Below are 72,089 nucleotides of genomic sequence, written 5' to 3'. Positions count from 1 at the left end.
GTATGCAGTGAGTTCAGTGAGTGCAGGAAGAATTCTCATTATAAGTGGTTACATAATATAAGTAAAAACATAAAAGTCATTACCATATTTTTTTACATATTTTTCACACTATAAGGCGCACTTAAAATACTTACATTTTCCCAAAGATCGTCAGTGCACTTTATAATCCACTGCACCTTATGTATGAATTTTATTAGTCAAGTATTAAAGAGCAGTAAATCCACTCCACTGAAGTACAGCATTATACAGGACTTTCAGTGTTTCAAGTTTCTCCAGCACTAAGGCTGGAGCAGTATTAGCATTACCTGCTAACTGCACTAAGCTCTTTCGCCATTCAGAGGTGAGTATTATTGTGCTATAGCCTGCTGCCAACTCCGGCTAGCACTAGTGAAGCAGCATAAGCATTAGCCGCTAACCGCGCTAAGCACTAGCACTTTCGCCATTCAGAGTCGATTATATCAAAATATAGTCTGCGTGTTTACCGTGTTAAAACAAGCTACGTAGGAGGAACCGCTAGCTAATATCACCCTGACTTACCAGAAAACACATTTAGGGTTCCTCAGTGTAGTGCTGTCAGGCGATTAGCTGATAATGCTAATGCTACTGCATCCAAGCTTACTGTAAATAAAAGGAAGCACTTTACTCACCCAAATAAACAGTTTTCATTAGAGAAAATCTGCGTAGATTAACATCCAGTGCTTGTTAAACTTTCAAATAAAGTGTTTTTTTTTAGAATTACAGATTTACTTACAGTTTACTTAGCTTAGCTTTCGTTAAGTTAGGTGCCCCCTCACCACCACCACCACCACCCAGTGGCAAGACCTGTTGAATTAGAAAAACCACATATTGACACCCCTGTTCCTTACTAGTGTATCTTAAAATGTGCCTTATAAACCTTATAATTCAGCCTTATTGTGCGAAAAATACAGTATTGTAATGTAGGGCCATAAAAAAAACTGTTCGAATTTAAATGTAATTTTTTCAGATTTCCTTTTTTTTCCCCATTCAGATATGCGTCATCAACTTCAATTATACCATAATAGCAAAATTACATAGTATTTTTGTAATTAATTACTAAAATAAGTGTTTTATTCATGAATAGCATGATGTAAATGTCATTTATCATGCTTAGTATCAGTTTATTACCTCTTCACAATCCAGATTAGCCATGATGCTAACAAGCTGGCTCAGCAGAGTTGGAGCAGAGCTGTGATGTCTTCAGGGACGGCACTCAGGATCCACAGGGACAGCAGTGGGTTCAGCATCATTTATCACTCTAAGTCTCGGCTGATTAATTTTCCTGACTCTTCACAAACTGTCCACATTCCAGCTGAAAGATACGTGCTGTACAGGACTAGGATAGTAATGTGAAGTTAATGAAGAGTTAATGAAGCTCTAGCATTTGTTTGTTCATCAAAAGACTGTGTAAATTCCACTCACATGTGATCTATTGTGGCTTTCTTTGTCTCCACATGTCTTTAATTTAGCGTAGGGCTGTCAGAATGCTGCATGGTGCACTGAGGAATCTGAACATCTGAACACATCAGCATGTGTCGATGCGCTGTGCTGGGGCTGAGATTTGTTGTTTGAATGGGAAAAAAAAACTAAAAAGCCCTATGCACCAGTGGTGTGCAGTTAATATAGTGGGTACCTCCTCTGCAACACACCCCCAACACACATTCGTTATATAAACTTATATAAATGTATATATAAACTTAATGCACATTAACAGCCCACAAATACAGCTATAAATAACAAAATTATACAATAGACCACAACCATCAATGCCTATTTGTTCCTACAAGTACAGCCATTTAACCAAGATCACTCGTTTGTATGCCTACAGTACGCCAGAGCAGCCAAAGCATTAAGTACACACAAAAACTCAGTCAGGCGGCCTGTTATTGTAGATTAGTTTCACATTGAAGCACAGCCTTTAAAAAGGCTTTTTAATATGATATGACACAATATCTGTCTGATTTACAGTCGCAATTCCATGATAGTTACACTCTGTTTTACACGAATCAATGCGTAGCCCCTTCATTAGAGCCCTGAGAAGGGGTTACACAGTCATGGCCCCGCCCCCGTAGTGAAAATCATGAATCTGATTGGTTAGATTGTCTAATAGACTCATTTCTACACCCTTCTCAAAATCATTAGAAGGGCAATGCAGACACAAGGGGACAGAAGCCATTTTAAAAAGCAATTTTGATTGGTTAGTACCGCTGTCAGTCAAATAAGAGTCCTGTAGCAACGGAAAAACTCTAAGACTAATGCTTTAGATTAGTTGCTGTTTTTTTTTATTTTAGTTCATTTATAAAATAAATGCTTATAGTTTACAATAACTATAATATACATTTCCTGATTGAATATGTATGTAATGATTTACGTGCACCTATTGTCACCCCTCTCTGAAGACTTAGAAGGGACTTACTGCACACCACTGCTATGCACAAAGTGAATTAAGCAATAATACACGAGAGGGAGTGTAATATTGGCACTGCTTTGCTGTCGTCATAGGCATGAGACCGCAGGCCGACTACTATAGATCACAACAGCAGTGCCAATATTACACATTATACCACAAACCTTGAGTGTATTATTGTGACTATACCACACTTCCATTTTCACTGTTTATTGAAATATTTTGAGTTAAAGAGGAGGAGAAAATACAATCTGTTTGGTTATAAAGACTCTGCCATTTAAAATAGTTCCATTACTGCTCTGTTTGTAGCTGCGCTGTAAGCGCTTTAGCACGGTGTCCTCTATTTTTGGTCATTTTAGTCAAAATTGTGGAAATCTAAGCTTACTGTAAATAAACGTAAGACCTTTACCCACCCAAATAAACCGTTTTCAGAAGAGAAACCTGTGTAGATTAAAGTCCAGCACTTATTTGACTTAGAAAGAAAATGATTTTTTAGGAATTAAAGTTTTGTTTATTTCGAGTCCACCTTACATTCAGCTTAAGCTTTTATTTTAATAATAACAGCTCTTTACCTGATATTGGTGGCTGATAATGTGTGTAATAATGCGTATTTTCGAATTGCTGGGCTTATTTATTTGGGGGACTGGGTCTTTGTCTGCGCCGCTTGTTGGAGACATGGAGTTTCGGCACTGTGCCTAAAGGATTCAGCAGCTCCTAGTGGCGTTTAATGACATCACATTTGGTTTGTATTTGGTTTGTAAGCGCTGCATCATTGCGAGTTTACCTGTATGTGGCAGGGTAATACATGGAGAGATTCGGTTACAGTGCTTTACTGGCTGATAGCGGTACTCATAGAACGCCTCTCAGCCAATCACATTGCAGGGTCGGAAATAACTGTGGTATAATATAGAATAAACACTGTGTTTTACATTGTTCAGACAGATATAAGGGAGCATAAGAGCAACAGCCAAATAATAACATGTAAATGTAAATAAGGGATAAGTCATTTGTTATCAGTAGTAGTAGAAGTAGTGCTTCTATGAGAAAGCTGTTCAACCTCTCAACATCTGCCAACATGTGTCTCACTCCTACAGCTTCCCGTCCACCTTGTGCTGAGGGACAGTTAACTTTACAGTGACATTTATGATAAACAGTGCTGTGCTCTGAGCAGCTGAGAGGTGAGAGTGTTTTTCTCACACTCTTGTTTGAAGAGTTGAAGTGAAGTGAAGTTTGGACTGGATGACCTGAAACTTCATGATTAACCAGATTGGCAGCTCGGCCTGCTGCTACTTACGGACACAATTTCAGGCTTGGCCGTAGATGGTATCGCTCTCTTTCTGTTGCGGTAAAGTTAATCTGCAGTGTGTTTACCGGAGAGGTAATGGACTGTGCCAAACGAGGAACATTAATGTGCTGAAAAAAAAAAGAAAAAAATCCTCAGCCGGCCAAACGAGCTCAATGTTTTCCAGCACAAGTCGTCTTACTGGCTTCATACTGGCCGGGTCATTAGGCTGTTTGTTTGCTGGACCGTCTGTTGGTTCATGGCGAGGTTTGCGGCCGGTAGCCAGCGATGCTGGGGTCAATAAGTCGTTCTGCCAAATTGTAGTCATAGAAACATCCTCAGCGCAAGTCATGGCTGCAGAGACAGTGTCATCTAAGGTCCAGTGAGAAAAACACTGACAGAACAATGTCTATTAATGTATATCCAGAAATATCAATTGTGCCATTTGGGCACCAGTGTGAATCTAGGCGCAATTCTTCCCCAAATGATGGGCTCACATTCAGGCCAAGTGCTTCATGTGCCAAACCCAGGTTGCTGGGTATAATACAACATCCAACCAAGCTACATGTGTCAACACTCCAGCTGCCTAGTATAATATGGCAATCGACCCAAACAGCATGTGCCAAAACCCAACTTGACAAGTATAGTATGGGAATGGACCAAAGCTACATGTGCCAAAACCCATGTATAATACAACAATCAGCCTGGTTGCCATGTGTAATGCAGCAATTGTCCCAAATCACATGTGCCAACACTCTGGTTGCCTACTATAATACAGAAACCATCCAGATTCACATTGAGCCATATGTGTCAGCATCACTGGTTACCTATTATAATACGACAATCATCCTGAGCCACATATGTCAGCATCCCCGGTTGCCAAGTATAATATGGGTATCAGCCAATGGCTAATGCTAATGTTCAATCTCAGCTGATGCTGCCATACTATCTGTGAAGCCAACACAGGGCTTTAATCTCTGCTGACTGGTTGCAATAAGTGTAGCCCCGCCCAATTCAATTTTCCAACATTTTTTTCTCCTCCATCATAGTTTTGAGACAATGTAAATGATTTTTGATTGCACTTGTGTGTAATGTTGTGACTTTACACTTAATGGACAAGCTGTGTATGCATTTGAAAAAAAAACTTTGCTTCTGTCCTTTAGGCTGTGCTGTAAACTCAATGAAGGCAGTTTAAGACACTTTAGCTGGCCAGATTTAACAATATGACATATGACATATTTGGCTTCATTTCTAATGAACATTCCTGCATTATAGCAATAGTAGACTGTGGTATAGTAATTTTGGTATCTGTCAAAAACACATCTGTTTCTACTGAGTTCAGTTAAAAACATATATTAAGAGATAACAGGGAAGAACATTGAAAAGGTTCAATGGACTTTAATACTCATACTGCTGATATTAGATGGTCTTGTGTTGAATAAAATGAAGGAGAAATGAATCACGGCTGTGAACTCTCACCCCGAGAGGTACAACACAACAACAGCAGAATCATATTTACATACTTTTAAACAGAACTGCAAATGAGTTTCCCGCTCACATAGCGATCTCCACCCGCAACCACACCTACAACAAAGCAGCAATGCGTATCAGTGTGGCTTTAGCCTTGTAATCACTGTAGTAGCCTGTAAAGCATGACCGCAACACCCATGACATAAACACTGTGGCACCACATTGTTTACACGAACCGTTTCTCCCATCGGGCCAAGTATCAACAGGATTACAGGATCAGCATTCCAGTTTCTCTCCAGAGTAGAAGATATGGTAGGAGAACGCTGGACCAGAAGCATAGTATGTACGAGCACAGTTTAGCACATAATGTTCTTTTATACTGAAATTAACATGAGGTTTAAAGCAACAATATGTGGCATACATAATATACATAATATGTGGCATTTTAGATCACAATAATTTATTGTGGTGACGGACAGTTCTGGTAAAAACAGGAGAGTTGAGGTGCACATTGAATTTTGCGTGATTTGAGCAGGCGTGGTTTAGATTCCGAACATCCCTTTCAGACAGCTTCCTCTTACAGCGTCCACAGTTAATCCTGTTGGATATGGTTGGTCCTTCTTGGTGGTATGCTGATATTACCCTGGATACAGTGGCTCTTGATACATCACAAAGACTTGCTGTCATGGTCACAGATGTGCCAGCAAGACGCGCACCAACAATTTCTCCTCCTTTGAACTCTGGTTTGTCACCCATAATGTTGTGTGCATTGTAATATTTTGAGCAGAACTGTGCTCTTGCCCTGCTAATTGAACCTTCACACTCTGCTCTTACTGGTGCAATAATGTGCAATTAATGAAGATTGGCCACCAGGCTGTTCCAATTTAGCCATGAAACCTCCCACACTAAAATGATGACAGGTGTTTCAGTTTCATTGTATATATATATATATATATATATATAGACCCATCATGCCTGTGGGACTCATCAGCCCCAGTCGTTGCACTGTTTGTCCTTGCTATTGCTATTTCAGCTCATGTCATTTAGGAAGACTGTTTGCAGGCCACCGACTCCCAGAGCCTTTTCCCACAGCACATGTTATGGATGTTGACACACACTTGACCTGTGAAGATCACATTTGTCTGCCAAATTGCTCCTCTCCACCACTCCCCTTATCTTTTGGCGTAGATGGCGGATAATCCCGCTGTTTAAAAGAGAGCTGAGGGGCTGTGATTGGCTGGAGTGGAGCAGCGCGGTGGCCGGTGGTGTGCCTGTCCTGTGTGTAGCTCGGGCTGAGCTGCTGTTTGTCTACGTTGGGCTAATCCCACGCCCACCGGGGCCAGGCAGCAGCAGCGTGGTGGAGGTCTTCCAGCACCCCTCGGCCTGTCTCTTCTGTATATCCCCTCCCGTCTCTGTTTACAGGCTGTCTCCCACAGAATGGACTGCTGCCATCACCACACGCTCTGAAGAGGAGCAGGAAGAAAGGTCTCGAGGGGGAGTGTTTGACAAACAAATCAGCTAAAATAATTAGCTGATAAGACTCGCGCTGTGATTCGCTGTTGAGACCAAACTCGAAGCCCGGATCGCCCCAAAACCCATCCGCAGTCCCTCACCTGACATTACCATATGCTGAATTTTTAATACATGGAAAACCTAAAGGAAGTGCAGGGATATGATATGCAGATTTATTCAGCGGGAGGGTGTATGGATGAGGGGTGGGAGGGGGGGGTTGTTAAGGACAGTGCTGTTGTATTAGCATACTGTATTTCTCAGTGTTCGAGCAGCAGTGGATCCTTGCTCTTGGCGGTGCTTTATTTTTATTGGTGCAGCAGCAGGATCTAGCAGAGCTTGAAGCACTGAGGCAGCAGGTCGTCTCCAGCTGCAATCTGATTCGCTATCGGACTCACTCTGAAGTGAAGTGGGGCGTCTCAGGTTTAGAGGCATTCTCTGTGCTAACTGATATGATGGAGAAGTGGAGGCAACTACATTTTACTACTTTGCAGCACACTTTACTTTTTTTTTTTTAATACCTGATTCAGGAGAATTTTTGTGAAAATTAAAGGATTTTAAGTGAGCCTTATACGTAGCGAGCTAGCTAAATGGATACCAAACTTAGTCTAAAAAAAATAACCCTGGCAAGAGTCTGAGAGTCTGTCCCTGCCTGCATTGTCCACAGCAGGGATTGGATCTGTTTAGAATAAACTCTGAAAGTGTTGACAGTGGTGTCGGAAATCAACACATAAGTGGTCTTAATAGAGAACTTCTAGTGTATGTAGGCATCTCCAGGACAGCTAAATCATATAGCAAATTCATTGTCATATACTAATGCATTTATGAGCTTTATAGTATTCATAAAGGCAACCTGCTTCTGTCTCCACGCATGACTGAAGCCTGTCTGGCCCAGATTTTCCAGCCATTACCATCCGAGCATCTTCTCCCACTGAGTGTTTTAAGCTAATGTAGTAAGTGCAGCGCTCGCTCTAATGTGAGCTCCGTACCACAAACACAGGCCGCTGCCTCTCATCACATCCTAATCTTTCATTTAGCCCACATCGGTTCAGGACATTGAAACAAATTGCGAATTTGCCAGCTAACCCTGAGCAGCGTATTCTTTAGCGTGTGTGCTGTGCTGCATTCCTCAGAAATGTGGTTAAAATGGGCTTGTTAAGTAGAGACATCTGACAGTGATTTTTGACGGCTGATGGCTTCCATCTTTTCAGGGCTCGTATATTAGCCAGTGGCATGGCTCTGTTTCAGTGCTCCAGCCAATTAGCTCCACCCGTCAGCTTGTGTATTATATTTCACTCTGTGTTACGTTTTTTTTTTTTTTTTTTTTTTTTCAGTAATCACACAGCGGTATGCCACTCAACTAGTGCTGGGCGGTATACTGGTTCATACCATAGACATCATATGTATAGATTCCGCATACCTTACCTCCTGGCATTCAGTGTGGCCGCAATACTGGTGGAGGAAGGCGTTCAATACACCTATAATAATCACAACTCCACCAATTTATAACTGATTTTCACACAATTTGGTTTGTTACCAACATCAGAAATGTAGTAATGATTCAGGACGCTGTTACACATTACAAATATGTGCTTTCATTCTGAAGACAAAATTCAAAGACAGACATATGGTATGGCTGTCACGTCCTGGCCTTGTCTCATGTCTCTGTGTTTTTTCCCCACGTGACCTGTGCTCCTCTGTGTCTCCTGTCTCAGTAGTTTTCCACCACATGTCTCATTTGTAGCTCCGCCCCTTCCCCAGGTGTTTCCACTTCTAGTGTGTTTCATGTTAGTATAAATAGCCCTCCTCTGTCACTTGTCCTTTGTCGGTCTTTGCACCTTCCTCTGTTGTTTTGTCGCTTCTTGTTACTCTAGTTTATTCTCCTCGTTCCCTAGTTCCTTGCTCTGTGTTTTTCTCTGTTTTTGACTGGTAGATATATATATATATATATATATATATATATATATATATATATATATATATATATATATATATATATATATAGTCTATTTCCTTGTTTTTTTTCTAGTTTATTCTGTTGTATATATTCCCTGTTTATTTATTATCATTATCTTTAGTTGGTTTAGTTTATGTTCTCTGGTTGCTCTCATTTGTTTTGGTTATTGGTTATTTGTGTATCTTTGTTTCGTGTTACTCGTTCCTTGTTTCTTTGTTTATTTGTTATTTATTTAATAAATTATTTATTTCTTACCTGCGTTTACGTCCGCTTCCACGTCCTCTCTGCACCCCTCCATGACAATGGCATATTATAAAAAGTGTATAAATTAATTCTTTTTTTAATTATATGCATGTACATACACATATATACATAAATACACACATTATATATACATACATATACAATTACTTTGATTTTAACAAATTGAAACCTCTGGAATGTAGTCTATAATTCTTTGCTTTATTTGAAAGCCCTGCATCTGTTTTGTTATTTTAGCCTTTTCTAATTTTCTGCAAATAAATGCACTAACTGACAATATTTTTTTTTTTTTTTGAATTTGGAAGAAATGTCCGTAGTTTATAGAGTTAGGCCGGCCGGCCGCCCGTCAGGACCCAACATCTCCATTCAGCCTGGCGTTCATGAAGCAGCCGCCGCTGGATATTGTAAACCTGACTGAGCTCAGACAAAACCGCCCATTCTTATCCTCGTGTAGCAGAGAGAAGATTAATTTCCCACTTGAAAGATTAGGAGAATACCTCGAGGGTAGCGACTCGTGCCGCTGTCTGCTTTCTGAGGATGTTGCCAGAGCAGTCGATGCCTGCCTGCGTAGCAGCGTTTCCTGCGTGGTCTGATTCTTCCTTGGAGATGTGACCCTTCCACTGCCCTTAACTGATAACAGAGCAGTGCTGCTCCAAATGATTAGCACCAAACTTTTTATTAAACTGCTCGTGAAACATCAAGTTGAAAAAAAGAGAATAAAATTTTATACTTGAGAACTTATTTATTGAGGAAAATGATCCAGTATTATATATTTGTGAGTAGAGAAACCTTGCTTTCAGTATCTGGGGTGATTTTGCCCCTTTTCATCAATACCTTTTTTTTACAACTGGTGTTGTCACAAAACAGCTTTACAGAAACATGACCACAGGACAAAGAATCAGGCAAAACATTAAACATAGAAAATACAGAATACAGAACCCCCAGTGAGCGCGGAGGCAAGAAAAAAACCCTCAGAGTTGGAGGAGGAAGAAACCTTGGGAGGACCAAGACTCACAAAACATTTCCAATAACTGTTGCACAGTCCTGCACACCGGCTTGAAGGAATTTTAGCCCATTTTAACCTACAGAACAGCTTCAGCTCTGGGATGTTGGTGGATTTCTTCATGATAACTGCTCATGTCAGGTCCTTACACAACATTTCTACTGGATTAAGGTCAGGACTTTGACTTGGCCCGATTCCAAAACATTAACTTTATTCTACTTGAACTATTCTTTGGTTGAATGACTTGTGCTTAGGGTCATTGTCCTGCTGCATGACCCACCTTCTTTTGAAAATTCAGTTCATGGGCAAGATGTCCTGCCATTTTCCTTCAGAATTCTCTGATATAATTTAATATTCATTTTTCCATCAATGAAGGCGAGCTGTCTCGGCGAACTGCAAATAATACAATGCTTAATGAAGTTCAGAAATAGTTAATACTTTACTATGCAAATTTACCATATTTTACAGACTATAAGGCACACCAGATCCAGATTAAAATGCGCATTATCAGTGAATGTCTATTTTCTGGTCTACTTACATACATAAACCGCACTGGATTATAAGGCGTATTTAAAGCAACAAGAGTCAGATTTATCTTCTGAAAACCATTTATTTTGGTGAGTAAGGTGCTCCGTTTATTTACAGTAAGCTTAAATTTCCAATATTTTAGCACAGTTAGCCGGGGTTAGTACTAGTAAATGCCGCCTTGACAGCACTGAACTAAGGAACCCTGAACTTTCCGCTAACTCAGGGCGCTATTAGCTAGCGGTTCGTCTTAGGTAGCTTGTTTTAATACAGTAAACGTGCAGACTACAGTCTGATATACTCGCCTCTGAACGATGAAAGAGCTAGCGCTACGGTTAGCAGCTAATGCTAATATTGCTCCAGCCTTAGTGCTGGAGAAACTTCATCGAGACGCCTTTATACCTCTGTACTTCAGTGAGAGAGTGGCTTTACTGCTCCTTAATACCTGACTGGTAGATTTTATACAAAAGGTGCACTGGATTATAAGGTGTACTGATGATTTTTGGGAAAATTAAAAGATTTTAAGTGAGGGAGAAATATGGTAGGCCTATTACTTTTGGCTTTAATTTCATTGATTGCATTCTTATCATACATATTTTTAAGCAAATTATTGCATATTGCATAGATTCAAGTCTCTTTAATACATAAATATATATATATATATTTCATGCTTTTGACATTTTCTGGGCAATGGAACAGTTTGCATGTAACTTGTTGGATGTTTGAGGTTGAGGTTTGGAGCTGCTGGTTGGTTCGTACTCTTGTTTGGCTGCTTAGTCTAAAAGTATGTGGCAACTTTGATGGCAAAAAAATATCAAAGCCAAAAAAATAAATAGTTAGGTTTTACTCAAACTTTGATCAGGTCACACATTTAACTGGAAGCCTCATGGAAACATTGGCGCCTACAAATATGTCTGTAATGCGTTTAGTGTACATGGTGCCCTTATAAAAGTTCACCAGGGTAAAACGCTAATTGCCAGACTTTAAAAGCCACAGCAAATAGTTTCGTAAACCATCCTGTACAAATAGAAAAAAATGAGTGTTTTGAAAGTGACTGCCCAGCACAAGGCCTTGCTCCATTTTACAATGTCACCAGATCCCCGTGGGGGCTTGTGTTTACTGGCAGAAATGCGGCAATAAAGACTGCAGCATTTCTCTTTCCCTTCCACCACCCTCAGCCTCCCTGGGTGCTGCACTGCCGTACCCACGCCACAGCCCTCAAACACTGTACAATCTCTGCTCTGTACAATAGAAAACATCTTATTCCCCTCAGATCTTTACACAATCCCACCCAAATGTGACTTTTCTGTTACTGACAAATCTGCATAACATTATGACCACCCCTTACACTCCTTTATACACCCATTATCCATTTTTATCCAGGTCCACTGATTATATATATATATATATATATATATATATATATATATATATATATATATATATATATATATATATATATATATATATTATCTTTCTTTTCACCCTGTTCTTCAATACTTAGGACCCACAAGAGAGAAAACCACCACACTATTTGTGTGGTGGGTCATTGATTCTCAGCACTGCAGTGATTAGCACTGATTAGCATGGTGGTGGTATATGATTTATATGAGTGTGTTGTGCTGGAACAAGCAGTGGGTCATTTTTTTTTTTTTTTAGTTTTTAACCTCTTGAGACCCTGCGTTCTAATATGGTGACATTGCTTTACTGCTTCTCTCCACCATTGTACTTCATTTTATTTGTATGGAGACACTGCCTGTCCTCGAAAACTAGATGGTGGGAATCCCAGTCAAAAGTTTCTACAGCCAGTCCAGACAGAAACATAGGACAGGTTTCTGTTTGAAACTCGTTCATTTAATTCCTGTAGAAAGCTAAACATTTCGTTTTTGGACTAATTGGCTCCTTCCTATATGAGGGACCCCTATACCCCTTACTGTGGTGGTTTTCTAAGAACAGGGTAAAATAAAGGATAATAATAAAATATACAGAGAAGCAGATGCAGCATTACAGTCTGTAGTTCTACTGTAGAACTACAAAGTGCTTCTATATAAAGCTCTAGAAAAAATAAGAGAGCACTTAAAAATGATGCGTTTCTTTGATTTTACCAAATTGAAAACCTCTGGAATATAATCAAGAGGAAGATGGATGATCACAAGCCATCAAACCACCAAACTGAACTGCTTGAATTTTTGCACCAGAAGTGGCATAAAGTTATGGCGTCACATCAATGTCAAAAGTCGGGGGCACAAAAATACAATGTGAAAAAAATGTATCAGCATGTTTTAACATTTTGCGTGTGTAAATTAACTTCTCGCAAGCACAAATGTGAAGCTCGTGAGCAAAAAAAGGAATTGTGTTCGTGCCGTACAAAATATTGCTCACGAGCTTCGTTTTTTTCCCTCTTGAATTCACAATTATCCCTGCGCCTCCTTTTTGACAATAATGTGACGCCATATAAATTTATCCAAAAGCAGTGTGTAAGACTGGTGGAGGAGAACATGATGCCAAGATGCATGAAAACTGTGATTAAAAACCAGGGATATGTCACCAAATATTGTTTTTTGAACTCCTAAAACATTTCTCATTTTCTGCATTTCTCTAAATGACAATATTTTTATTTGGAATTTGGGAGAAATGTTGTCTGTAGTTTATAGAATAAAACATCAATGTTCATTTTACTCAAACATAAACCTATAAATAGCAAAATCAGAGAAACTGAAAAAATTGGACAGCGAATGTAGAAAAAAGGAGGTGGTGTTAATGTTATGGCTGATCACTGTATATACAGTAAGCGTATAAGCAGATAATGATAATGATGGGAAAAGTATGACCCGTGCTGTGTTTAGGTACGCATCGGTGGGCCGGCTTTGTTCCTGTTCTGCCAGTAAAGCGTAATGTGACTGAGCTGCTCTCCTGTGTTTAATCCTGCAGGACAGTTTTTGGCCACACTGACGAGGGAAACGAGTTCAAGGAGAAGTTGGGAATGCCGACACCCCTCTCCGTTCCCAGACACCTATTCCTGAAGCAGTCCATCAGAACCAGGGGGCGTTCCCGAGGGGCTCTTTGAAGAAATCACAAGAAATCTGCACCCTGATTAGGGGCAGTAACCAGAGAGGCCACAGAGTCAGGCCTCGGAAAAGTAAGTGGCAGACGTTCTCCATATCCATACCAGAGCTCGCCCTCCTCCCTGCCTCCCTGTGTTTGTGCTGGTCTTGTTTTCGTGACCAAGTCAATGAACCGTTACCTCCCCAGAACTGCCACTGTTACCACAGCTGAGGTGCATTAGGCCGGTGTTGTTCTTGCTCTTTACCTGGCTCCAGGCTTCGTTTCGTACCCCCACTGTTTTCCTTCCACTTCGCCGCAGTGCGCACCCCCCCCCCAGAGCACGAGTGGCACCTCTCAGAAGCTTTAACGCACTTAATTGTGCGTGATGTTGATGTTCTTTCTGGGGTTTTTTTTCGGAGTTTTGACACTTGACGAATGCCTGTGATTTGACAATGCACTGTCAGATCCACTACACATCAGCGGGGATGATTAATCCAAAGTGACTGAGCTGGAAAGCAGGAAAAATGCACCAATATTCTCCCATCAGTCAATCTGGAACAGCTGCTGGAGGAAAGCTCAGTACGCTAGAAAAAAGCCATGAAGCCGTAACAGCAATAGAGGTGTTTAATTGTATGACAGAAGAGACTGGAGGCTTGAAGCGCCAGGGATGATCCACATATTCTTATATTAAGGCTTTATCTTAGCTTGAAGTTACATTAAATTACATTACATTACTTTACTTTATATTGTTTTTAAAGGTAAGAAATAAGCATAAGCAATAGAGGACATAAAAACTCAAGGCATTTAAAAAACATAAAGCATTTAGCATGACCCGAAAGAGGACAGAAGGGTAGTATTTGGATTAGATAAAGAAATAAAGAAGAAGGGATAAGGGGAGCAGGGAATGAGGTTAGAAGAGGTTAGTTAGTTTGTGGTTAGAGATTTGTGCCTTTTAGCTCAAAAACTGACAAAAATATCTGAATCTGCAGTCTCTATATATCTGTAAATGAAATGTACCTGATTAATACTAAAACAATACTATAAATCCACTAGTGCATCTCAAAAAATTATGATATCATAGAAAAGTTACTTTATTTCAGTAATTCAGTTCAAAATATGAAACTCATATATTATATAGATGTATTAAACACAGAGTGATCTATTTAAAGGGTCTATTACTTATATTGTTAATTATTATGGCTTACAACCAATGAAAACCCAACCAATGTCTTAGAAAAGTGACATGTCTCTCCAAACCATCACTGATTGGTGGAAACTTCACGCTAAACCTCAAGCAGTTTGGACTGTGTGTCTCTCCACTCTTCCTCCAGACTCTGCTCCCTTGATTTACTTTAAATGAAATGTAAAATTTACTGATGATCAGTGATGGTTTGGAGAGACATGTCATCTGCTGGTGTTGATCCACTGTGTTTTATTATCAATTCTAAAGTCAGTGCAGTTTTGTTTTCCCACAAAATCTTACAGCACTTCATGCTTCCCTCTGCTGACTCTGCTAACTTTTATGAAGATGCAGATTTCATTTTCCAGCAGGACTTGGCACACTGCCCACACTGCCATAAGTACCAATTGATCTTATATAATATTCAAATTTTCTGACATACTGATTTTTGGGTTTTCATTGGCGTAAGTCATAATCATCAACAATAAAAGAAATAAACACTTAAAATAGATCACTCTGTGTGTAATACATCTATATAATAATATATGAGTTTCACATTTTCAACTGAATGGCTGCAATAGAATGTCATGATTAAACTGTCTCTCATCAGGACCACCCAAGGAAAGCAAGAGCAATAGTTCCCTCTGTTGTACAGGATAAGTTCATCAGAGTTACCAGCCTCAGAAACAGCAAGTTAACAAACAGCTCCACAGATAAGAGCATCTAAATGCTTCTTCACAGAGTATTTTGGTTTGTTTAACACTTTTCAGTTACCACATGATTGTTTGTTTGTTTATTTATTGTCTGGATCACTTCAGAGTTTATTTATAATGTAGGAAAATAATAATAAATACACTGAATTAGAAGCTTAGTCCAAGCTTTTGACTGGTACTGTATAAAATGAAGATTTAATAAAAGCTTTCCATAGCTTTCCCAAGTAACTTCGCTCTTCTTCGCTCGCCTGCCGTCAGGACATTATCAATAATTAACGAAGGCACTCGAGAGTCTGGTGGCTGAGCTCCTGGCGTACATTACCCACTTATCCGATTTCCCCCTCAGACTCTTCACACGTTCCAGAATGTCAGCCGGTTCGTAAGCACTCTTAGATTTGGAGAGTCCACTAGACGTTTGAGAAGTAAAGAGACTGGAGACTGAAGCTGCCCCTCTCGCTGACCCCTGAGAAGTTGGGAGAGCTGTCTAGGATGCTTAAGTGCTCGTCGCTGTCTCGCCTCGTCTCTCCAGAGCCGCGCTGGAGCTCTAGATCTACGCCGTCACGCTCCATATCACCCAGGTGACCTCCTGCCCAATTATACAGCTGACCTGGGCTTGATGACATAACCTCTTCAGATCGGGGTGTTCGTGCCCCGTGGGCCGGCCTGCTGGCTGTCAGGCCGTGTCAGCTTCTCATGCTAAGCAGACACTTCCCAGATCAGTCCCAGAGCTCCAGCCCTGCTGAGAGCCTCCAGACTGACCTCCCATTTCACTCAGACCAGCTTCATTTCCAACTGCTATCAACTGCACTCACAGAGTGCTGAAATAAAGCCACGCCGTCACATTAAAGACTTTTAAATCGCCCATTTGTTTTAGGGGGGAACATATGGAGTTAAATGCGTTTTCTTTATTTTCATGGCTATTTACATTGTAGATTCTCACCGAAGCATCAAAACTATGAATGAACACATGTGGAGTTTTATCTACTTAACAAAAAAAAAGTTAAAATAACTGAAAACATGTTTTTCATATTCTAGTTTCTTTAAAATAGCCCCCCTTTGCTCTGATTACTGCTTTGCACACTCTTGGCATCATCATTCTCTCAATGAGCTTCAATGATGTGGCCACCTGAAATAAAAAGTTTTCCAACAGTCTTGAAGGAAGGAAGGAGTTCCCAGAGGTGTTTATTAGCACTTGTTGGCTCTTTGTCTTCTTCACTCTGTGCTCCAGCTCACCCCAAACCATCTGGATTGGGTTCAGGTCCGGTGACTGTGGAGGTTCAGCTCATTTTTTGTTAAGTACATAAAACTCCACATGTGTTCATTCATAGTTTTGATGCTTCAGTGAGAATCTACAATGTAAATAATCATGAAAATAAAGAAAACGCATTGAAAAAGAGAAGGTGTGTAAAACTTCAGCTTCAGAGTTCATCACTACACACCTCCAAACTTCATGTAGCTTCAGAGTTCATCACTACACACCTCCAAACCTCATGTAGCTTCAGATTAGTTCATCACTACACACCTTCAAACTTCATGTAGCTTCAGATTAGTTCATCACTACACACCTCAAAACTTCATGTATCTTCAGATTAGTTCATCATTACACACCTCCAAACTTCATGTAGCTTCAGATTAGTTCATCACTACACACCTCCAAACTTCATGTAGCTTCAGTTTAGTTCATCACTACACACCTCCAAACTTCATGTAGCTTCAGAGTTCATCACTACACACCTCCAAACTTCATGTAGCTTCAGACTTCATCACTACACACCTCCAAACTTCATGTAGCTTCAGACTTCATCACTACACACCTCCAAACTTCATGTAGCTTCAGATTAGTTCATCATTACACACCTCCAAACTTCATGTAGCTTCAGATTAGTTCATCACTACACACCTCCAAACTTCATGTAGCTTCAGTTTAGTTCATCACTACACACCTCCAAACTTCATGTAGCTTCAGAGTTCATCACTACACACCTCCAAACTTCATGTAGCTTCAGACTTCATCACTACACACCTCCAAACTTCATGTAGCTTCAGTTTAGTTCATCACTACACACCTCCAAACTTCATGTAGCTTCAGACTTCATCACTACACACCTCCAAACTTCATGTAGCTTCAGATTAGTTCATCACTACACACCTCCAAACTTCATGTAGCTTCAGATTAGTTCATCACTACACACCTCCAAACTTCATGTAGCTTCAGATTAGTTCATCACTACACACCTCCAAACTTCATGTAGCTTCAGATTAGTTCATCACTACACACCTCCAAACTTCATGTAGCTTCAGAGTTCATCACTACACACCTCCAAACGTCATGTAGTTTCAGAATTTATCACTACACACCTCCAAACTTCATGTAGCTTCAGAGTTCATCACTACACACCTCCAAACTTCATGTAGCTTCAGATTAGTTCATCACTACACACCTCCAAACTTCATGTAGTTTCAGATTAGTTCATCACTACATACGCTGCGGTTTGGTGTATAGCTGAGTTTTTATCTGTTATCTTCGTTTGTGATGTGAAGTTTGATGATTCTCATACTTTTTGGCTCCGTTAGGTCACAGTTCTGCCTCTATCAGCCTCTTATTTAAAGGATCTTATTATAGAAGCGTGAAAACCACAGTCATTTTTTCTGGCTCTGGAAAGGGAAAACCAGTGAAGTGAAGAGTGTTATGACTGACTTGTGTAGCCTATCAGCATCGAACGCTGTATAGAAAACCAGAATCACTTCTGAAAGTGATTCAGCACACGTTTAAAATAACATCTCGAGTAATGTCCTGCCGGGATACCCAAAACACAAAACACCCAATATATTCCCATATTGTAATTTTTCCTGAGCACAGCCCAGCGACCACAGAACGTGAGAAAAAACAGTAAAGCAGCAAAAATGAATCACTTAACCCATGTTGTGCTTAAAAAAAGGCTGAAGGCGCTTTGAATTTTGAAATCATTCAAAATATACCCTCTGGCTCGCGGCCAAAGTGTATGTGGGAAACTCTGTTATGGTTTTTGGAGGCTGTGTGTCTTTTTGATGCCTCAGTAGTTCCCAGCAATTTTCTTACCCCCATCATGAGCCACTCACGCAACTGTTTCTGAACACTGATAGCCTAAACAAAACCCCTACAGCTTTAAAACAGGCTGATGACTGCTTACCACTCAGAATAGTGTAGGGCCATTCTACTGAATGGGTGCCATTTACTTGTTGTGTAACTCTTTCCAGTTAACCTTATTTTTTGTATCTTTTTTTCAACCCTAAATCTAATAACAGATATATTCAACTACTCAAAACATGTACCGGTCAAACTCAGGCAGCTTTACTTAACATTTTTTACAAGTTTTCTAAGCTGAAGATGTTTACAAAACTCGTGTGACAGTTAAAAAAGCATGTTTAAAAGCAAGTCCACTAATTTTTCCCTTTGATTTTCTCTCAAGAAAGTCTTTATTTTAAAGAAACGGTTAGCTTTATGTTCAAATAATTAATATTTATGACAAATAAAATCACTCCTGTTACTTTTTATGTTTTGAGTAACAGGAATTAAAGTAACGGGAATGGGTTTTTAGCATAGAATTTGCAAAAGCATGAAAAATTGCTAAATGGTGGCTATGCTAGTAGCATGAGGGCACTGAGCAAATTCTAGTGATTTTCCCAAAATTTGTATTTTAAAAATAAACAAATAAGATCTAAGAACTAATTTAGGTAACAGGGCTGAGTGTTGAGATTGAGCTCGTTACAATAAGATCAAATATACAGAAAAACTAATGAGGGAACTTAAATTTGTTCTTCTTATGAAGAACAAAGCTGATGTCACTTCCTGTTGTAAATGTGACTTGTAGAATGTTCCAGATGGAGTTATGTGTAACAGTTTCAGGCCTAAACACAACTAAAATGTGTGTTAAAGGATTTTAATTGCCTTATATCACCTTATAGTCCAAAAAATAAGGTAACTTAATTATTGTGACTGGCCTACTTTATTATTGACTGCTGATAAAATGGACAGTAAGTCATACCTGTCAAATCTCCCGTTTTGGCCGGGAAACTACCGTATTTTACTCCTCTTTCCCGCCGTCCTCCCGTATTAGTATTATCCCGTAAATTTCCCGTATTATATTAAAATTAAAAATATATATTATTGAGGAGACAGGGCACTGACCGCTCTGTGTCTCTTAACCAATCGTGGAGCCGGTTCATGGAGAAAGTCCCGCCTTTCAGGAGAAACAGCCAATCAGCTTGCAAAGGAGGGTCAGTGTGGGGAATCCCCGCCCTCCTCGCTGTGAGTTCAGGCAGCTCGTCGGAGCAGCTGATGTTAAAACAGATCTGGATATACAGCGATTTTTCTAAAAGAAAGGTAACGGTAGGCTAATCATGTAAACTGTGATGAGATTTTTCTGATAGCTGCTTAAAAATACTCGTCTCCGAATAAAAACACACAGATTAAACCTTTTAAAATAAAAAAATTACAGCTTGTGACTCAGTTTAACTAGAAATGTGGAGAGGACCGAAATTAACTGAACTGATCAGGGGAGGAGTGATCAAAAGGAAGAAGTATTAATTAAAAATAATTAATTGCGTAGGCCACTTAGGAGTAATTTTTACTGATGGAATATATGTGGTCCATGTCCTTTTAGTAAAAGCTCATGATACTATGTTTAGGTCACCTACAGTTATTTTGCAGAATTTGTGCACCCTTTGTTCAATTTTAAATCTATTAAATAAATACAAAAATATATCATATAAAACAGTGCATTTCTGGCAAAAAAGACATGAAATCTTAACTTTTTTTTAATATCTAGAAAAGGATTTTTAATTTGGCTGTATTAAAAAAATGACATATGTAGGAATGTCCACAACATTTCAGATTCTGATAATCTAATTGTAGTGTGTAAGTGGTTCACATGTGGTTATTTTAGATTTTTTTAAACCTGTCTTAAAATGTAAGGGATACTGAACCTTCGTTGGGCTGGTGGGACGGCTTTAAGCGTACAGAGGAAAATATCCCTTATTTTTAAATCTAAAACTTGACAGGTATGCAGTAAGTGTAGGAACTGTAAGGGGTTAATGTTAATGATAGTGGTTGGTGAACAGTGTAAATGTGTAGTGGTGTACCGTATACTGTAACAAGAAGCACAAATCCACACCTGTTTCTTAAAATAAGATTTTTAATATTACTTATTATCATAAAGATATATTTACACACTTTACAGAAATAGAAAATAAAAACACAAAGCTACGCATGAAAGGAAAAAAAATAAAAAATAAAATAAAATAAGTACTCCAAGAGCTAAAGCTTATCTTTTATAAATTAGAAACCAAAAGTTCAAATATGTACACAGTATTTCAACCATTTCTGATACACTTGTTTTTATTTATTCATTTATTTATTTATTTATTTATTTTTGCCCAGTTTAACATCAAACAGAGACAGAGACTGTACATTTGGCCTGGTGAGTTCTATGAGCACACACCTCGAACAGGAAAGATGAGGATTAATACCTTGTCTTTACAGTGTTTTTCTGCACGGCCCGGTAATACTGTGGAGGAGCCGAGGCCGAGGCCGGCTCTGGACGGAGCAGGTATCCTCCCGCTATTCGAGAGCGATCGAACGGTGTGCCGAACAGACCGGCCGTGTTTATTACGGAGGGATGTGTTAGAATCAGGCGGAGCTCGCTCTAGTCTGGGGGCGGAGTCTCGTCAGAAGCTACGGAATAATCAGATCGTTCTCAGCCCCTCACCCACGGGATTTCTGTTCAGCTAGTGGCGATGTGCGAACAGGCGATAGGGATTGAATTTCAGCTACTTCAGATACTTCGGTTGCTGCATCGTTCGTGCACACTGACGGACGGGCTCATCAAACGCAAACGCTCACGTACGGCACGTGTGTTATATGTTGTTTGCTTGATGTTTGATTTTCTTTTGGCTCTCTTGGTTCGGTGTCAGACTGATGATTTAGACGTGAGTCAAAAAATAAACGATGGCGAGGAGAGCGGGAGAAAAAAAAAAATGTTAAAAAAACGTGATCACAAAACCAGTGCAGAAGGAAATGCCTGTCAAAGCTATGGGTTTGTAGTACTGATGTACTGATACACTGTCTGCAATCTGTAGCATCTACTACAGATTCACTTGCCACAATACTCTCTATCTCTTTCTTTCTCTCTCTCTTTCTCTTTCTTTCTTCTTCTCATCACAATCATCTGTTCACTCATTCAGTTTTGGCCGTTCTACCTACACAAGATACTGTGACTCTAGATTTCTCCAGCCAATACAGTCTGAACCCAAACCAAAAAGTGAGTGGATATAGAGTGAAAACATGCTTAGAAGTGCATAGGAAGGTTACTTAGGCAATGTAATTTGACACAGTTGGGCCACAAGTAGGCTGCAGTTGGGCCACAGTTGGGCCACAATTGATCTGCAATTGAGCCAGAGTTGGACAATGGTTCAGCCACAATTGGGCTGCAATTGAACCACATTTGGGCCACAGTTGGTTGGGCCACAATTGGGCAGCAATTGAACCAATTTTGGGCCATAGTTGGGCCAAGTTGGGCAGAACACAGGAGGAATACATGTTGGGGAGGAAAGTTTATATGGAATATACTGTACAAAACTTTAGTAATATTTGTTTTAACCCTCTACAACTTCTTTAACCCCAACTTCACTGTATTAGTATTAGGGATGCACTGAAATTATTGTATAACATTTGCCCAAAGGCTAAAAATCAAATGTATTTGGTCTTACTCTTCATATTTAAAGATAATGTTCTTTTTTGGTCTTTTCAGCCAAATCGGTTTGGTTGCTGAATTTTCGGTGCTGAATCCCTGGTGTTAAATTCCATTTTTTCTCCATCTTTTTGGATGCATTTATTGATTTTTTTTAATTAACCTGTTGTTTGTGCTGTTTTTTTTTTACTTTGAGTTGTTTGTTAGGGGATTGGCCAGGCAGCAGTAGAGGGGGGAGTGGAGTAGAAGGTGTGGACATCGTGTAGCAGACTATAATTCTCTATACTTCTTCTTATTCTTATTTTTATTTTATTTTTTTAGTTATTACGACCACACGCACACGCACACGCACGCACAAATAAAATACAGCTTTCTACACTGTATTGGAAAGTAAGCTTTGGACAACCAGCTAGACGAGAATCAGTCAATAAAATTGTCACGATACACTGGAAAACCATTACATGCCAAAGAGACGTGTTTTCAGGATTTCTTTTTCCAGCAGCATAATGGAATTGCAAAAGTGCAGCCTTGCATGCCCGTACAGAGAGGTGTTGGAGCAAAGCCAAGTGATTGATAGGGGGTCTCTGTTATAACAGGCTTTGGACGACGACGACGGCGACGACGTGTTTGTCTTTGGACTTGTGATCCGACAGATAGCCATCGCTGAAGGGTTGGGTTGTGTTATGTTGCAGTGATGGGGGTGTTTTTTTGTGTTTTTGTTTTGTTTTTTCTTTTCTTTCCTTTTTTTTCCTTTTCTTTTTATTTTTCTTCTTCTTTCAAGGCTTGAATTGTGCTGAAACTCTGCTTTACTTCACTCCCTGAAGGGGCAGCTCAGCTGGTGCAGATGGTAGAGATACATTCATGAAGAACAGTGCAGATGCAGACGTTATCCTGCACCTCTGACGGGAGCTTCCCGGACAGAAGAATACTGATTCTAACCCTGGCTCTTTCATCTGATAGGATCATCTCGACAGACCCGGCCTCACTGATGGGGAAAGAAGCTCATCTCCTCTGAATTTTGCCCGGCTAATGCACGAGATGCTTGGCGTCTCGTTGCGTTTCGAAAAAAAAGGCGCATTAATGAAATCTACATCTCTGTCTGTGAGGGTATTTTTATTAAATATTAAAATTATAATGATGATGAGACTGGAATTATTAGCATTCGCAGTACCCTACGATTTAATGCATTTTTAATCAAGGTGAGCTTTGCTGGATGTTTTATTTATTTATTTTTTTTTTATTTAAAATGTTTTGTACCAGCATGGTCTCGAGGTGAGAGGCACTCTCTGATTCTTTTTCCTATTAAGAGCTGCTGTTCGACGCTGCAAGGCATTAAACATTGGGACGTTGCAACATTGGAACACTTTCTCTCCAATTACATCGAGAATGGAGAAAAAAAATGGATTATTGGCCGGTGGAGGGGAATAAATGTGGGAATGTGGGAATGTGGGAAAAGCATCACAATTATACAATTACGAATATGAATATAATGTTTAATATGTATATGTGTAACAGTCTTGTGTGTAGAAAAAAAAAAGCCTCATATCTCTTCATAAGAGTTTTAAACGTATTAAACAAGGTTTAAAATTTAGTTTTAGATTTTTAGAAAAGAAAACAGACCTCATTCATCAAATTAATGAGGTGATGCAATTAAAACGATGCAGGAATTGTGGTGGCTTTGATTTTAGCTGAATTTAAAGAGTGTTACATTACAACACAATTAGGCTAAACCGCTGAAGGTGAGGAATAGTGAGGAGTAGTGAGGGGTAGTGAGGGTACGTGCGGTCACGATCTAAGCCAAATTGGACAATGAGCTCAGACGTCGAAGGCCTTCGTCTCTGGCTAAACTCCAGCGAGGCCCATCTGAAATAGATTAGCAATAGGATTTAATGACCACAGCCATCAAAGCAATGGCCACCTGTGCTGAAGAGACTCTAAAAGGCTAAAAGGCAACTGCTCCCAAAACAGGGAGAACGATAATGGCTTACAAAAAAACGCAATCGGAATACAGTAGAGTTATAGTGGTGAATACATAGGCAGGGAGATGTGTATATATATGCATATATATGCTCTGTGCATGTATGTATGCATGTGTGTCTATTTGTGTGTACTGTATGTGTGGTGTATTAGCGCGTGTGTTTCTCATAAATAAATGCACGAAATAATAAAATAATAGAGTAAATTAATAAAGAGCGACTGTTCATTCAGTACAGGCTTCTCTCACAGCACCCTGAGAAACATAACTGAAATATAATATAAATCAAAGACAAAAAAAAAAAAAGTAATGAAAATGATAAAGGTTCCAGTATGATGTAAAATATGTAAAAAGGCATACATATTGTTCTGGTCATCAGGAGAAGGACTGGTGTAGTCCTGTGGGATGGGGGCGTTCCAGCCTTTAGCTAAGCAATCAGAGAAGAGAGCACTAGTGGTTGGTTACAAACATGTACACACACACACACACATGTATACACACACATGTATACACACACACACACACACACACACACACAGAAGAATAATGTGTGTTAATGTTTGTTATAAAGTGTTTGCGTGTTTTGCTTTGAAAGGTTTTTGGTCTGATTTGGTCTGAGTTCGACTGAGTTCGATCTTCTTTGCTACCATTGTCTTTTATTTTCTTTAAAACATCAGATGTTCGTGTACGTGGATGTGAGATGCATACACAGGTTTAGGTGTTTCAAGAAAACTTCAAACTTAAAAAGAAAGCAGAAAATAAGAGGTAACATGTTTGATTTTGTGTTTTTTTTTGTTTGTTTTTTGTCTTTCCTGGCAGCATTGCAGAGAAGATTTTACTATTTGGCACTTCATTAAAAGGAGATGTGGTCCGCCCAGAAGGACAGACCACCCCGGCCAGTTAACAGTCGTGTTTATCTGCAGGGGAGGAGGACAGGGCTCGGGGTGGACGATCACACATGGGTAAGTAGAGTACCCCAGCCAACATTCTCACATGAGGTTTATATGAGTGGGTTTCAGTGGGCATTATGGGCTCTGAGTGGGTTTGAGTGGGTTTCTACATGAGCCCATGGGACTTTCTGAATGGCTCCCATCATTACAGCCCACCTGAATTTTATATAGGTTCCATCTAGGCCACATGTGTAGTGTACAACCCAGATTGGGGCCTATACAGTCCTTTACAAGCCCCATACAGACTCCTACAATTCCACACAGTCCCCATACAGTTCCACACAGGCCTCTACAGTTCCATACAGGGCCTATACAGTCTCGTACAGTCCCATACAGGCCCCATACAGGGCCTATACAGTCTTGTACAGTTCCATACAGTCCCATATAGCCCCATACAGGCCCCATACAGGAGCTGTACAGTCCCATACAAGGCCTATACAGTTCCATATTGGGCCCATACAATCTCATACAGTCCCATATAGGGCTCATACAGTTCTATACAGGTCCCAAACAGCCCGATACAGTTCCATACAGAGCCTATACAGTTTCATACAGGGCCCTGTAGAGTCTTATACAGTCCCATACAGGACACATACAGTCCTATACAGTCCCAATACAGCTCCATACAGTTCTATACAGTCCCATACAGTCCCATACAGTTCTATACAGTTCTGTACAGTTCCATACAGTCCCATACAGTTCCACACAGTCCCCATACAATTCCATACAGGCCCCACATGGTCATGTTATCTGGGGTAGTGCCTGATCCCATAAGGAGACACTGTGGCAGCTTAAACCTTAAGCACTCTGCTCACAGCCCCAGGGTGTCTACAGGATAATGCGTAATAAGCTTTGGACGGCGAAATCTTTAAAAGCGGTAATGCTTAAAGCAGGTTGTGTAAGTATGCAAATGAGGAAAATGCAGCCCATCTGTATGCCATCGATTTACACTCGCTTTACTGGACTCCTGACAATAGTAGTCTTCTTTTAATTCAAAGCAACGAAACAAAACCCAAATCAAAAAACATGAACCTTTTTCTCCAAAGACATTCGGCTTACTGTTGCATCAGACATACAGGAGAAAATAGAATGATAATAACATTATGTAAAATGATAAAAAAAGAAAAAAAAGTAACATTGTAGACAATAACATTTGCAGAAAGTAAATGCTTTGACCCGGGCTGGGAGAAGCGGTGATGAAGATGTTCTGAATATATATTTAAAAAAAAAAGCCTTTACCTTCCGATCCCTGCCACTTCCCTCCCACATCACATCACATGTCATGTCAATCGTTTGTTCACATCAGAGGTCTCCACAACACAGCAATGGAACAAAATTGGGCGGTTTTCACCCTTTTACACAGAGGATGGGAGTCGTTAACGTGCCTTGCAGAATTAACTGACGAACTGACGCTCTCAGGCGAAAGGCTTCTGGGGTTTTTTTTGTTTTGTTTTTTTGGACCAGGCTCCCCGGCGCTCACACGTCATGCAAAGTGTGGCAATGGAAAGGGCTCTCTAGAAAGCGAATGAGGAAAAAACCACAGGGAGGAGAGAGAGACAGACAGAGAGATAGAATCTGGTAGCTCGGGCTCGATTATCCCCCCCCACCACCCCACGATCCCGGCCCACAATTCTTCATAGAGCTGAGGGTGAGTGGCTTGTCCTGGTAGTTTGTGGACAGAAGAAGAGTTGCTTGAAGAACCAGCAGGTGCTATGGACATCACTCTTCAGGCTGGGCTGGCGAAGGCCCCTTGTTGCAAGGCCCCCCAAGGCAAAGGAAGAGCATAGAAATCAGAACCATGGGGGAGGGCGCTCTACGCAGTGCCTGCAAGAGAAGAAGAAAAGCACAGAACCGCTGTGTGAGATTGTGAGATATAGCAGATATAATCTGGAGCTTACTGTAAATATGTTACTAGATGTATGTACCCATCCAACATTCTCATGTGGGGCTCATATAGGGGGGATGTGGGTTAGATGGGTTCCAGGTTTGTATATGTGTGTTGTTTCAGTGTACAACCCAAATGGGCCCCATCACTGATATTCAATGTTAACCATGGATGGAACATACTGGTTGTGATGGGTATTGGAGCAAGAATAAAGAAAAAGCTGGTGGAAAAATGGCAAACCGAAGCAGTTTTTGCTCTGTAAACATTTATATTCTTTCTTTTTCTCTGCTCCCTGTCCGCCATTGCTCTCTTTAATTTCACCAGCAAGATAAAATATACATACTTGTAGTGCATGCATCCTGGAGTGCAATAACATAAGTGACGAGTCTTCATAGTCTCATGTTAAAAGTAATTTCTGTCATTTTAAAATTACAAAAAAATATATTTACCTGCAATTACCTTTACTACCTGTTAGAACCTTTACTACGCTAGTAACTCCATGTTATACAGCTATTTAAAGTTTACGTTTAAATATTAATACATTTCAGGTAATGGACCACTATAACATAATACAGAGGTAACCTATATTTGTTTGTTGCAGAATAATATGAATAATGAATAAAATAATGCTATAAAAAGTGCATACTATTTGCTAATTAGTATTATCATTAAAGTATTTAAATCAATCACACACACACATCCCACACACATAATCCACTTTAAAAAACCACTAAACCCTAAACCATATATATTTTTTTACGTTAATAGCTGAAATGTGTTTCTTTAAAGTTATGAAACATACTAATCCTAAACATTTCCTAACCTAAAAAACATTTATTGTGGTAATATCTGCCTCTGTAGACCCCTCGCCCCCCCTTGCTGACATCCAACCATCTGCAGCAATCAGCGCTCCCTCCTGCCCCGCCTCTAAACCCATACATCATCCAGTGCCTCTCCCAAACTACTACTCCCATTTTTAGCTTTAAATTTAAGCTGAGAGTGGAGTCAGTTTAAGTCAGGGGGTTTAGTGCCCCTTTAAAATAACTGATAAATTAGTCATTAGATGAATCAATCTTTAATCTTATTGTGTGTTTGTTTCGAAATCTTTTTAGTCATGAAAACTGTGCTCTGTGTGAATAGTTTTACTCTTTTACAGTAATTGTAGTATATTGTCTGATGTCAGATTTTCAATAGATGTAAAATAAAGCAACAAAAAACCTAAAGAGAGCTTGAAACACTGAGCACTACTAAACCAGTGTTCTTACAGAGCAGCGCTTCATGCTTCTCTTTATGCGTTAAGCAGTGAATCAGAGTAAATCAGTGAGGTCATTCTCTGCATTTACGCTTCTATTATGTCGTCCACATCAGATTATAGGTGAAGATCGCAGATATTCGAGGCTCTTAGAGACGGCATTCTCTCAAAACAACCCTATCTCCAGCGTCTTTTCATACACCTGAGCATTTTTCTGTGATTGCGTAGCCCGAGATCAGATTCAGATCGCGCTGTTTTAATTATTTAATGCTTTTTCTGCTGTGATTCGTCATCGCGTCATGTTGGGTTTCGTTTAGAAAGCTCACCCCTGTGTTCCTGTTTTGTTCTTCCATCTAACCAACCAGCCTGAGCTACGCATGGTTTAGAAAGGAGGGGAGGAAAAAGCTTGAAGTTGCTTTCTAATCCGTTTTTCTGCCCTGCGGCGCTACAGGCAGTCCAGCCCTCCCTCTGTTCTATAAGGCTTTGTGTTCTCTCTTTGAGGAAGACGTTTCCTCTTCCTGAGTCGTCCCTCTGATGTGTTGTGGCATCTGGATCCCATAAAACACAAGCAGTTAGTTAATCACGGCGCTGAGATTCAACCAGTAACTTTCAGCGTCAACTTTTCATCCGTTCTGATATTTCTTCTTTGATTCTTAGAGAACGAATGTAATGTGGGGCGTCAGATCAGAGCTCCCAGAGCTCTCTTTTTAATGTCATACAAGACATAACATACTAGTGCATCTCAAAAAATGTATATCACTGTAAAAATGTTACTTTATTTCAGTAATTCATTTCAAAATGTGAATCTCATACAGCTCTGGAAAAAAATAAGAGACCACTTCAGTTTCTGAGTCAGTTTCTCTGATTTTGGTATTTATAGGTATGAATTTGAGTAAAATGAACATTGTTGTTTTATTCTATAAACTACAGACAACATTTCTCCCAAATTCCAAATAAAATTATTGTCATTTAGAGCATTTATTTACAGAAAATGAGAAATGGCTGAAATAACAAAGATGCAGAGCTTTCAGATCTCAAATAATGCAAAAAAAAAACTATTTCATATTCATTCAAGTTTTAAGAGTTCAGAAATCTGAAATATTTGGTGGAATAACCCAGGTTTTAATCACAGTTTTCACGCATTTTGGCATCATGTTCTCCTCCACCAGTCTTACACACTGCTTTTGAATAACTTTATTCTGCTTTATTCCTGGTGAACAAATTCAAGCAGTTCAGTTTGGTTTGATGGTTTGTGATCATCCATCTTCCTCTTGATTATATTCCAGAGGTTTTCAATTTGGTAAAATCAAAGAAAATCATAATTTTTAGGTGGTCTCTTTTTTTCCAGAGTTGTATATTATATATAGATATATAGATGTATTACACACAAAGTGATCTACTTTATATTAAGTGTTTATTTCTTTTTTTGTTGTTGATTATGGATTACAGCTAATAAAAAAAAACAAAATCATTGTCTTAGAAAATAAAAATATATTATGAAAATAAGAACAACTGGTACTTTTAGCAGTGTGGGCAGGTTGGGCAGAGTTCCAGAGGTCCTGCTGGAAAATGAAATCCTCATCTCTATAAAAGTTGTCAGTAGCAGAGGGAAGCATGAAGTGCTGTAAGATTTTGTGGGAAAACAAAACTGCACTGACTTTAGACTTGATAATAAAACACAGTGGATCAACACCAGCAGATGACATGTCTCTCTAAACCATCACTGATTGGTGGAAACTTCACACTAGACCTCGAGCAGCTTGGACTGTGTGTCTCTCCACTCTTCCTCCAGACTCTGATCCCTTGATTTACTTTAAATGAAATGTAAAATTTACTGATGATCAGTGATGGTTTGGAGAGACATGTCTGTCATCTGCTGGTGTTGATCCACTGTGTTTTATTATCAAGTCTAAAGTCAGTGCAGTGTTTTGTTTTTTTTTTCCAGAAAATTGAGTATAAAAGTCCAGACCAAACTAGTTAGGTGTGAAAGCACTTCTTGTTTGATTGGTGCAACCAATAAAATTTTAGTATTTCGCAACTTGAGCGCAGAAACAGTTTGCATTGAAACTTTAGCATTTAGGCTGTGATTGATTTAATGTTCAGCTGGTGCAACCGGCTACAAGTGTTAAGTGAACTTCAGAGCATTCCTCCTCTCTTCTCAAGAACTATACACGGTTCTCCAGCTGTTCCAGAAGGCATGCACCTCATCAGCAGCCACGACGTAGAACTGAGTGAACATTATGAAAAGAAAAGAGCCTTTTAAGTTGAAAGGCCACCAGTGTGGCCTTGTTCCGCCGGTCCCTGGCTGCTATCAGGCCTTGAGGAGAGTTAATTCTGCTGGTCAGGCTGCACCCAGCTCTCGGCGTGGTTGATGAAGTGCGAGGCTATATTTCTCACCCGCTGGAAATCGTGACATGTTCTACATTATCCAGATGCAGGTCAGGAGCTCGGAGCGGCGCAGTCCCAGGTGGGGCACGGACTGATTTGCTTTGCTGCATGTTTTATATTTTCTGGTCTCTGGTGGAATGCATGGGGGATTTATTAGTCGCTTGACATCATACAGCTTCATACGCAGAGTGACGAACTGGATTTCATTAGAGTAGCGCAAGAATTCAATCAAAACTCTGCGGTCTGGCTCTATATGCCACATTACAACTGAACAAAATGAAACATTTGCTTAAAGGCTGAATATTAAATGTTTTTGCATGTTTATATTAAATCTTTTTTTGTTCACAATTAAATAAATTAAATAGCTTGAATGCATTTAATTATGCTTGTAAAAGAAAAAGAAATAACAAAACTATAATTTTATATATATATATATTATATTCCATATCTGAATTTGTTCCTTTGAAGTAATAAAACATACCAGTCATACTTAAAATTGTTGTAAACATTTTAAAAAATCTAAAAAAACGCTTTTACTTTGGTAATTTCTGCCTCTGCAGCGCCCCCTCTCAGGGTCAACTGTGCTACAGGTGAGGATGATCTTTCCCTGTACTTTGGTACGCAGACACCTCACAATATGCAGATCAGTCAATCAATAATACCACCCCAACCATCTGGGTCTCAATGGTAGCAGAGACACACTGCTGATGCTGCAGCTCTATCTATTAGCTCTCCCTTTTGCCCCACCCCTAAACCCATACATCACCCAGTGCCCCTCGGGGGGGGGGGGGTGTAGTGCCCCTTAAACATTCCAGCAGACAAACCAACAAAGCTAAGGATGCACCGAATGTTCTGCAACTGAAATTTTCAGTCTAAAATGGCAAAAAATGACTTTTTGGTGTTCAGCCAAAGTAAAAAGCATGTAGCAATGTAGTGAAAACACTGTATTGTACTTGTATTGGTTTGTCTGCTGGGATGTTAAAAATGTTTTATAAATATTTTAAAATAATAGTTTTGTAATTGCTTTTCCTTTTCCTCTGAAAAGTGAGACACAATAAAATAAACATAAGCCTGCTAAACTTAGACATCAGATTCTCAACTTCAACTGTTGAGAGTCAATTGTTGACAGTTTGTTACATCGATTCGTCACTGTTTTGATCATTTATACTTACTTACTGTAATTTCTGAACTTACTAATTTCTGAACTGCACTCTTAATGTGTTTGAAAGCCCTATTTGAGTAATGTTCTATTCTAACTTTGAAAGCATCCTCAAGTGAAGTCTCAAAGACCATCAAAATTGTTATGATGATGAACTGGCAGTCATTGGGACTTCCTCGGGAAAGGAAGAGCCAGGGTTTCCTCTTTTGTACAGGTAATTTCATCAGAGCCTCAGAAACCACAAGTTAATAACTCCCCAGCTAAGAGCATCTAAATCCTTCACAGTATTTAAATGTTTCGGTTTGTTTAACACTTTTAAGTTACTACATGATTCCTTATGTGTTTCTTCATAGACTGACTTTAGCATTAATTTACAATGCAGGGGAAAAAAAAGTACTCTAGAAACAGGTCATTGCCAAATTCTTAATTTAACTTTGGCCTTCATTATGCTTATAAAGTAAAATTTGATCTGAAATTTGCTGTGTAATTGTGCACATGATATTTCCATGGACGCTACATTGATACGACAAGGAAATGCTCTGACTAAAATACTAAAAATGCTATAAAAAGCAATTTTGCTTATTAAGTGACTAAGAAAGTGCTGGTTTTCCACCGAGCTTTAGTGACAAAATACTGGGTGCATCCCTTGTTTGTGCCAGCTGATGGTGAGCTTGATTGGCATGCTAGTCAAGCGAAATGAACTGGCGCAGCCGACTATGTCTGTGAGGCTGTGGGTGAAAGCTGAATGAGGTGAACTCTGAACCCCAGGGAGGCATGAGAGGAGCTGAAGAAGAGGATGAATAAAGGAGGAATCTCGGTGTTGTTTGGGGTTGAAGTGCTGTTTGTGGAGTCCGCTTTGGGAATTGCTCAGCCGTTCCCTTTAATAGAGCGACACAACTTCCTTCAGATCCCCTCATTGTGCCGCAGTCATTCTGGGCTTCAAAACAAGCTCTGAGCGCCCGGCTCACCCGGAGAACGCTTCACTTTTATTGACCAGGCAGAGCGTTGAACTCTGAGCGGTGTGTGCAGTCCCGCGGGTCCGGGACGCCGTGCCGCGACCTTGCTCTGCGCCGTGACCTTTGTGGCGTCACCGCGGCGTTTTCCCGCAGGCTGCAGGAGAGCGCTGAGTGAATTGGGGAGAGAAAGATTCCCAGACAAAATCTGGCTTCAACAAAAACTAACCATGATTTGCTATAGATTGTAAAACTGTGAGGGATATGGGGGGAAGGGCTTCCCTCCCTTTACTGCTTTCATCTCCTCGCCTTTAATAGCGATTAACAATGCAATAAAGTGCTGACTTGCCTCAGTCCGCTCCAAAAGATCAGTCCCCTATGAGCTTAATTTATGGTGGGACTCTGTAGACTGGTGTTTTGAGCTTGACACCTCCTGTGGGGGTATTATGCCCTGCGTCGCTCGTCTGTGCATTTAAACTCTTTCAAAGCTTTTGGGAATCAACTCGACTCAACTTTGGCCTTCATTGTGTAGCATCATGCTTATAAAGTAAAGTTTGATCTAAAAATGGATGTGCAATTGTGCACATGTAATTTCCATAGACAAAACATTGAAATAACAAGGGAATGCTCTGATAAAAATGCTAGAAAAGACAACGGTTACAATAGTATGAATGCATTCAACCAAAAACAGCTGTCTTGGTACAAAATCAGAAACTGCTATTGCAGTGTTAGCAGTGTGGCACTAGCCTTAGCATTGCTACTGTGTTGTTAGCATTGCTGCTGTGCTAGCTGCTGGTCTTGCTCACTATTGCTACCATGGTATTAGCATCACTACTACAGTGTTAGCCTTGGCCAGCATTGGTTGTGCATCATAGCCTATATGTACCCTGCTCATAGTCATGTACCCTACACTGTAGCCCGACACACACCTCCCCAGAAATGTAACTACAGGAATTTCTTTGATTTTACCAAATTAAAAACCTCTGCAATATAATCAAGAGGAAGGTGGATGATCACAAGCCATCCAACCAAACTGAACTGCTAGATTTTTTGCACCAGGAGTAAATGCAAAAAGTTATTCAAAAGCAGTGTGTAAAACTGGTGGAGGAGAACATGATGCCAAGATGCATGAAAACTGGGTTATTCCACCAAATATTGAAACTTTAAGAACATGAACTTGTTTTTTCTTTGCATTATTTGAGATCTGAAAGCTCTGCATCTTTTTTTGTTATTTCAGACATTTCTCATTTTCTGCAAATGAATGCTCTAAATGACAATATTTTTATTTGGAATTTAGGAGAAATTTTGTTTTGTAGTTTATAAAATAAAACAACTATGATCATTTTACTCAAACATAAACCTATAAATAGCAAAATCTGAGAAACTGATTCAGAAACTGAAGTGCTCTCTTAATTTGTTTTTTTTTCCAGAGCTGTATGTGTTGCATGACATGGACAGCAGCAGCTGTGATTGGTTCACCACACCTTCCTTCCATCGCAGTTTAAACGTAGGCAATGCGTTGACTCAATGCAGAAGTATAAATCAGCCATACATTAGCATTAACAATGCCAGTCTTGCCTATTACTACTTCAGTGTTAGCAGTGGGCTCCTAGCCTTAGCATTGCTACCATGTGGTTAGCATCACTACTGCAAGCATCGTTTAGCATTATTATTGGTTTATTAGCATCACTAGTCAATATATGGTCAACATCATACAACTTTTAGAGCGAGGCTTGAGTTCTGTACCAGGCAGCATACAAAAGCAGTGTGTAAGACTGGTGGAGGAGAAGATGCACGAAAACTGTGATTTAAAAACAGGGTTATTCCACCAATGCAATCTTTGCATTATTCGAGGTCTGAAAGCTCTGCATCTTTTTTGTTATATCAGCCATTTCTCATTTTCTGCAAATAAATGCTCTAAATGACAGTAATTTTATTTGGAATTTGGGAGAAATGTTGTCTGTAGTTTATAGAATAAAACAACGATGTTCATTTTACTCAAACATAAACCTATAAATAGCTAAATCAGAGAATCTGATTATGGAAAAAAAATAACAGAGCACTTCAGTTTCTGAATCAGTTTCTCTGATTTTGCTATTTATAGGTTTATGTTTGAGTAAAATGAACATTGTTGTTTTATTTTATAAACTATGGACAACAATTATTTTAGTTAAGTCTTAAGAATGAAAGAGCATTCGCATAAATCCGGACTGTTTATCCAGACATCAAATAATCAAATATTCTTTGGTCCAGGTTAGAAACGGACCACCAGTGTTGGTGTTGTCTTTTTGGTAAGTGGATTTCATTGCTTTTATCAGAATAACGGAAGTGTTTATGTACTCTGGGCAGGTTGATTTTGGTAGCTACACTGGCTTCCTTTGTTCTGGTTGTATATTACATTTCTGTCTGGGAGAACTGCAGTTCTACTGGATGTGAATGAACCCTCTAAAGCCAGAAGTCTAAAGTCCAGTAATCTCATAAGGATGTTATTTTTTTCGGAGTAGACAGCAACCCCCAATTCATGGAAAGCGAGAGAACGGGAGGGCATGTCGGTTACAGTTTCCCTCTCCTCCAGTTACACATAAGCTTCCCTAAACCGCCTCGGCGGGCGGGCGAGAGCGCGCTCAGAGAAAGTAAAAGCTATACTGTGATTCAGCTTTTCACAGAGCCTGCCACTCGCGTCCATTTACAAATGAAAATCAAAGTAATGGATTTGTCTCTTTTCTTTTTTTTTCAGTGAAATAAAGCGATTGGATGAATGGTAGAACGGTTACGTGCTCAGATGCATTTTCCATTTCTCTTTTATCAAAGAGCTTTATGATCAAAGAGGAATGCTTGGATGTCGCTCTGACTTCTCTAATCTGTTTGATCTTCCTAAAAATCACAGAATAGTTCTTTATAGTTCTGTATATGTGCTGGTTTTAGCGATTAAAGTAGTAGCTGGATTAAAATGCCTTATATGGGGCCATCATTGGGATTTACATACTGTATCGACCTATGGTAGAATATAATGTATGGACATGAACTCAATTTACTTCAATTTAAGTTTTTGCAGACCTCAGTATTATTCACTATATCTTTTATGACAAGTGAATTACATTAGTGTAAAAAATGCATAATGTTGATTTCTTTGTTTTGTTTTTAGTGGTTTTATTTTATTTGTTTTGGATGTTTCTCAATTTTTCTAATCACTCATAAATAGCAGAATAAGAGCCTTGATAAATATAACTTGACTAAATATACTGTATGCATAAAATAGTACTTTTTATATTTGTTTAGCATGTGGAGCCCATTAAAGTGACAATCTGTATGTTTTGGGGATTTGGAGACCTCTCTGGTGAGAATGTGCAATTGCAGAGGGCATGCATAAGAGTACTTTTAAAGTAAAATACGGAATGACTGAAAAAATTTGAAAATTTGATATGTTTTAGTTCTTTGTTTTATTTAATTTGCTGACATATTGTAAAAACAAAGCAATTATATCCAGCAAACCTACCAGACTACTCTGTTTTTAGAGATTTTAATGATCGTATTATACAGTATTAGGCTTGGCAGGGAAGTTTTGGCAGGACACTAATGCCATTCATTTGAATATTGTGGCCCCTCCCAACTCAGAAATCATGTTATTTTCAAGTTGAAGAAACAAATCTTAGGGACTGCTGCTTTAATGTGAATCATTATGGATTTTAACACAATTTATGTTCCATTAAAAGTATATTTAAGAGTGTCATTGCATAGCATTTCATTATGCTATTATATTCTTATTATATCAGTGACATACAATGCTTTTAAAGTGACTTTACTACCGTTTTACTGCTGTTATTTCTAGGACAATATATCGTAAATGATCGTGACAGGCCTGACTTTGTCCGTTGTTCCAGTTTTAAGTGTTAGAAACTGACCTTGCTCTAAAACGGCATGGGTCCCTTGTGGGACAGGCGAGGCCGAGGGCGTCTCCTCCTCCAGCTGGAGGGTCTTTGGCTCCGCCCGGCTCGGGCCTGGTTCTGCCGGAGTGGAGTCCGCATGCTCCCCACCTCCTCCAGCTCCTTGCTATGCTCGGTGGAGGCCATTGGACCTGCGGGTGGAAAAAGAGCCGGTCAGTTTAGAGAGAAATGCTCAAAATGTGCAAGAAAACAAGTCGTAATTGCTTTAGTTAAAGCTTAAATGACCTGGAAGAGCTCACAGACTGAAATAATCACACACTATAAAATATGCAACAGCTGCTACCCTGCTGCTCTCAATCTGCATGGAAAGAAATTAAGACTGTTCGGTTCTAGATCCAGATACTCTATCTGTCTGCAGGGCAGCCGGTGTGGATTCAGGTATACACCTTTCAGTAATGGTATATACGTTTCTGCTGCAGTGCGTTCAGTTCTGATTCAGTTGCTGTTGTTTTCTAGTCATGAAAAAAGACTTGATTGATTTCGTATATACTTGGCTCTTCACCAGGGCCATTTCAAGGCTTTTGCGGGCCCCAAGCAAAATGTACCCCACTACATACCACCACCACCCATGTTAGAAAGTAAAATACAACTCTGGAAAAATATGAGAGCACTTAAAAATGAATCAAAGACGGGTTTCTTTGATTTTAACAAATTGAAAACCTCTGGAATATAACAAAGAGGAAGATGGATGATCACCATCAAACCACTAAGCTGAACTGCTTGAATATTTGCACCAGGAGTAAAGCAGCATAAAGTTATCCAAAAGCAGTGTGGAAGACTGGTGGAGGAGAACATGATGCCAAGATGCATAAAAAGTGTGATTAAAAACCAATGATATCCTACCAATGCAATCTTTGCATTATTTGAGATCTGAAAGCTCTGCATCTTTTTTAGTTATTTCAGTCATTTCTCATTTTCTGTAAATAAATGCTCTAAATGAGAATATTTTTATTTGGAATTTGGGAGAAATGTTGTCTGTAGTTTATAGAATAAAACAACAATGTTCATTTTACTCAAACATAAACCTATAAATAGCAAAATCAGAGAAACTGATTGAGAAACTGAAGTGCTCTCTGATTTTGGTATTTATAGGTTTATGTTTGAGTAAAATGAACATTGTTGTTTTATTTTATAAACTACAGACAACATTTCTCCCAAATTCTAAATAAAAATATTCTCATTTAGAGAATTTATTTGCAAAATATATGAAATGGCAGAAATAAGAAAAAGGTGCAGAGCTTTCAGACCTCAAATAATGCAAAGAAAACAAGTTCATATTTATAAAGTTTTAAGAGTTCAGAAATCAATATTTGGTGCAATAATCCTGTTTTTTGATCACAGTTTTTTCATGCATCTTGGCATCATGTTCTCCTCCACCAGTCTTACACACTGCTTTTGGATAACTTTATGCTGCTTTACTCCTGGTGCAAAAATTCAAGCAGTTCAGTTTGGTGGTTTGATGGTTTGTGATCATCCAGCTTCCTCTTGATTATATTCCAGAGGTTTTCAATTTGGTAAAAATCAAAGAAACTCTTCATTTTTAGTGCTCTCTTATTTTTTTCCAGAGCTGTTTATGTTTTTGAGTATGGAGGAGTGCGTGTGTGTGTTCACCAAATCTTCTGAATTTGCCCAGATGTTTTAAGTCATCTCTCAATAAGGGTGGTTAGATCTCTTAAGCCAGGCTTGTACTCTCGAGAGCGATCCACATCCCACTAACCTTTCACCTCCGCAGGAAATCAAAGTCCTCCTCCCGGGTATTTGGGGGTTGTGTGTGTGTGTGTGTGTGTGTGTGTGGGGGGGGGGGTTATAGTCATCTGTGCTCTCATATCTGATCTGTCTGATCTCTGATCTCTTTCAACCACTGATCTCCTCTTTTCTGAGGGGTTTCTGAGACTTCCTTGGTGAAGGAGCCAAAGACAGAGTCCAGTATTGCACTAAATTGCATGAAAATGGAAAATTAACCTCTTCGGACCCAAACAGAGAGGAAGATTTAATAATCTGGACAAATTAGGATTCATTAAACTAGAGCAGCTTTGGGTTGTAAAGATTTAGCTGCAGAGTCAATGGTCATTTCTGAATGGGTGTTCTGAGTTCTGAGTGACCACTGTGTTTACTGTTGGCTACATCATTTTCTTTTTGGTGTTTTTTTAAATCAGTTTTTATCCTTTTTTATCAGTACAGGGTTCATACGGTCATGAAAAATCTGGAAAATTCATGGAATTTGAAAATAGCAACTTCCAGGAATGGAAGTTTTGGAAAAATAAAAATACTCAGAAAGTTTTGGAAAAGTTTTTTATGTGTTTTCGTTTATCAATTGAGAAAATCTATTTTGAGTTCCCAAATACGTCAGTTCAGAGTTAGTTCAGTAATTTAGCCCTAAACAATGGAACTCTCAGGATCTGACACAAATTTTATTATTAAAGATTGTGTGTCAACATTTTATCTGATTAATCTGAGACCCACTATAATCCATTTGAATCACAGTTTTAGTTCTTTTTCCCTTTGGGTTTTATTCCATGTCCATGTCTGCACTGGTGTTTTAAAAATCGTATGAATTTTTGGAATAGTCCAGAGTACTGGTCAGTCCGCTGCAGGTGTGAAAGCTATCTGCTCCTGTTGCCACGTGTAGGGTTGCATGATTGGGTTATTTTTTTGTAACTGCTTCACATTATGGTATTCTATGGTAAACTCATGTATTCTGGACTGAACACGTGGGAAAACAACAGACATTCAAAAAACTTGTTTTAAAAATGTCTTAAATCATTTTAAATCCATCTACCACAGGCCTTTTTCTTTATTTAGTTTATTTTCTACACTGTAGATTAATATTAAAGACATTGAAACAATTAAGGGACACAAAAGGGAGACAAAAAATTGCAACTATTGTTCAGCAGCACCTCCAGAAACTCCTTCCTTCAAGACGCTGAGAAAACTATTCCAGGTGACTCTCTCTCATGAAGACACTGAGATTAAAAAAAATCTCACCAAGTGTGCAGATCTGACCTCAAAGATAAATGTAAACTTATCTAATCTAAAGTATAAAACATATCGTTGCTGTCCAATAAAAAAAACTTATCTCCAAAACAGCAACTTTACAGGAGAGAGAAAAAACCTTGTAAACTTTCAATGGAAGTCAGTGTAAAAAAGAGTTTATTTCAGGTCATTCTGGAGAGTTTCTATTGGTTCATTCATCACGAAATTGTGGCACAGTGTAAGAGACAGTTTGTCTTTTCTAATTTTGTAGTAAACTAGAAATCGACAAAAATGGAGATAAGTGTTTTTTTTATAGGACAGTGACGATATTCTATTTTAACACTTTTTGTTCAATGTAAAAAATCTTAAAACAAAATAAAGCATGTTAAATTAGAAGAGATGTGTACAAAATTTTGAATGGTACTGTATTTTTGTTTGAAATATTGGCTTACTGTAAAGGCTGTACACTTAATATTGGTGTCGATTGCCTTTCGCTACTTAATTATTGTCTTAATTTTTATCTCTAATTGATATTAAAAAGTCTTATATCTAATTTCCCCATACCTTCAGATACACAGTTAAAGGGTAAATAGAAACCTCTGCAGCAGATTGAATGTAGTTCTGTGTAAATCTAAACCTAAATGAACTAAACTGGATGAGAAGAGCTTAAAGACGAGATCATTAATCAATCTCGTTTCTCATTGGGGATTCGGTAAACGTCCGGCCGCTGCTTTCACTCAGGTCCTTTAACATCATCATATAATATAAACCCTCCCATTCATCAGAGCAGCCCCCAATTATTTCCTCACATCCTCACAGCTCTGTAAATTCATCTCCCTCCTGCAGCTCGTCCTCCTGCTTTAACCTCTGCATCCGTCTCTGTCACGACGTCCAGCTGATAAACCCCCAACAACCCCCACCAACCCCCCCCCCGCCTGTAAAACAGGCATCTCTCAGAGAGCACTCAGAGTAAACACACTCTCCCATTAAACTTCTCCTGTTAAGAAAGTGAGTGACATCACTCACGCAGGATCAACACATTCCTAACATCTCCCACCAACAGACCACCTTTATTCCCATCCTTCAGAGAGCAAAGGGTGAATATATATCCCTTTAAAGACAGCAGAGCCTTTGTTTGCTTTAATTTAGACAACTTTTATACTTATAACAGACAGTGTGCTTTATTTAAGCATTTATTACTTTATTCATAAAGAAAAAAGTATTATATATATATTATATATATATTTTTTTTTATTTAATAGATTTAAAATTGAAATTGAAGGGTGCACAAATTTACAAAAAGGACATGGACCAGATATATTCCATAAGTAAATAATAGTCCTAAGGGGCCTACACAATTAATAATCTTTCATTAATACTTCTTTCTATCGTTCAGTCCACTCCTGATCAGTTCAGTTAATTTCAGCCCTCTCCACATTTTCTCTCTCTCCAGCTCAACCATCTCTTCTACCCCTTCTAAATAATACATTACATTACATTATAATACATTACCACAATACTTGAGATGTAAACAAATTCTAACAAACCCTAAAACTAGCCCTGAACTAATAGAGTTTGGAAATGATAGTTATTGGCTGATCAGGCACATTAGGGCAGGGCATTATATATATATATATATGTAGATTTTTCTCAAACCCTGAATATCTATCTAGCTAATTCTAAAGTTAAGCTAACTGAGTCACAAGCTATATTTTATTAAACACACAGTGGGTTTAATTTATGTTTTGATTCAGAGAAGAGTCTTTTTAACCAGCTATCAGAAACAATCTCATCACAGTTTACATGGTTAATTACCTTTCTTTTAGAAAAATCTCCGTATATCCAGATTAGTTTTAACGACAGCTGCTCTGACTAGCTGCCTGAACTCACAGCGAGGGGAGGGGCGGGGCTTCCCGCACACTAAACTGCGCTCCGCAAAACCAGCTAGCTGATTGGCTGTTTCTCCTGAAAGGCGGGACTTTCTCCTTGAACCGGCACCACGATTGGTTAAGAGACACACAGCGGTCAGTGCATTGTCGCCTGTGGCCTATATATTTTTTTATTCAGTATAATACGGGAAATTTACGGGAAAATACTAATACGGGAGGACGGCGGGAAAGAGGAGTAAAATACGGTAGTTTCCTGGCCAAAACGGGAGACGTGACAGGTATGGTAATGATAAATAAAAACTTGAGTTAGTATAAATTAAAACATCAAGTTATTACAACTAAAAGGGAACTTGATTTATTTGTAAGGTAGCCCAGGGGGAATCACTACACACTGATGGTGAGTGTTAGTCAGAAACTGTTGGACACACCCAGTATGCAAATAGATTGTGCCAAAAGCCAATGGAAAAGAAGCTGCCAATGGCAACAGACTAAACTCAGTTATTATAAGTTGGTTCAACTCAAAGATCTCAGTTTGAATAGTACAGTATATGTGCCCACAAATGTTCAACTAACTCAAAATAGTTGAGTATTGTTTAGAAATATCAAATTTTATGTAAAACAGACTTAAATCATTTGAGTTCAAACAACATATAAGTTTACAGTGCAATAGGCAGAAATAATACATACATTACCATTAAAAAACGTTTTGACATTATTTAGTAAACAGAAAATTGTTAAACAATCCAGAATATATTTTTATATATATTTTAGATTCTTTAAAAGTAGCACTGCTTGCTTATATAGAGACACCTTTCCACATTCTCAGCCAGTTTTATGATGTAGAGTCACCTGGAATTCAGGCTTTCAGTTAACAGCTGTGCTGAACTCATCAAGAGTTAATTACTTAAATTTCTTGCAGTAATTTTAATGTTTTTAACTAAGTAAAGAAAAAAATGACTTTAAGAATGGAAGGGTGATCAATCTACAACAATTTCAAGACCATCAAAAACAATATGATGAAACTGGCACTCATCAGGATGCCCTAGAAAAGGAAGAGCAAGAGTTTCCTCTGTTGTACAGGATAAGTTCATCAGAGTTACCAGCCTCAGAAACTGCAAGTTAACAGCTTCCATTTATTTACAGTAAGCTAAGATTTCCAATATTTTGTCTTAGGTTGTCTAAGTTTTCAGTAAAGTTTCTCCAGTAGTAAGGCTGGGTGCAGCAGCATTAGTATTAGCATTAGCCACTAACTGCAGCGCTATCAGGACGTAAATGCTGCCCAATAGCACTAGACAGGGAACAACTGAGTGTTCCAGTAACCCAGGACACGATCAGCTAGCAGTTTGTCCCACATAGCTTGTTTTAACACAGCAAATAAGCAGACTACAGTCTAATATATTCGTTTCTGAATGCGGTTAACCAAGCACTGCGGATAGCGGCTAATGCTAATGCTGCTGCACCTAGCCTTAATACCTTACTGGTAGAATTCATACATAAGGAGTACCGGATTATAAGGTGCACTGTTGAATTTTGGGAAATTAAAGGGTTTTAAGTGCGCCTTATAGTCCGAAAAATATGGTATGTAATTTATTTTACCCCAATCTTCAATACACAGATGATTATTAATATCATGCCATGTTATTATGTCATTATTGTTTTCTGGAGGAATGTGGATTTAAAAAAATCCTGCCTTTTTATATCACAACATCAGTGTTTTTATCAACATTGTTCAGCCTCATGACCTCTACATTAAACTCTAGCGTTTTGGCATATGGGAACATATGGAGCAGGATGCTGGAGCTCAGCCAAGCCTTTAAAAGTGAGAAGTTGACACTTGAGCTGAGACTAATTCATAACCATAGCTAATGTCAGAACTGTTGTTAGCTGACTTCCTGTCAAGCGGTTTGTGAATAATAACAAAGGCAGCTTTGTATCGAACATAATTCAAAACACACTCATGCTATCAGTGCCAGAACCAATTAGTTTGGGTTTCACCCGAAATGAAAAGCCACTGTTACTGGTACTGTTTAACCACTGCGTCAAACTGTTTGTATGTTAATGAGTGTACTTAAACCACAGAAGCATGACCCACTGTTTCACTGAACCACTGGGAAGGATAATACTGCTGAATGCATTACCTATGAATCCGCTTATGGTTTACGCGAGCATTCCTCAGTCAGAAATCTGTAGAGCAGTGTCTCTCACACATTTTAAAACCATATACCATCCAAAATCAAACTGAAACTTACACAAAAAAAAAACACCTACTGAGGCTACTGCGTGATTCTTGTTGACTTTTACAAGCTACAAATGATTGTCAGTAAGGTGTATGCCAACTGAGATATCTCTAAAAGCTTGAGAAAAGCTTGAGGAAGCTTGAGGGAAATAGCAGGACGATTTAAAGAACTACTGTGTATACTGTACATGGCCTCCCTTAAACCATAGGTTAATCATTCAACCTTTAATTATAACACAAAAACATTTGGGAACTAGGGAGTTCTACAGGGTTCTATTGTAGGACCTAATTATTTAAAGTTAATAATAATTATAATTCTGTAGTTTTTTTATGAGAGTAAAGAACTTCCATATAGCAACCAATGGAAATTTATTGTAACCAATGGGAAACTTGAGAAACCTTACAGATTTCAATCATTAACGTTTTTGTTGTAAATGAGGTCATATAGTATGCTGCAGGTGTGAAAGCTATCTGCTCCTGTTGCCATGTGTCGGGTTGCATGATTGCTCTGTCTTCAGGTGTTTCTTAAAAATAGCAAGGGATGCTCTTTACTTGAAAGATTTAATATATAAAGCGCATTGGGTTATAAGGCGTACTGTTGATTTTTGGGACATTAAAGGGTTTTAAGTGATAAACCTTGATTTTAGGATTTTAGGTCGATCGGGCATTGGTAGTCTACTCTGGTTTCGCTCCAAAACAGCTTTTACACACAACCAAATGTATCGAATCTGTGGAAAAAACATTTCCGATTTTAATTTGTTAGAAGCGTAGAAAGGCTCTATTGCATATTTGCCTTTAAAAACTTGGGAAAATATAACTGCAAAACAAATTTTCCCCAATATGCTCCATAATCCTGCCATTATCCTCTTGTAATTGTACCAGAAATAGTTCAGTTAATTCTGCCTGCATTCAGCTGATTCAGCTGGGTTTGTTTCAAGTAGTCCCTGGTGCAGGCAGTCTACTGCAGGTTTGGAAGCTATCCGCTCCTGTTGCCATGTGTAGGGTTGCATGATTGGGTTATTTTGGAACCTGACTGCTTCATGCAATGGTGCAGACTCATGTATTCTGGACATATTCTGGAAGTATGAAAACTTAGTCATCTCTTATTCGCCAGGGTATAGACCATTTTCCCAGTTTCTTCTTTCTCGCCAGACTTCTGAAGGTGTTTCAGGAACATCAGAGAAAAAACAGACTGAAAAACAGAGTCTTAGCCCTGCTCTACCTGTCAGAGAAGCCCATCATTCAGGCCCGCACATCCCTCGCAACATGACAGGAGGAATAGCGCCCAAGCGTCTCTGAGGGGGCAAACACTCCCGGATTGATGGAGCCGAGCAGCCGGGAGAGGCCGTAATTACACCTGGACAGCTGGAGCCCAACCCGAGTACATCACCGCGCTCCTCTCCCCCTGCTCAGCCTGTCATAACCCCTCTCCATAATGAGACAATTTAGACGTTTCCTGCCATCACAAGCTGCCTGCCATCGCTCAGCTTTGTGTAGGGAGCACATCTCAGTCTGGGCTGGAGGAAAACGTGTAATGAAAGCTGCTAAAAATAAAATCTCGGGCGCTATAAGATCCGCGGTTATGAATTAACTCTTAACGCCTGGAGGAAAACTTCAGGTCAGACAGATTTGCTAAGCGTCAGGGGGATGTCTATTTAAAGCAGCAGAATCACAGCCATTGACTATTTTACAACTCTTGGCTCCGTCTCAAACCACACAGGCCTTTAGAGAGCTCTGGGGAACGCGACATCCGTTTGTATGAGGTCACGAATGTATAAAGCAACAAAGACAAAGTTGATACCAGTGGCTCTAATGTAATTGTAACATGGAGGAGGAGGCCGGATGCAAATGCAAGTCATATTTATTTTTAGACATGACAAAAAAAGCAAACCAAAAACTGAGACAAAGAAAACACTTAAATTAAACACTTAAAGACTATAAAACAAAAGATAAACTAGGTCTTGAGAAGCAAGGAACAAAACACTATAAAGATAACAAACCAGAACTGTAGACCAAAATAACAAACACACGGGACAAGGTCAAACAAAAAGCGCGACAGAGAACAATGGACCACATGAGGTATTTATACACAGGCACACACTAGGGACACCTGTGGAAGTAATGAGGGGGCGGAGTTACAAATGAGACACAAGGTGACAACACTAATGGCTTGGGCAGGGCTAGGGCGGGGCTAGGGCGGAGACAGAACAATAACAAAACAATGCCATGTGCTCAAAAAAGCACATGGCTGGAAACACAAGACAGGAAAACAGGGGGGCAGGAGCACAAGAGACCAAATGAGGGAGACAGACATGGGCTAAACTGTGACAGTAATACAGTAGATGAGATGAGCGTGCAGATTTAAATATTATGAATATAATATTTAACAGACCAATCCTTCATCAAATTCACTGCAGAATAAAAGTAAGGAGATTTCAGGAGAAGGTTTCAGACAAGGTGTAGAGAGTTTTGGAGCGAACCACAATAAGCTACCGATCCCTAATCCTCTTGAAATCAGGGTTTGTTTCAAGTAGTTCCTGGTGCGGTCAGTCTACTGCAAGTGTGGAAGCTATCCGCTCCTGTTGCCATGTGTAGGGTTGCATGATTGGATTATTCCGTTTGTATGAGGCCACAAATGTATGAAGAGAAAAGATAAAGGTGATAACAGTGATACAGTAGATGAGATGAGCGTGCAAATATAACTAAATATAATATTTATCAGACCAATCCTTCATCAAATTCACTGCAGAATAAAAGTAAGGAGATTTTTTTTAAGGTTTATAAAATGATAAAATTAACACCAAGTCCCTTGCATTGCATTAAACAACCAAGAAACCATAAGGCAACATGCTGCCACTTCCCATGCCATGCTTTCTCATTATACTACCATTCTTACCTGAAGACTCTGTTTGTTCGTCCAAATTGCACACTAATTAACAACTGATACTAACTAGTTTTTGAGTATGAAGTATGAAGTATGTAGTAGTGTAAATAAAATGTCTTAATAGTTTTGAATAGATTTGGAAAGAAAATTGCAGTTGGTGGCATCCAGAAAACTTGCAGTGATAAATAAATTGGCATAGCAAAAGCATTATAGTCACTGTTAGTACTAATAGTACTATAAGAGTTAGCATTTTGATATTTTGTGTAGTAACCTGATAAACCCATTCTAATAAGATTAGTATATAGTCTATACCTATATGTACTAGTGCATCTCAAAAAATTTGAATATCAATGAAAAATTACTTTATTTCAGTAATTCAGTTCAAAATGTGAAACTCATATATTATATAGATGTATTAAACACAGAGTGATCTATTATAAATGTTTATTTCTTTTATTGTTGATGATTATGGCTTACAGCCAAGGAAAACCCAAAAATCTGAAAATTGTCTCAGAAAATTAGAATATTAAATAAGACCTTTTGGTGCTTTTGACAGTGTGGGCAGTGTGCCAAGTCCTGCTGGAAAATGAAATCTGACTTTGCACTAGTGTGTTATTGGTGTGTGTAGTAGACAATTGGAACACAGCCTTAATCTCAAACCAAATACTTAATTGCAGCTTTGAGTTTTACCTTGTCCAAAACTTAAGCAATCAATCAATTAACGCTGCATCATTCCTAGTTATGAAATCTGACTTGCAATCTAAACAGAACACAACAGAAGTCCCAGTCTTTAAGAAACAGTGCATTTTCGGGAATATGTCAATTCAACTTCCATAAACGCCTTTTTTTGTAGCACCAGCGCAGAAGATGGCTGTTCAGCCATGACTGAGCTCGCTGTGTCCGTCCTCCAGAGTCATGATGAATAGCCAGAAGTGCTGCTATTTCATTCTCTGCTCTCTGCTTCGCTGCTCTCCTTGGGTGCTATCCATTATGTTGGCTTTTTCACTTGGCTACCTCACTCCTGTTGGGCGTAGCGAAGCTGATAGCCTGTCTCTCTAAATCCCCACACTGTCTCTCGCGTGGACGGCTCGCGCTCCTTCCCCGGCTCGTCTGGAGGAGAGGTGACGGCTCAGGCCACGGAAGAGTTATGAGGAGACTGCTGAGTTTGTGGTGTGATCTATTGAATTCATAAGACCGGCCTAAATTCACAATATGTCCACTATATATAAACCTGTATAAACACCCTGAACCACAGAAACAGTCACGAATCACCCAGAAAGACGGACACACGATCGTTATTAGGAACACATTAGAGAGACGCGGTCCGTTTTTTTGGACGGCGGAAGGGCCAGATGGGTTTAATCTGTTTGCCACTACTCCAGGAAATGAGAGATTAGATCTACTTATGTGCAAAGCAGAACCAGGTGAGGACGCCGCGGCGTTTCCGTATAGGGAGATGTATTACATGCCTTTTCACTCCTCGAGCTCGACCTCTGATACTCACCCCCACCCGCCCGCCCGCCCGCCGCTGCCCGGCCTCAATCATCTGCAGGTAATAGAGAATCAATATGCTGTATAATTGGATTGTCTCTGTTTGAACATTAAAATTGACTCGCTTAGTTTCCTTATGAAAGTCGCTACAGGGCTATTGATTTATTGTCAGCCTCTGTGCAATGAATTCTACCTGCATTATCCGTCCTTTTTCTTGCCTTTTTCATCATTTTTCTTTCCTTTTCTGGATACATAATCTCACTGCTCAAACACGTCTTATTACTGCTTAAACACGTCCGCTATTATACTGGCCAATTTAGTCACCATAATAAAAAATAGTAGATAGTACACTTTAGATCAGGGGTCGGCAATAGGTGGCATGAAAAATCTGGCCTGTGAGGTTGTTTGAAATATAATGAACGATAATGAAAAAAAATAAAAATAAAATGCCTCTCTGGTGAGCTTTTGTTTACATTCCTCCCCTGTCTCTCGCTCCCTTTCTTGTTTCTTGTTTTTTTGCCCATTTTCAGGCTCCCTATCTCCTTATAAGGGCGTTTTTCCCAGCCCTGTCCCGGCCAGTTCACTAGCATGGGTTCGATCCCGCGTGTGGAGCGGTGTGTTTATTTATTTATTTATTTATTCTCTTTTCCTGGCTTTACTGTGTATGTGTTTTTTTCATAGCACTGGTGGATCAAATCCAAAGGGTTAAAGCAGTAGTGAGAGATAAAAACAAGCATAATGCAGTCACTCTCTCTACACACAGCATCAAGAGCGAGAGAGACGAGAGACAGGGGGAACAAACAAGACTACAGATACAATAGTAATACAAATAAACCAGCCATAGTGTACTTATGCACAATTAATGGGTGGCATTTGCATCTGCATGCTTTGAAACCCCAAACCTCAAACTTTATAATATGACGATTTGATACAGAATACACATGCTGCTACATCACTAATAATAACCTAGTATTCCTATAGTGCACTACTCTCTTCCCTAAACACATTTTTCTAAAAGCCATAATGACTATAATGTCCTATTATTAAAATGTTAATGTTAATAATATCATTTGGGATGCACTGGGCTGTTCCCTAGTGTTTCAGCTGCATATATGCCCCATTATAAATGAATGTATTTTAATAGCTACAGTGTAAATATATTAAATAGGCTTAGTTAGACTGGAGTTTGTCTGGAGTTCTCTTGAGTCTTGAGGGAGGGGGGCGTGACGTGTGCAGGCATGATGGATCACAGTATAAACCAATAGGGAGTCGGAATGGTATATGTTTACACTTCTCTACATCCAATTACAATCAGATTCACTCTATCTGGATGGAGAGATTTATCTGGATAGGGGTTTTATTGTGTCAAAATGTAAGAAGTAGAAGTAAAAAGTAATTTGAAAATAAATAATTACTTCAGTAAAGTATAGATACCCAACCTCATTTCCAACTGTTTGTGCTGCTGAGAGCGTGTATTCCTGTATACGAGAGAGAGAGAGCACAGGGGTGTGGATCCCCATGGGTGTGTAACCATAGCTGGCAGTGCGTGACGTCAGAGCCGTGATACCCAGCGTCTCGGAAGACCTTCATTCATTAAACTGAGAGAGAGAGAGAGAGAGAGAGAGAGAGAGAGAGAGAGCACTCATGCTCTGGCTGCCTCTCTCGTTTTTCTCTTCTACTCGCATACAGTATCTATTCCAAGCTCAGTATTATGAAGGCTGCCAAAACACCCTCCTCTTAGTCATAGCGGATCATGGACATTGTCTCCTTAATGATGCATGGGAATTAAGACGCTCGTTAAGAAAAAGCCGCAGATTAGACACAGCTCTCTATAAGCCCCTCTTACAGCGTGCCTCATTACTCAGGAATTAGAGTCAGGAATACACTACAGAAACTAAATCAGCGGTAAAGTTTTATTTAGTATAACAGCTTCAAATTTTCAGTAAAAATAATAATAATTAAAATAAAATCTTTTATTTTTTGTCTCTATTGGAAACAGCAGTAACTTTCCAAGACTCAAAAGTCATAATACCAAGGCTAATTAATAAATATTAATACTAATGATGTAACAAACAATAATGTGATTCAACAAAAAAAATACTACAACACAATATTAATGCATCTACAGTATCAACCTAACACATGTAATTAATCTGGAATAATTAATGTGTTCCTTTTTTTATGCAAAAGAACTTCCCATAAATCACTTTTTTTTTTACAGAGCTTAGTGATATACAGTATTAGCATGTATTAGTATTAGTATAATCTATTTATATGGATTAAATCTCATAACTAACTCTCTCTGTTTTAAACCTTCTTCTTCTTCTTCTTCTTCTTCTTCTTCTTCACTCTCTCCTTCTCCCTCTTCTTCTCACACAAACCCTCACATAAATCTTACACCCTGTGCTCATCGCTATCTAACACCCCACCAACAGTCTATTTTCACGTCTTCTGCCTAGATTGTTTAAATAGCTACAGTGCTTAATATATGCTAAATATCTGTCTAGAGTGATCTGGAAGTGAGGTGTGTTCAGGTAGATTTATGGTGTATTGCTATCTTGGCAACAGAAAACATTGCTGCTCCCCTAAATGACATTGCTGTTCCTGCGCACCTTCACAGCGTGAACGAGCAGGTCAGTTTCCTCTGCTGATGAGTGTTGGTCAAGTCCAGGTAGCTGCACTGTTAAAATAGCAATCCGCCAAAGTCAGAGATCACCTGGCTCTTAAAGGGAATGATAAGCAAGTGACACACTGATTGATTTATTTCACACCCATAATTAAATAAGATAATTATTACATTACATATTATTTGCGTTTTTCAAGCTGTGCAAGGTGTACTTTTCCCGTCGTTATGATAGCAAAGACACACTTGACAAACCCTATATCAAGCTGCACAGTGCACAGTTGACAGCTCACCTATACAGTAGATCAACTATTAGTAGAACAAATATTCTTATATTCTTATAGCTTTACAGTAAATAACTGTAACTATATTCAAATACGAGAATGATATGACACTTCCCTTACTTTATGCTTGATATGCAAATGAAGGTGAGGATGCCACTGGTGTTCCCTGTTTGGCATGTGAAGGCATCAGCAGCCTCCCTTCATAAGCATTCTGCATTTTGATAAACCCCCAGAGCTGCAGCACTGCTTATCGCATGCCTACCAGCAGCACCGCTAGCAGCACCGCTAGCACAGGGCCTTGGCAGAAGCTGGTACCAATCTCTCGCCGACTTTCTGCCCACGTTACCATGGCAGCCGCTCTGAAAGGCGCTCAGTCAGGACTAAAGAGAATGATACTGTCAGTCGGATCTGATCAGGTTTCCAACTTTCCAGGTTTCCGAATTTCTCCGGCCACTCGCGTCTCCTGAATCCTTGATTAGCGGCCGTCAGGCCAGCCGGTTAACCCCTCGCTCTGGCGTGCGGAGGGTCGAACCCGCGGGCTGTTGGTGGGGATTGTTTTTGAAGCCTTTAGGGGGCTCTGGAGCTGTTTGATATGCAGCATTGTGCTGCCGTGATAGTACAGGGCATGGGGGGGGTAATGAAGGCCAGCTTTGTTCGCCAGTGGCTCTGGAGAGGAAGAGGGAGTGCATGAAAACTTGCCCCCTCTGTCCCGGTACACTGTCTTCCCCATCGCTCACCCTCGCGCCACAAAAGCTGCTCTACTTTGAGCTCTGAGCCCCATTACTGAACATAAAAGAACTGTACCCCACTTTAAAAGCTAAACAAAACACTGATCAAGCATCAAACAACAATACTCCCTTATCATATAGCACACTCTGTAGTTCTGTAATAATTACAGACTGTAGTTCTGTACTTCATTATCATCCTCCTTTCTCACCCTGTTCTTCAAAACTTAGCAGCTATTATTATCATTATTATTATTAGCACTGATTAGCCTGATGGTGGGGGTGTATGGGGTGTTCGTAGAGTGTGTTGTGGTGCTGGTGGTACAGTGAGTGGATCAGATACTGCAGCAGTGCTGCTGGAGTTTTTAAACGCTGTGTTCAATCACTTAATCGCTGTCCTCCACTCTATAACACACTCCTACCTACAGCTGAAACACCTTGTAGATAAATAAAGTAAAGTCAGAGACAGACGTTCTGTGGTTATTCTCTGGTCCGATTTCCATACTATACTCAGCAACCGGAGTATTAAAACATGTAGCTCAGCCAGCAGTCAGCACAACACACACTAACACACCATCACCATGCCAGTGTCTCTACAGTGCTGAGAATATTGACCCACCACCCCAATAAAAGCTGCTCTCTGGTGTTTTATTTTCTTCTGTAGGGTCTGAGTATTTAAGAACTGGTTGAAAAGATGATAATAATAATAAAGTATACAGAGAAACCGATACAGGACTACAGTATGTAATTATTATAGAACTACAAAGTGTGTCTATATGGTCACTTGAGCTCAAAACATGGATAATGTGTGTGCGAAAAAAAAGGAGGTGGTCATAATGTTATGCTTGATTGCTGTATTTTGTCATTACTTAGCTCTCTCTGATCTGATTCTATATGATCTGATCTTGTCAGACACTCTCACGGTGCTCGTCCACTGGCACTTAAGCCCAGGCGCATCACATTCATTTCAATGGAGAGAGCCGCTGCGTGCCACGGTGCATGCTGGGTTGCGTTGAACGCAGCCCCGCCCTCCGGCAAGAAAGTTGAAGAAAGACCAGGTCTCAACTTTATTCAAATAAATCCAGTCGTGCAGCGTCCAGCCAATCAGGGAACAGCAGGCTGCCACACCACACACATACGAGCCTCAAACACACACAGAACGGAATACGGATTTATTCAAGGATTCAAGGAGATTTTATTGTCATTCGCATCTTATGTGGTACATGAGGTGGAACGAAATTGTGATCTCACGATCCAGTTTACACCCAGGAGCTGTTATTAAATAGATATATAGATAAAAGTACAATAAGGAATACAATAAAAATAGAATATACAAAATAGTTAAAGATAAATACCCCAATGAAATAAATAGAAAGAGTAGACAGGTTGCAACAACAAGTCCAGAGTGCAAATGTGCTATAGCAGCATGAAATGAATTAGAGCAGTAGAAATTAAAGTGTCTCAGTGCGGGTAAAGTGACCTTGTTTGTGCAGTAATTGTCCTTGTGTGTCAGTGCAGTGTGTTGTTAAGTGGAGTTTAAGAGTCTAACAGCTTCCGGAATGAAGCTGTTTCTCAGTCTGGTTGTTTTGCACTTGATGCTCCGCAGCCTCCGTCCTGAGGGAAGCGGGACAAAAAGTGCATGTGCTGGGTGGGTGGGATCCTTCCTGATGCAGGTGGCCCTCTTCCTGCATCTGGAGGTGTAGATGTCCATGGTGCTGGGGAAGCTGACTCCAACAATCCTCACTGTGATCTATACAACTATAGATCACAGTGAGGTTTACTAAAAATGTAAAAACCTTAAATTTATGATTGACTACATCTGTTGCTGTATTTGAATTCAGACACGCCCACACGCGGCAAGCCAAGAGATTCGGCACGGCAACATGTGTTAAAGAAAAGTGCTAGTACACGCGCACCGTCAGATATCGAGCTGCTTTGCAAATAAAAAATAAATAAACTACACCTGACCCAAATCAGCGCCCGGCTTTAATGATGAGGTGAGAAGTGGCCCAGTTCCGAGTGATCAGAGCACTCACAGGTTCAAAGCAGCTGAGCCGGCCACTGCCAGGAATGCTAATGAAGCTTTGAGAGCAAAAGAGAGAAAAAGAGAGAGAGAGGAAAAGAGAGAGAGAGCGAGAGACTCAGTGAACGGTCCTGGCCCTGGTGCTCTGGAGTGACGGGGGTGAATCAGTGGGTAGAGGTTACTGCAGGTTGGGACCTCCGAATGCAGACGGAATCACGTAGCCGATCACGCAAAGCATCTTAAGCGAGATTTCTCCTGAATTGGCTTCCAGCGCCGAGCAGAATGCCTTCCTAAAGAGGATTTGGCTTAGGGGGGGAGGTGGCCGGGGGTCTGGGTTTGAGACCTGGATATCCCAGTCAGCAGTCGCAGGCTCAAACTCTGCTTGCTTATAAAGAATAGTGGAAGAGGGGTGAACGCCCCCCAGCTCCAGCCTTTAGCTGCTGTCAGCACCACTTGGCGTATTCTTGGAACTTGCTGGTTGGGTAAAAAAGAGGGAGGTGCTCTCAAGGAAGCATCTGTGTGTGTGTACTGGGTTAATTGCAGACAGCTTTTGGTAGTTAGTTTTGGTAAAAGTTATGGTTTTTCATATGATACTTGCCAACCAGAGTATTGACACATGAAGCTCACTCTGCATAATTCCCATATTATACTCAGAAACTGAAGTATTAACACATGTGGTGTGGGCTGATGAGTAACCAGACTACTGACACATGCTGGTCAACCAGATTCACATATTTTACTCGGAAACTGAAGTATTGACACATGTGGCTTGGTCTGATTCCCATATTATACTTGGCAACTGATGTAATGACACATGCAGCTTGGCCTGATTCACATATTGTACTCTAAACCTGAAGTATTGACACATGTGGCTTAGACCGATTTCTGTATTATGATCAGTAATTGGATTATTGACACTTTTGATTTAGCATGATTCCCATATTATACTCTGCAGCTGGAAAACTGACACATGCAGGTCAGCCAGATTCCCATATTATACTCAGCAACCGGAGTATTGACACATTCAAATTAGCCTGATTCCTATAATATACTTGGAAATTGAAGTATTGACACGTGGCTTGGGCTGATTTCCCTGTTATACTCAGCAACCGGAGTATCAACACATGCAGCTTAGACAGATTCCCATATTTTACTCTGAAACTGAAGAATTAACACATGCAGCTTGTTCAGATTCCCATATTATACTCAGCAAGCGGAGTATTGACACATGCAGCTCAACCCGATTCCAATATTATACTCAGTATCTGAAGTATTGACACATTTGTCTTGGCCCGATTCCCATATTATACTCTGCAGCCAGGCAGTGGCCCAATGTGAGCCGAATCGGGATGAAGCAACTGAGACAGCATGTGGTATTCAGTGATTTTTGTTGTTTGGGTGTCCACTGGTTGGGAGAGTTTTTTTCCCCAAACAAGAAACAAGTGGTACCAAAGAAACATTGGGGATCAAATTACTGTATGTGGTTTCAGCAGAAATGCGTCCACTTTCTGGGAAATTGCAAAAGTTCCAAAAGTTGATATATAACTTTATATGGCTCTGTGCAACTGCTGCAGCAAACTCAGTCCTGCAGCAAAAGTCTGCGTATTTGCATATATATATATATATATATATATATATATATATATATATATATATATATATATATATATATATATATATATATATATATATATCCTATTGAATGCATGATGTGTTTGAAAGCACAACTGCACATTTTCCATGTTCAGTGTGAAAACAGCTGTAATCTGTGAGGGAATCTGGTAGATCCTGCAGTAGTTGGTTGCTTGCTTGCAGGGAGCTGCTAAAACAGTGCTGAAGTACTCTGGGCTCCATGTGTGTGTGTGTGTGTGTGTATGTGCCAGGGGTCAGCTGCAGTCCCCCCCCTGCTTTGGGCCAGTGCCCTGCTACAGGGTGACCGCTGAGAGAAGTGTCAACACTGCCGCAGGCTGGAGCAGTTTCTGCTGAAAGCACATATTCTGGTCCCTGAAGGTTCTTCTTATTTGGGAATAAAACTCTCCCGGCTAGTGAACAGATTCTGTCACGTAATGAACGAATCACCACTAAACCACAACTAATCCAATTACCCAACTTGCTGTGCAGTTTTACGTGTGAATGCCCAGTTGTCCTGCATAGCTGAGGGGAACTGGATGTGCTGGTGTATTTCCAGTGCCCGAATATTTGCCCCGATTCTCACGGTGCATTTGGGGTCAGCGGAGTCACGGGCAGGATCGCTCTAAACAGTCCATTCACCAAATCTGTTTATCTGTGTGGGAATATAAACCCATATGTGTGTAAGTGAAGGAAAATGAGAAATGCAGAGCTCCGCTATCTGTTCGGTAAACACTGCGCCTGAACGGGATATATGTTTATGGATTCCATTCCATTTTTTGTGGCATTTTAACAAACAAATTGCACACACACATACTACACACACATACTAATAGGATTGGATTTGTTTGTAGGAACAGAGGATACAGCTGGGAGAACCAAACCAAAGTACCAAAGATTTATATATGTATTTACAGAAACAATGTAAGATAAAAATGGAAATGGCAAAAATCATGGAATAACAGATAGATAGATATATAAATATATTATAATATTATATATAATATATAAAATATATAAATAGCCATATAAAAAGTGCAAATACACAATTATATAATAATTAAAATTTGCAGTGCAAGCTTGTGCAAAAACTACTAGTGCGAAAATAAATGTAACAGGGCATCTCTGAGAGTGTGTCTGCAGAGATGGGGGTGTGTCCCTGTAGTGACCAGAGTGGCCGGAGTGAAAAAAAGTTGTAAAACGATCTTAACGTGTTACCTCAATAAGGGAATAGCTTCAGAACACCTTCATCTGTTTAAGTCAGACAGAAATTTAAGACAGTGAAATCTGGACAGTGGGTGGGAATGATCATTACCAGCAGCATTGGGCTCAAATTTATCTCCCAACAACCATTAAACATCCTGCAGGTCATCTTGTAAGTGCAGGCTCCTATAGCTTTCATTGGATATAGAAAAAAAAAGCCATTGGATGTATAGGATACTACTTCCCATCCCATGACTTTTGGCATATCCTTGTATGCTGTCAGAAGAGGTCACCAGTCTCGAGTGAAGATCCGACTCAGTTCAGATTCATGGCTGGTGTGAAATAATAATAATCCAGTGAAATAAAAAGGTGAAGGCAACACACACCCACCCTGCAGCCCGAGGCTCAGAATTACACTGTTCTCAGTGGGCGTCTTAGTAAAGTGCTCTCTAACTCTCAGCCACACCCACTCCTCCTGTGTGATCCACTTTCAGCTGTTCACGTTAAAAACCTCTCAATGCTAACGGCACGCTAATACAGCGAAGCGTCTCCAGGATTTTGAGCAGGAACCGTGAAGAACCCGTGCAGAGAGCTTAAACCCAATCAATGAAGCAGCCTTTTTTAGAAGTTACTGTTCACAGTAATGCTTGACAAGATACTGTAAGTAGTGCAGGTGCATCTCAAACAATTAGAATATCATTAAAAAGTTACTTTATTTCAGTAATTTAGTTCAAAATGTGAAACTCATATATTATATAGATGTCTTAAACACAGAGTGATCTATTTTAAGTGCTTACAGAAAATTAGAATCTTATATAAGACCAATTGGTACTTTTGGCAGTGTGGGCAGTGTGCCAAGTCCTGCTGGAAAATGAAATCAACATCTCCATAAAAGTTGTCAGTAGCAGAGGGAAGCATGAAGTGCTGTAAGATTTTGTGGGAAAACAAAACTGCACTGACTTTAGACTTGATAATAAAACACAGTGGATCAACACCAGCAGATGACATGTCTCTCTAAACCATCACTGATCATCAGTAAATTTTACATTTCCGAAATATAAATTTACTGATGATCAGTGATGGTTTGGAGAGACATGTCATCTGCTGGTGTTGATCCACTGTGTTTTATTATCAAGTCCATAATCAGTGCATGAAATGCGCTATGATTTGGGTTTCTATAGCATAGTATGTGTTAGCATGTATTAGCATTAGCCTGCTGTTGTGCTGTTTTGTTTAAAACAAAGAAAGCTGCTCAATTCTCCCACTGATAAATTAGAGCATTTAAGTGATAGTTTTGTATGTAGTTTGAGATATTATAGTTCCACACTGCAGACTCTAATTTAACTCTTTTTTTTTTTTTTTTTACTTTCTGAGAACTCTCCTCAGTCCTGGACAATAATGCTGGACAAAAATGTGCATTGATGGATCGGATTAGGGCATCCTTAGAGTGAATAGTAAAGTAAATTTACACATTTATTTATGGCCTAGAGCAAAAACCCATATAGGGATTCTCTTTGGTATAGTATGATGAATTTGAACCCCAGTCTACCACATATATATATATATATATATATATATATATATATATATAGAGCAGTATCGTAACCCACTATGCCATTTTAACATTTTAACTGGTGTGCCTTTTATTGCAGTTTATTGATATGCCTTGCCATTTGCCTGGGTTGTATTTGATTGGCAGCCACTATAAAAGCTAAGCCTAATGTTCCAATCGGGATCCATAAATCAGGTTAATAGTAGGACACAGTGGATGGAGGCCTTTGGAATATCTGGCTTTAATTAAGCCGTCAGTGGAGGAGAGAGTGAAGTGAGGGAGGCAGATTAGGAGGTTTGTGATGTGATGTGTGTTCTATAGCTCTCAGGACTTTGCTGAACGAGGCTGGCGATCTGCTCGCCAGCTTTAAGCCCAGGAGCTGCCAGTGCGTGAGGCAGGCTGCCACTGCCAGCTGCAGGAGTGAGGAGAAGCTTTTTTTTTTTTTTAACTGCGCCACTAAACCTTTTATATTCCCCTCAGACTATTCCCCTATTCCACCTGCTAAACCGTGTGAGTGAGCAAGACCACCAGCTGGGAAAGTTTTAAAGGTAGTTTTAATATTTAATATTTTAAAGGCTGTGTACATCTCCACACCAGAAAAGCCTCCAACACCTCCTTTGCTGTCGCAGTCTCCGCGGCTCGCTTTAATATTTCGCTCTGCTTCTCCGCAATACCCCAGTGGACGCATTCCCTTTGAGCGCTGAGGGTCAAGGTGAACTGATTTATTCAAAGGACTCTGAATTGCATTACGCAGGTCTGTAGCTGTAGCAGCGAGGCCGCCGGGGAGCGTTCCTCAAAGTTGAACCTCGTGTCCTTATAAACTGAGTTATGATGTAGCGCAGCAGTCCGCCTTATTTTAGCAAGGGCGGCCTACCAGAGGGTTACTGATATGTTGTATTTCAAAGACCACTTAAAAATGATGAGTTTCTTTGATTTGACCAAATTGAAAACCTCTGGAATATAATCAAGAGGAAGATGGATGATCACAAGCCATCAAACCACCAAACTGAACTGCTTGAATTTTTGCACCAGAAGTAAAGCAGCATAAAGTTATCCAAAAGCAGTGTGTAAGACTGGTGGAGGAGAACATGATGCCAAGATGCATGAAAACTGTGATTAAAACCAGGATTATTCCTCTTAAAACTTTATGAATATGAACTTGTTTTCTTTGCATTATTTGAGGTCTGAAAGCTCTGCATCTTTTTTGTTATTTCTGCCATTTCTCATTTTCTGTAAATAAATGCTCTAAATGACAGAATTCTTATTTGGAATTTGGGAGAAATGTTGTCTGTAGTTTATAGAATAAAACAACAATGTCCATTTTACTCAAACATAAACCTATAAATAGCAAAATCAGAGAAACTGATTCAGAAACTGAAGTGATCTTTTAATTTTTTCCAGAGCTGTGGTGCAACAAGTGCCAAGAACTGCTTAAAGTAATTGACAAAACACTCACAACATCAAAAAAAGCAAATTTTAGAATATGCAGTCCTTTTAAAATTATGCCATGTGCTTTTTGACATTTTATACATATTACTCTGTTTTTCTCACATATATTTTATTTAAAATTCAGCATCTATCTTCTGCTTTTAATCTCCTGAAATCTGGACGTTTAAAATAATTTCATTAAAAAAAAATCATCATATGAGGACAATAGTTTATTTTAACATTTAAAAATTATCCTTTCCATTTAGGATCAGAAGGATCAGTCTAAAAACAAAATTAAGGTTTAAACATAAAATAACATAAGAATTTTTTTATCATAGTTTTTAGTCTGCACTGACTGTAGAAACCTTTGACTCACACTTTACTATACTGTAACTTGCCCTGCCATGAGCACGTTGGTCAGTTATCCTTTTCATTCACAAGAGAGCACCTCACAACTTACATCAATACAGATGTGGATGTGGGCACATCCCCAAGCTATACCCTGAGGTAATAACACGTGATCAATTCATACACACCACTGTCCCAAGACTTTTGACATATAGTCAGCGCATATAGGCAACTTTAAACAGTAGAGAAGCACCATCCACCAATCCAAATGCAGCCATATTTAAATAGGAATAGTGCCACTGCCACACTTGTTCACCTTTCCTGAGCCTTTCCAAGAGTTACCAATTTCAAGTACAGTACCAATCAAAAGTTTGGACACACCTCACTTTTTTTTTTTTTTTTTTTTTTTTTTTTTGATTGTCTACATTGTAGATTAATATAAAATACCTGAAAACTATATGGAATTACATAGTAAACGTTATTACGTAATATTAAATATACAGCTCTGGAAAAAAATTAAGAGACCACTTCAATTTCTGAACCAGTTTCTCTGATTTTGCTATTTATAGGTTTATGTTTGAGTAAAATGAACATTGTTGTTTTATTCTATAAACTACAGACAACATTTCTCCAAATTCCAAATAAAAATATTGTCATTTAGAGCATTTATTTGCAGAAAATGAGAAATGGCTGAAATAACAAAAAAAGATGCAGAGCTTTCATAAACTTACTCATAAAGTTGTAAAAGTTCAGAAATTAATATTTGGGGAAATTACCCTGGTTTTTAATTAATCAAACAGTTTTTATGTGTCTTGGCATCATGTTCTCCTCCACCAGTCTTACACACTGCTTTTGGATAACTTTATGCTGCTTTACTCCTGGTGCAAAAATTCAGCAAGCAGTTCAGTTTGGTGGTTTGGTGGTTTGTGATCATCCATCTTCCTCTTGATTATATTCCAGAGGTTTTCAATATGGTAAAATCAAAGAAACTGTAAAAAAAAAAAAAAATCAAGAAAGAAATCACATTGAATGAGAAGAGGTGTTCAGAGGTGAAAGTGAAGCTCTGTTTTAAACAAAACCTCAAAGAGTCATTGGGTTGTTGTAGGATTCTCAGTAATCCTGTAATAACTGTTCTGTGGTCAGACTCTCCTTCATGCTGTTTGCTCTCCATTATCACATTATAGCCGGACATCTGGAAAAGTTTGGCTGTTTTGTGCTCTTTCTGCGGCCCCTGTAATCACAACCGTAGGCACAAGCACCTTCTTTATCTGGGCCGAGTTTGTGAAAAGAAGCAGGATTTATGATTGAAAGCTTCCTGCCGGCTGCCAGCAGCCCGGGTCCGCTGATGTTGTTGAGCGCAGTCTCCCGGCCTTCCACTTCTTTTCTTCTGTAGAGACGCTGTGCGCCTGTGGATTTCTTAATGAGGCCTGTGTTTGTTTTGCTGGCTTCTCGTTGGTTCTTACTGACCTGGAACACATGGCTGTGCGGCGGAGGCTCTGCAGGATCCCGCCTTAACCATACATCAATGTTTAATACCAAAAAAACGGCTTTACTGACAGCCTGCGTGAAATTGGCCTCCACACACAGATGGTTCATCTCAGATAATGCTGGGGAACTGCTCTGGGTGCCTTCACCTGCTCAGAGCATTTATTTGCAGAAAATGAGAAATGGCTAAAATTACAAAAAAAAAAAAAGATGCAGAGCTTTTAGACCTCAAATAATGCAAAGAAAACAAGTTTAGAAAACGTATTCATAAAGTTTTAAGAGCTCAGAAATTAAATATTTGGTGGAATAACCCTGGTTTTTAATCACAGTTTTCAGGCATTTTCTTGGCATCATGTTCTCCTCCACCAGTCTTACACATTGCTTTTGGATAAGGGTCAAGGATACGAGCTAATGTGTCTGTGTGTGGGTGTTAAGCCTTATTTGGACGGGATTAGTGGTAATTATGTGATTTAATTCCTGTCTGATTGTGCAATTCTGTATTTTTTACTTGTCAGTAAAGATTCCAGCACTTTTTTACTTTCAATGAAATCAGCTGTGAAAAAATAAACTCAGGCTTTAGGTGGTCCAGCCCAATAGAGTGCTGCCACTGTGAAAGAGGGAGATCGCTAGTTCGAATCCCGGTCATGCAGCTTGCCATCAGCTCCCAAAGGCCTGAGAGAGCACAGTTGGTCTTGCTCTCATTGGGTGGATACAGTAGATGGCGCTCTTTCCCCTCATCACTCCTAGGGTGATGTGGATTAGCACAAGGTTGCATCTGTGAGCTGATGTATAAAATTAGAGAAAATTCTTTTTTTTTCTAAATAAAAAGTAACCTTAAGCTACAGTATGTTAATCCTGTATAAATCTATACATGGCGAAATATTCCATCATATCCTGAGGAAAAGGATTTTTATTTGGCTTTTCTGAAGTACAGAGGTGCTCAAATGGTGTTAGTTTTTGTTGCATTGTTAAAATGAGCAAGTTAAAATATTGAATATTATCATGAATCCCACTATATAAAAAGTGTCAATAATAACTATGTAGTTACATGTTAATAACCATGTATTAAACCATGTAATCTATTGGTAAAGTGCATCAGTGAGTCAGTAAGACTAGAATATTTTATACAACTTCCCATGATAAAATCTGAATAATGATTATAGTCAAACCCCTAATTAAATAACAGACAAGAGCTGTTGGAGAAATATAAATGTATAAATACTATTACACATGACAGTTCACACACACTTTTAAACGTCAAATGTTTAACAGTCAAACGTTAAAATTCAAAACGTCAAACGTCAAAATTGACATTGTTTACACATGTACAATTACATAACCTGTACTACTGTAGTTATATTGTCATTATATGTACTGTTATTCTGTAACTTCACTGTTATTAGAAACTCTTATTATAAAGTGGGACCTTTTTTTTGTTTTTGTGCATCAGTAGTGCATAAATCGAGTAGCCACTCCCATCTCAGTCATGTACGTATACTGAGATTCCTCATCTCATGCAAATTGTTCATATAATCAAACCAATCCCTCCTAAACGGGGCTTATAAGTGTGCGTATTTTATATATGTGTGTCTGTCTGCATATTTCAACCTGTATTTTTTCGACTGTACACCACAACGCATCAAAAGAGAGGGATTCGCCCTGTGCCTCCGTGACTGAAAGACGAGACTTTGATATTGGACATGAGGATGACTGATACGAGTGGTTGAGCATTTCTATAACACAACAGGCCTGTATGTTTACATACCAGGATTAAGGATAATGGCAAGACTCGTGGACAGATTGCATTCAGAAGGGACTGTGAAAAGCTTTCGGCTTTCGGAGTGAAGGTGGTCTTGGCTGGATGTTGACATGTTGAGGAAAACATGTTACAAGGTGAGTTTAGCTGACTGAGAAATTGCAAAATAATTTAATAAAATCAGCAAAATAACTGAAACTAAATAGAATTTATAGCAAGCAGTGACTCTTTTAATTATTTTAGGCCATATTGCAGTGTTTCCACAGATTTCTAAAGATTTCTTTGAGCAGTGGTGGCACTTTACTGGATTCCAAGACACAAAACATAGCCAAAAAGACATCAAAATGAGCTAAAAGCATAGCTAAAAGCAGGAAAAAGAGGGCTTCCTATAGCTTTACAGCTGTTTGAATACTTGAAGACAGAGTTCCCACCTCAGATTTCAGTCTGTTATCAACTCAGCGAATAATACAGCTCAGAAAAACTCAGTTCTTAGCATCAAAGCTCAGCAAAGGATGGCTGCTGTATCTGTTAGCACTGATTGTTATTGCAACATCATGGTGTTTAATACAGATCTGAAGCAATTATGAGCCAGAGTATAAAATTTACGTAGTAGAAACACGCTAATGTGCTTTGTTTCATATATAAATAGTAGTTTAATGGCAAAAAAGGCAAAATAAATGTAAATCTGTATAAAATATGTTCCATATTCTGTATTTCACATTCGTTTAAATGTTTAAAAATGTTATTGTCGGTGATTCACTATTAAAAAAGCCACTGTCTAAAGCTTCTGCAGCCAGAAGCAATCGAGCTGTTGTCGCCTGTTGCACCGCAAGTTCTCCTCCACCACGTCCACACCCTCTTTTAGCCTAGCATCTTAGCCTACCTCACCCAGACCACCCTGTCTCACACACGCACACACACACATATAAAAACCATATAAACCCCATCACACTGCACACACACACACACATGCTCTAACATCTCCCTCTCTCTTTATCTCTGGACTGAAATAGCTCGCAATTTCCAGCAAACTCCCGGTGAACTGGAGAAAGTGTTCAAATGTCTGGAGATGAAAGGCTTCACACCCACTGCCTACACACCGACACCTTCCCGCGACAGCACCACCACCACACATCCCAGACTCCCAGCAGCTCCCCCTCTAGCTCTCTCTCTCTATCTCTCTCTATCTCCCTCTCTCATCCTCTCGTTTTCTCCTTCTCCACCGGAACAACAGCTAAATCCCTCATTTCTCAGTGCTCAACATATGAAGCTAATGCTACATTTCCACAAACACACCTCATATCATACGAGCACCACCTTAAATCAGGGAACAGGGGGCCAGTTCAGGCACGGAAGCCCAGAGATGGAAGCCGAACGATGGGAGATGAACGAAGGCAGCTAGACGAGTGTAGAACAGCCTCACACACACACACACACCATCGCCACACGGAAGAAGGGCAGTGGGGAAGAAAATAAATAAATAATCAACATGGCTGTCTGTAATGCAGGCTAATTGCTTCCCATTTACTCATGCCGAGAGAGAGACCGAAATAGCAGCGCCTCCGTAACGAAGGCGCACGGAAATGGCAGTTCGATACGGCGAGTAGCCACTAGCACCAGCACCCACACACCCTCGCTGCACACTTTCCCATCGCTCGCACGCTCATCCCTCGCTCGCATGCACACACACACAGCACACACACAAACGCCGCACACATGCTTCCCAGCAGTCGTTAATTGATTGGTGTCAGTCTTTGGAGAGATGCAGGTGTTTACACAAGGGTTACGGTTTGTTTTCTTTCACACTAGCCTACTACCTGCTAGCTTCACATCTGCAGGCTGGTGGACACCAGTCACCTGACTGACTGACTGACTGAAGACCTTCGTACATAAGATATGCCTTGGTTGTAGTTTTATAGCTTGGTTTGGTTGTATAGCTTGGTTTGGTTGTATAGCTTGGTTTGGTTGTATAGCTTGGGTTAGTTTTATAGCTTGAGTTAGTTGTATAGCTTGGGTTGGTTGTATAGCTTGGGTTAGTTTTATAGCTTGGTTTGGTTGTATAGCTTGGGTTGGTTGTATAGCTTGGGTTGTTTTTTATAGCTTGGGTTGGTTGTATAGCTTGGATTGGTTGTATAGCTTGGGTTAGTTTTATAGCTTGGGTTAGTTTTATAGCTTGGGTTAGTTTTATAGCTTGAGTTGGTTGTATAGCTTGGGTTAGTTTTAAAACTTGGGTTAGTTGTATAGCTTGGGTTGGTTGTATAGCTTGGTTTGGTTGTATAGCTTGGGTTGGTTGTATAGCTTGGGTTAGTTTTATAGCTTGGGTTAGTTGTATAGCTTGGTTTGGTTGTTTAGCTTGGGTTAGTTGTATAGCTTGGGTTGGTTGTATAGCTTGGGTTGGTTGTATAGCTTGGGTTGGTTGTATAGCTTGGGTTGGTTGTATAGCTTGGGTTAGTTTTTGTATAGCTTAGCTTGGGTTAGTTTTATAGCTTGGGTTGGTTGTATAGCTTGGGTTGTTTTTTTATAGCTTGGGTTGGTTGTATAGCTTGGGTTGGTTGTATAGCTTGGATTGGTTGTATAGCTTGGGCTAGTTTTATAGCTTGGGTTAGTTTTATAGCTTGAGTTGGTTGTATAGCTTGGGTTAGTTTTAAAACTTGGGTTAGTTGTATAGCTTGGGTTGGTTGTATAGCTTGGTTTGGTTGTATAGCTTGGGTTGGTTGTATAGCTTGGGTTAGTTTTATAGCTTGGGTTAGTTGTATAGCTTGGTTTGGTTGTTTAGCTTGGGTTAGTTGTATAGCTTGGGTTGGTTGTATAGCTTGGGTTGGTTGTATAGCTTGGGTTGGTTGTATAGCTTGGGTTAGTTTTTGTATAGCTTGGGTTAGTTTTATAGCTTGGGTTGGTTGTATAGCTTGGGTTGTTTTTTTATAGCTTGGGTTGGTTGTATAGCTTGGGTTGGTTGTATAGCTTGGATTGGTTGTATAGCTTGGGTTGGTTGTATAGCTTGGGTTGGTTGTATAGCTTGGGTTGGTTTTATAGCTTGAGTTGGTTGAATAGCTTGGTTTGGTTGTATAGCTTGGTTTGGTTGTATAGCTTGGGTTAGTTTTATAGCTTGGGTTAGTTATATAGCTTAGCATACTTAGCAGAGTCAATGATTTAATAATGGCATTTTGGCCAAAACCAGTTAATAAAATGCATTAAAGGAATATACAGTGTATACTGTATGTTGTTATGCTATCACCCGCTTGTCCAGCTTATTCCAGAGTAACGCACCATTGATTGAGTCAATGGATCGAGTAATTTTGGCCACCACCAATGAATAAAACTAATCAAAGGAATGTGTATACATGCTGTTACATTGTCACTTGACTAAAGCTAATTGTGCAGCTTGACCAGAGATCTAACAGAGTGACCAACCAATGGTCAAGTCAATGTTACCATATAGCCATCACCAATAAAATAACTCAAATTGATGAATATGCTATGCTAAACTACCTGAAGCCCCATATACAGTCCAGCATGTGTAGCTTTACAAGGTACAGACTTCCCAGAGTTATTCACCATTGGTCAAGTCAATGGTACATTGACCTGAACACAATCAATGAAATTGAATAAAATGAATTAATTGAGTGACTTAATATTATGTTATAATGTTACTATTGTAAAGGTGGATACTTCCCAGATGACTTATCATTGGTTAAATCAATAGGACACTGCAGTGAACATCAATGAAATAAATAAAATTAATGAAATAATATAGCAGGTATGCTATTAGCTAACTGAAGCTCATTTTCCTGTAAGCTTGTATAGCTTTACCAGACACTTTACAGAGGCTTTGTTGATGAAGTCAAATGTGTATTTTGACTAACAGCCATGAAAATAAAGAATTCTTTAATTTAATAATTCAATATGCTGTTTATTTACTCTCATACTAAATCCATCTGACTAAAGCCACTTGTCCAGTTCAGCCTGTATAGACATTATGGTCAATGCCAGTGAAATTAAATGATTAATGAATGATCAACAATTGTAGATGTATGATTATGTTTATATTAACCTCATTATAATGGGCTTATTATTAGATTAGATTTGATTTCTACAATTAAAACATAACTATTTATTGTCCAAGCTTTGATTAAGCAGTATTGGACATATCAAGTGTTAGTGCACCTGTAACTCAAAAAACCAAAGGTGCTAATACTGTAGTGTAAGTGCACATATCTTCCCATTGAGTGGTATTACATTTAGGACTATTGAATACGTTGGTTTGTTTTTTTATTATTATTATTATTATTGCTTACAATGGAACCCTGTTCAGACTGTCAGACTGAATAAGTAAAATGTAATCAAACATAATTAAAGCCACATATAATAAATAATATGTGTGCTTTGTTATTTGCTATTATTATTTTTTTTATTCTTATTTACTATTGTGAAAGCCATCAGCACCAAGGCTTCCATGTGCACCTGTAACTAAAAAAAAACAAAGGTGCTAATACTGTAATAAGTGCAAATATCTTCCCATTGAGTGGTATTACATTTAGGACTATTGAATACATTTGTTTGTTTTTTTACTATTATTGCTAACATTAGAACTCTCCTTAGACTGCCAGACTGAATAAGTAAAATGTAATCAAACATAATTAAAGCCACGTATAATAAATAATATGTGTGCTTCGCGATTTGCTATTATTTTTTGTTTTATTCTTATTTATTATTGTGAAAGCCATCATCACCAAGGCTCCTATGTTCACCTGTAACTGTAAAACCAAAGGTGCTAATACTGTAATAAGTGCAAATATCTTCCCATTGAGTGGTATTACATTTAGGACTATTGAATACATTTGTTTGTTTTTTTATTATTATTACTGCTTACAATGGAACTCTGGTCAGACTGTCAGACTGAATTAGTAAACCCTAATCAAACATAAGTAAAGCCACATATAATAAATCATATGTGTGCTTTTTATTATTTTTTACTATTGTGAAAGCCATCAGCACCAAGGCTTCTATGCGCACCTGTAACTCTAAAACCAAAGGTGCTAATACTGAAATTAGTGCAAATATCTTCCCATTGAGTGGTATTACATTTAGGACTATTGAATACGTTGGTTTGTTTTTTTTTACTATTATTGCTTGGAACTCTCCCTAGACTGTCAGACTGAATACGTAAAATGTAATCAAACATATTTAAAGCCACGTATAATAAATAGTATTTGTGCTTTTTATTATTTTTTACTATTGTGAAAGCCACCAGCACCAAGGCTCAGTACTCAGTAAGCCCAAAGCCAGCTTAGCAATGCAAGACTCTGCAAGAGAGAGAAATAAGCAGCCGTCTAATTCTGTGCACTTTCCTCTTCCTACAGATCCATCCATCCATCCACCCGAGGCTCCGAGGCTCGGGGAAACTTGCCTCAAAAAGCCACAACGACAGCATGCCAACCTCTGCAGTGCAGTACAGCGGACAGCCCAGGTTCTGTATCTCCACCTCGCCTCCACCACCCGAGGCTTCACCAACCCTGCCTTACTGATCAACTACAGCTGCCTCTACACCAGCGAGCTCCAGGCTCCCAGCCGCCAGAGAGAGAAGGTGAGAGGGAGAAAATAAGAGCAGGAGAGAGCGAGAGAGAAAGAGCAGGAGAGAGAGAGAGATAGAGAGATGGAGGGGGAATAATAATAATCCTTATCATAATGATAATAAAAGGATGAGCGAGGCGATGGCACGCACGCTCCCGTGACACTTACCAGCACAGGCTGAACACAGCAGAGAAACCAGCAGCACAATCACCAACGTCAGGATCTTCACATTCATTTCGGCTCGCCCCTCTCTCTGTCTCTCCGCCAGGCGCTTGCTGATATACTGTAGTGGTGTATGTGTGTGTGTGTGTGTAGTGTGTGTGTGTGTGTGCGAGAGAGAGAGAGAGAGAGAGAGAGAGAATGAGAGAGAGAGAGAGAGAGAGTACGTAAGTAGAAGGGAGGGTGAGGGAGCGACAGTGGGTGAGCAAGAGAGAGAGAGAGAGAGAGAGAGAGAGGAAGGGAGAGATACTGTTTGCTCCTCTGTGTGTATGTGTGTGTGCGAGAGAGTGTGTGTGTGTGTGTGTGTGTGGGCACACGCCGCCGTTTGTGTGTGAGAACTGTGGCTGCGCCTGTGCGTCTATATGTGTGAGTGTGTGTGTATATATGTATATATGTATGTTTTTGTATATTATCAGGTCTCTCTTTTTTATTTTTTTTTAATTCCTGGAAAGATCTAAAAATGTGTGTGTGTGTGTGTGTGTGTGTTTGTGTGTGTTAAAAAGAGTGTGTAAGAATGTCTCTGTGTGTGTGTGTGCATGAGAATGTGTGTGTGTGTGTGTGTAAGGTTCCCAGTCTCCTCCTGGTAGAATAATAGAATAATGCCAAGTTCAGTGGAGCTGTGGCAGCAGCGGCAGCAGCGACGGCAGGCAGCGGGCTTGCGGTGGCAGGTCCAGCGATGGGGGGTTGTTTGCCGTAGATGAGGAGCCTCGCTCTCCTTCATGGGGTTTATGTACCACTGACACCAGGGGTCAGGGAAAAGGGGCCTCCCTCCGCCCCCTGCCCCCCACGCCACAGCCCACCATGCCTAAACCATCCCCCTGAAAAACACAGCGCAGGGTGGTGGTGGTGGAGGCTGGTGGGAGGAGTGGTTGGTGGAAGGAAGATGAGGCATTCAAGTTTATGGTAATAACCAAGATCCGAGCAGCTCATGCACATGTTTTAAAGTTCTAAAGTTGGCAAACAACAAGTTCTAAAGCAAAAAGGAGATCTCCCTATTAAATACTATTGTATTATATTTAGCACTATTGATTACGTTGTTTTTTTTTTATTATTGTTCATTATACTATAAATCAGCCATACTGAATAAACTGCATAATTAACCCTTGTGTGATGTTCATATGTTTGTTACTCGTTTACTTTGTTACTTGTATTTAATTCAGCCAAATTAAGCAATTTTACATTAAAATGGTTTACACATGCTCGCTTCACCTAAATTGCAAGCAATATAAACAGCTTACATGGTTAATATTTACCCTTTACCTTTCTTATGTTACATTTCTTTCAAAAAGTGCTACTCTTTTTTTTATTAGTTTTTTAATAAAATGTAAAAGAAAATGAATTAAACTCAAGATATGAGTAGAAAATTTGTTTAGTTTCAAATTTACAAATGAAGCAATGTTTATTAGCCCTTGGCTAAACATACTGTATGTAATATAAATGTGTGTGTGTGTTGGGTACAGTGTGTGTTTATCGAAAATGTGTTTTGATATATGTTTTTCACCAAAAATGAGCCAATGCCAATGAGTTTGAGTTAGAAAAAATATTTTTTAGTATCATTTGATGAAAAATGAAAACGGGTCCCACAGACCCGAACACCACACAAGGGTTAATAACACATCAATGTCAAACAAATCTCTCATACACTAAAGGTCTATGGTCTATGGTAATAGCCAAATCAAGATCATATCTGTGTTTTATAGTTTAAAAGTTGGCCCTGACGCATTGCACCAAAGTGAAAAAAACATATCCCCCATTAAATACTATTGTATTGTATTATATTGTATTGCACAGTTGCACAGTCTTTCCAATAAATAATCATATATATATATATATGAATAAATATGAGTCACTACTGATTACATTAGAGAAATCAAGCAGAATGTATAAACTGCATAATTAATGTCACATATAATAAGCACTCAGGTTTGTTTATGGTAATAGCCAAATCAATGCTTTGGTTGGCATTAAAGCATGTATTAATACAAGAACCACGTTTCCTTAATATCTTCCCATTCAATTTCATTATAATATTATACTCAGCACTACTGATTACATTGGTTTGTTTCTTTTTTTTTTATTGTCATAATAAGAATAAGATAAATCATCCAGACTGAACATATTGTACAACTGAGTCTTTCCAATGAACAACTGTATATAAATCATATCTTCCTTTTGGTAGGAATCAAATATTTTCTGTACTGTTGTAAGTTATTGAAGTGCCTCCAATAATGAAGAAATATGAATTTCTACTGATTACATTAGCTTACCTGATTTTACTGTACAAATAATATCACATATAAGCACTTAGGTTTATGGCACCAAGGCAAGAATTGATAACAAGAACCAAATCTACAGAACTTTATTCCATTAAATATGAATATAATATTGAAATTATCTCTACTAATTACATTGTTTTTATTTCTTTTTTGTTTTTCTAATCAGAAAAACTGGCCAGACTCATTATATTGCATTATTAATGACACATATAAGCACTCTATTTTCGGGCATGTTCATTAGCTACTCGCCTTTATTTAACATAAATAGTGCTGTATGTAGGGGTAAGTGAAATTTAAGATATATAAATGAAATAATTACGAATTTGCTCTGGACCTACTTTCAATGTAGGAACATCCATTTTCGGTAACACTTTATTTCAAGGAACACAAATTAGGCGCTTATTAATGTCTTATTATTTGCTTAATAAAGCCTTAATTACACATTTGTAAATTATTTATTCACTACTTATTATTAGGCTATATTCTGTGTTGTAAAGTGTTATTGGTGCTGAATTAGGGGTCTGTGATTGATTAAATATATTTATTCAGTTCTTTTTAGTGTGTAATTAGTGATGAACAGATCCTCACTTTAGAATATGGTGCACTTCTTGGTCTATCAGTGACTTATTAACCCCTTAGTAACTCTTTTATAATAAACTCCAGCACAGCCATAACCTTACCAAACTCACATAGAACTCACAAACTGCTGCAAATTATAATAACACTAATAACATGTAGAATTATGTAACAGTTAATGCGTAATAATCTGATTAACAGGGTGCTAACTATGATAACTGTGTATTGTGCACTATAAGATTTAATACAGCCATTATTAATCATTTACACATAACAGACCCTGAATTAAGCACCAATAACACTTACACAGAATA

At 39.2% G+C, this 72,089-nt stretch overlaps 1 protein-coding gene across 1 annotated transcript; it reads right to left on the bottom strand.

Annotated features, from left to right (window-relative positions):
* Positions 1-22,435: 22,435 nt before the first annotated feature.
* On the bottom strand, positions 22,436-69,629 carry apln (apelin). Its single transcript, XM_015607153.3, has 3 exons — positions 68,873-69,629; positions 36,563-36,735; positions 22,436-26,847 (listed from the first exon to the last, which is right to left on the bottom strand). The coding sequence occupies exons 1-2, from the start codon at positions 68,937-68,939 to the stop codon at positions 36,569-36,571; spliced, it is 234 nt and encodes a 77-aa protein (XP_015462639.3). The 5' UTR covers positions 68,940-69,629; the 3' UTR covers positions 22,436-26,847; positions 36,563-36,568.
* Positions 69,630-72,089: the final 2,460 nt, after the last annotated feature.

This window comes from Astyanax mexicanus, chromosome 10 (assembly GCF_023375975.1).
Source record: "Astyanax mexicanus isolate ESR-SI-001 chromosome 10, AstMex3_surface, whole genome shotgun sequence".
In the NCBI taxonomy this organism is placed as follows: domain Eukaryota; kingdom Metazoa; phylum Chordata; class Actinopteri; order Characiformes; family Acestrorhamphidae; genus Astyanax; species Astyanax mexicanus.
This window is presented reverse-complemented; position numbering and strand designations above follow the sequence as displayed.

What these genes read in the sequence shown, in the direction of transcription:
- apln (XM_015607153.3), bottom strand. Translation starts at nt 68,939, where the DNA reads ATGAATGTGAAGATCCTGACGTTGGTGATTGTGCTGCTGGTTTCTCTG. An exon ending in GCTGTGTTCAGCCTGTGCTG is followed by an intron (nt 36,736 to 68,872) that starts GTAAGTGTCACG and finishes TTCCACCCGCAG; the next exon opens with GTCCAATGGCCTCCACCGAG.